The sequence below is a fragment of the Cibotium barometz genome, chromosome 44 (assembly GCF_041138505.1).
Source record: "Cibotium barometz isolate CiBa-2024 chromosome 44, ASM4113850v1, whole genome shotgun sequence".
NCBI lineage: Eukaryota > Viridiplantae > Streptophyta > Polypodiopsida > Cyatheales > Cibotiaceae > Cibotium > Cibotium barometz.
This window is the reverse complement of record NC_141089.1, coordinates 26,702,499-26,774,587: the sequence shown is the minus strand read 5'-3', so window position 1 is coordinate 26,774,587 and position 72,089 is coordinate 26,702,499. Positions and strand designations below refer to the sequence as shown.

The 72,089-nt window shown below is 45.5% G+C and overlaps 1 protein-coding gene across 3 annotated transcripts; it reads left to right on the top strand.

Moving 5' to 3' along the window:
• Nucleotides 1-18,445: 18,445 nt before the first annotated feature.
• Nucleotides 18,446-70,044, top strand: LOC147613133 (uncharacterized). Of its 3 annotated transcripts, none has more exons than XR_015263362.1 (5): nucleotides 18,449-19,428; nucleotides 19,686-19,772; nucleotides 19,956-20,934; nucleotides 21,019-21,466; nucleotides 69,716-70,044. XR_015263362.1 is itself a non-coding variant. In XM_086782413.1 (4 exons), exons 1-4 carry the CDS (start codon nucleotides 19,096-19,098, stop codon nucleotides 21,351-21,353), a joined length of 1,734 nt encoding a protein of 577 aa, XP_086638539.1. In that variant the 5' UTR covers nucleotides 18,446-19,095; the 3' UTR covers nucleotides 21,354-22,508. The 3 variants fall into 3 exon arrangements, 1 of the variants encoding a protein (XP_086638539.1); XR_015263363.1 differs by having other exon boundaries at nucleotides 69,278-70,044; XM_086782413.1 differs by lacking the exon at nucleotides 69,716-70,044 and having other exon boundaries at nucleotides 18,446-19,428; nucleotides 21,019-22,508.
• Nucleotides 70,045-72,089: the final 2,045 nt, after the last annotated feature.

Here is a 72,089-nt window from a genome sequence, read left to right as displayed (position 1 = left end):
TTGGAGCTGATTGGATGATTTCAATCATAAGACAAGGTATTAGAAGACTCTATTCTCATATGTCAAGTTCTAAAGCTCTTGTTAACAAGCAAAGGCAACGATAAACGACAAATTTCTATAAGGTATACACATATTTTGTTTTTCAATTATATATCATTCTTAGGGGTTGAGGTATGGCCCCGGCTTCTCTATTGATTGTTACAGTGATCTATTTGATTGATTTACCATTTAAAGTTTGTATTCTTTTAAGCAATAGCATATGCCTGAATAAAGAATGTCTTATCGCAATCTCAAGTTGAAATGCTAAAATCTTTGTGAAAAGGATTGTTTTCTTGAGAAGGTAACATGGATTCTAGTACTATGGTTTAGTTGAATAAATGGATTGCTATCTTGGTTAAATTAAGGTACAGGTATAACTTCTCCCTGCCTTGACGCTGCCCCGTTCTTCTGCTTGTATAGCCGGACGGCGGAGACGTTAGTAAGGCCCGGAGTTGGCCCATGGTATCCCTCATACCATTGGGAGAATGAGGTTTGCCGATTGAGGCAAGTGATTGTGATGATGCTGCCTAGTTCTGAGGGCCCAGGCTAGTGCGGTGAATTAGCCCACCCTAGTGCGCAGACATCCCTCTGAGGGGCGGGAGGATCGAGCGATGGAGCCTGAGAGGGCGACAGGCCGGCTTGAGTCCTCGCCAGCGGCCGACGATGAGGTGTATGGTCCCGTAGGGTTTTGCCCAGCATGTGGAGGCTGGAAGGCCGAATTCTAAATCATCGGCGGTATAAAGGAAAAGAATAAGAGAGCCAGTTTGGCTTGTATGAAATTGATTCATGTTTAAACTTTGTTTTTATAAATCTTATCTTTGGCATTATTGTATTGTGGAAAAAGGCAAAGGCTGTTTTAATAAACCTTGTGAAAAGGGCCTTAATTAAGGAACATGTTTGTTTATGTCAAACAGTGTGGTAGGATTAATTAGAAAATAAATTGACGCGTGAGTAGGGTGGAAAGTGGGAGGATGGAATGCCCCGACGGCACCATCCTACGGACGGGTGGACCCGATTAGTCGGGTAGCTTTCCAACATATTAAGTGAAAGCCCTACGTTAGATAAATAGGTTCTCGAGTAATTCTATTCTAGAAGACTAGGCCAACGGCTGTGCCTTGCATGGATGAGGAAAAAAGCGTTGTCTCTAGGAATCAAGACTAGTAGTTACCCAATTTATGTGATCAATTACCCTATGGGTGATTTGATTTTAGAAGACCACGCTCCCCCTGCGGGATAGAACTAGGTCTTACCTATGAATCGTATCCTTGAATCTCTGCATGGTCAAGGTGTCGATGAGTAGGAAATTTTCTCCAAGTTTAGACTTAGTGGACTATCTTAAGTGTTTCCCCTATTTGTGGAAGGGGGGAACCTTACATTCAACCACCCCCACGACTTCTACGAGCTCCCTCCCCACCCTCTTCAAGCCATCTTGATTAGCTGGAGTCACCTTCTCTGCTTTTGGCTTCCCATCTAACCCAGTTAATGTTACAGACCTATCTATTCCAGAAGTTATGTGCCCATACTCCTACCCCTCCCAAAGAACGACCGATGCCTTGCACTATCTACATGGTAGGGAATTGCATGTGGTTAACGAAGCCTACCTCTCCCTCTGCACGGACGCCCTTCCCCCTTATTCCACAAACGGGCCTCCTTATCTTATACCATAGGTGTCATGAGCAAATGGAGGTCATGGCAGCCACCGAAATCTAGCAATTCAATGACTCCCATGTTGCCTTTCCAATGGAATTCACCTCTGAGGAAGCGATAGTAGCAACTAAAGCCTTTTTTTGATCCCAAGGACCAGAGCGGACACAATCGAAAGGTGATCATGCCCCCGATGGCCATGATGGAGGCGATGACGGTCACGATAGCCTCCCACTTCCACCCTCATGATCCTCATCTCCCCCACCTCCCCCTCCACCACCCAGTTCATCTGACCCTAGTACCAACACCCAACCCCCACCCCCATCTGGCACATCCACACTACCACCCTTCCCTCCCCAAACCTCTTCTCCTTCCATTCATTTTCCTACACCACCCCCCTCACCAACCCCACCCTCACCATTCATTTTCCTACACCAATCCCACCCTCACCACCCTCTTTGTCATTAAACCTGGGAATGCACATTGCATTCTATGACATCCCGTCCACCTCAACCAAACCCCCGCCCCTCTTTGATGCAAAGCTCACCCCATGAGAGCCTCCACGTCGACCACCCCTCCACCCACATCACTGACACAACAACCCTACCACCCAAACCTTCAAGAGGGAGAGATTTTGCCACCACCAAAACAGAAACGTGAGAAGGTTAACCCTCCGCTAAACCCTCTCAAGTGGCGGGACCCCTCAACTGCACGGAGTTCGAGCAGGCAATCGCCATCCTGCTCGATCGACCACTCCAGGCAATGCCCATCACTCGCATAATGGACCGCATGGACATCAATGTCATGCGCCAATACCTTGAAGCCAAGCATCGACAGTGGCAATGAGAACACCCACACAGGGAGCGCGGAGGATACCACCGGCCACCCGAAGTTGCTTGCCCCATCACGTTCAAACTCATGGGCAAGCAGTCGGCCTGGAGGTGCCCTTTACTACTCAAGCCATTCATTTGGGAAACCTATTGCAACACACCTCGTGCACTTCGCATAAGCCCAAACTACCTACCCATAAAGAAGATGGTGGGCGTGGAATGTATTCCACGAGGAGAAAAAAATGAACCCGAAGCTACAATTCAATTTTCCTTGGTTCGCTCCTCCAATGGTGCAGCAGCACAATGATCAAGCGCTTCAATGAGTTCATCCAGACCTAGCCGTGATCGCGAGATGATAAGATTTTTCAACTTGATCATCACGTTATTAGAGTTCTTTCTGGATTGGGACCACTACAATGAAGGCATGCAGGTCTTGGCCTTCGACATCATTAAAGGCCCAATGCTTGGGTAATTTTTTAGTTATTAGGAGCGGATCATGTGGATGCCCGCCTGGCATCTGTAAACATTTGAAGACATGATGGAGATGACCTTCTAAACCAGGTATAGAGTCTTCCATCGAGACTCCCTACTCCAACCTCGCACCACAACTTCATCCGAACATACTCGATCTACTACACATAGATCAGCTCCGAGAAACGGACCTAAACTAGGGCGAGGGGTATGTTAACCACTCTGGTTAACATTAACTTTTGCATTTGAGCTTGTGGATGTATGCTTACTTGTGTTTACTTGCTTGCATGTTTGATTGCCGGTGTGTGCTTGTAGGGATGGTTATGTTCTTACCTTCTCTCCCCTCTCTTTGCTCTCTACCAAGTCCCTCATGCATGCATATGGCATGAAGTGAAGGTTGAGCTTTCCATAGCTCCCTCCTTCTTGCTCCCTACCTAGCCATTAAATCTCTACTTGGGCGACACAAGTAGAGGTGGAGTGAGCCCCTAGCGGCTTCATATCGAGGAGCTAACCCTCATGAGGGTTGGCTAAGTAAAACTCTTCGAACTTGACCCTTGCATGTGTCTCTCTTCTCTTCTCTATCCCTCTTTGTGTGCAAGAAGGTAGTATGTTAAGCTTAACAGATCCCCATTATTGTATATAATCCTTAGGCATTTTTTGATCATAATGGCTCCATGACCTTGATACATAGGTGTCCATAGCTTTCCCACCATCACAGTTTGCTTCCTAGGCCTTCAAACAAAGGGTTGATTGGATATTAGGCATTTTTTTATCATAATGGCTCCATGACCTTGATACATAGGTGTCCATAGCTTTCCCACCATCACAGTTTGCTTCCTAGGCCTTCAAACAAAGGGTTGATTGGATAGTCAATTGGTCAAGTTCTAGAATCCCCCCTTCTGTGTGGTGGTGATTTAAAATTCCAATGATTCAAGTATGCATAGCCTCAAACAGAGGCCCTCCCCGTAGGTCATTATGCTCCTCCCCAGCCTCCAAGGTGGTTCAATTATGCAACATCAATTGGGTATTTATATAGTGTTTCATATTTAGGTCTCCCTTGTTAGTGTTTCATTTGTAGACACATAGGGCACCTGGCTAGAGCTTATCCTCACTGTAGAAGGCATCCTTCCACCAACCCATTCTACACCCAACCCACACACAGGCTTGCCCCTCCATGATCCTCCTAAAGGAGAAAAAAATACAAGTGGTCATCAGCCCCACCCCTCTCCATAGTGTCATGGTCATCCCCACCCTCTCCATAGTGTCATGGTCATCCCCACCCTCTCCATAGTGTTATGGTCATCCCGTGGCACCCTCTCCACAACACTATGGTTAGCCCCAACCCTCTCCATAGTGTTGTGGTTGCCCCCCCTCTTCACAACACTAAGAAGGCTATTTGTAGAAAGAGATCCTATCTTTAGGATCATCCAGGCAGTGGATGTCTCCTATATTGGGAGTAGTGGATTGGGAGTAGTGGGTATCTCCTATATTGGCAGTACCGCCATGAGTAGTGGGTATCTAGTATATTGGGTTACGTGTGGTAGGCAAGGCCATTTAATGTTGATGCTCCAATGGTCAAAAGGATCCATTGGGTAATAGTTGGCCGTTATTTATCTGCATGTGCCCACCGAGAAGAGAGTGCAGATGTCCACCAAAGTGTCAAGAGGAGGTGCAATCTCTGCACGTGATGACCATGGACATGCAGATGTTTGCACCTTGGTGGATCGATAGGATGTCCGCACTTTCACCATAGGCATCTCTAGTGACCACATGGTTCTAGGCGGCCCTTAGCATGTGTAGCAACCTTTTTAGCCCAATGACTTTTGTGGCTTCTTTGAAGTTTGTAGTGCTTGACAAGAATTTGTCAATAAACAGACACTCAAGTCCTATGGTTATCCCTATGCACCACCCATCATAGGCTAGGGCTACACCCAGTATAACAAGGATGCACGCCATCGTTGACACAACAACTATAGCCTAAGGGGGGCAGAGGCATCAGTGAGAGTTTGACAGGTGGGCCCCTTGAGGTAATGCCCCTTGCGGCAAACCATATATAATAGTACTTATCTAATATCTTGGTGGCAAGGCGACCCATCCATCCCACATGAGGTCCTAGTTCTCGAGAGGTTCTTCCTCTCTTCCTCCTTTTATCATTTCACTCTAGTAGGCTATGGGTGGTGTGACTCCCTTAACCTAGATCTTTATGTATTTCTTGCCTCCTCGATAAGTGTTGGGGTATAGGTGTTACCTTCTTCATTGACATACATCGTTTGATCCATGGTTAGCTGGTAGCACTTGCTTACTAGGGGTGCTTCAAGGAATCAAAAAGATCTCTCCAAGTCCCTAGGAGTATTAGTGATTGTGTAAAGGTTACTTGGGGCATCCTCATATTATTGTGGGAGGTTGACATGAACCCAAATTAATGATTTTGACAATATAAAATGGCAAGCATAAATAGAATAAAGAATTACTCAAGACACAAGATTGGATCCAATTCGCCCCCCCACACAAGATTGAGCCCACGTTTCCTCTTGATATACTTAAAACATATTTCTTGAGATAGCTTTCGGGGCTCAAAATAGTGTGCATTACAAATATGTCGACTTCTTCAAGAATAGCTTGCTTCAAAAGTAGCTTGCTTTAAAAATAGTTTTCTTGAGCATGCAAGCTAAACTACTTCAAAAATAGAAGTGTCTAAAACCACATAAAAGTGTACATATCTTGAGAAAAATCAAATACGCACAAGGGAGCTTTCACATGTCCCAAAATAATATATACATTGCTAATTAAATATGAATGGCACCCAAAATGAATGGTGCTTGTTGTCACAAAATCGAATACTATTTTTCGACATTCAAAATCAGTCATCTCAAAATATTCTTGACCACCACTAGCTCACCTCCATTATCCAGTCCAATGATCTACACTCATTAACTAAGCCAACCAATTAATAAATTAATTGATTAAAAATATAAACAACCATATGAAACTTCATATCATGAAGATGATGCAGCTAATAATTCCACGCATGTACGGTTCCACCCGCGTATACGTAAAGTAAGTTAAGATCACCCGGATTTAGAAAGGCATCCCAATCTAAACCCGTTTAGGTGAAGGTGATGTAACCAATACTCCCACACATGTACAGATTCACCCGCATACACATAAAGTAAGCTAAGATCGTCCGGATTTAGAAAGGCATCCTAATCTAAACCCATCTAAGTGAATTCATAAAAGTGGGAAATGTGGGAATATATATTCGATGGATTAACACCAATCCATAAATAATAGAAAACATGGGAATATATATTCCATAAATTTACTCCTCATAACATGCCCTAAGGGTGACAAGTAACCGTCCTCAGTTATCACAAAATCAATGCAAACATGGATAGGCGCAACGAGGACATATAAAATAATTTCTAGTTCTATGATTTCAGCATCTTCATCTAATATTGAGGGGTCATCATATAATGGCTAGAAGAGGGCCTCTAAATAGTTTTAGTAGACTAATATGAAAAGAGTTATGAATATAATATGCCAATGTAGTGGAGTATCAAGATGATACTCCACTACAAGATGATGCTTATCAAGATGAAAAGCATTATGATTGATTTTTGTTAGAATCTTGAATGGGCCATAAAATCTGGGGGCTAATTTAACTACGGGGTGTCTATCTACACTTTTAAGTCTTTTTTTTTAATGCACGAAGCCAAACATGATCACCTTGTTTGAAAGAAATTGGCCTTACATTTCTTATTTGCTTGGGATTTAGCTATAGCGTCATATACTTGTCATAGTATACAGGTATGGTCTCTAGTGAAATCATCAACTATGCAAGGACAGTGTGTGAAAGACGAGAAGCAAGTGTCGACAATTTATTTCCATACATGACTTCAAAAGAAGCTTTTCCTATAGCTGAGTGGTGTATTAAATTGTAGCAAATGAAGATGATGGTCCCAATTAGCTAGTGTGGAGATTATGTATGACCTTAATAAATAAAAAATGGTAGCTTTAGTTTAGCCATTGCTTTTAAGATGGAAAGCATATGTGAAATCTATTTTAGATCCTAAATTTGAAAAAAGAGCAATCTAAAAATGATTGTAAAACCTAGAGTCATGATACAATAACTTTAGGTAAACCATGATGTGTAAAGACATGTTTAATCAAAAGGTGTGCAGCATGCGAAGCAGACAATGTCTTTTACATGTAATAAAATATGCTTGCTTACTAAATCTATCAACAATAGTCCAAATCATATCATTTCATGCAAAAGTAACACATAAACCAGTAATGAAATCCATAGATATTTCTTCCGAAGGACTATCAAGAATCGACAAAGGCATTAGTAAGCCATGTTGTTTTCCATGATGTCACTTGACTTGTTGGCAAACAAGACATTTAGAAAAAAAGTTGGAAACATCATTCTTTACGTTAGGCTAATAAAAATAATCTATTATTGCTTTGAGAGTAGTAATAATGCCTCTATAACTAACGTAAGGAGAGGATTGTGTAATTCTTCTAGCAGCAATTATCTAAATGGAAGAGTTATGCATAAACACTTTCAAAGTAGGAATCCAACATGATATGAATAATTATCAATAGGAAAATAATTACTAGAAGGAAATCTCAACCATACATTATGAAAGTTAAGATTATTCTCATATGTATCACGCATAGCATCAAAAGAATACATGCCAAAAACAAGAATATTTGCAACGGAAGGACGTCTACTTAGTGCATCAACTACAACATTTTTTTTTCTTGGTTGATATTAACTGATAGGATGAAAACTTTGAATAAATGATGCCCATTTAATGTGACAGTCAGATATCAACGATATGACAAGTAGATGTCGTATACTTAATTGGTATATTTTAATGAGAAATTCAGAACCTATTAAATAATGTTTTCACATATGAAGTGCGTGAACAACAACATGAAGATATTTACCATAAGTGTTGTATTTAGTTTCAGAGGGTTTAAGTTTAGGACTTTCATATGCAAGAGGATGACCATCCTGCATAAGGATTGCACTAATACTGGATCCACTAGCATTGGTGATGACAAGAAAGAAGGGTTTAGAAAAATTAGGTAATTAAATGTGTCAAAATATGCTAAAGCATGTCGAAGGATTTTTGTTGGTGTTCACCCCAACGAAAGACAGCCTACTTACGAAGAAGCATAGTTAAGCATAGTCAAATATGCCAAGGGAGCTCTCACACGTCCCAAATAAATATATACATTGCTAAATAATATGAATGGCGCCCAAAGTGAACGGTGCTTATTATCACAAAAACAAATATTATTTGTCGACATTCAAAATTGGTCATCTCAAAACCACCAATCCTTACCAGCTCTATTTAAGCTTTGGTAGCTTCTTGCAATCTCTTGGGCCTTTTTATCTCAATGGCCATGGCTAAAGGTCTAACCCTCTCAATGTCTCTTGTTAGGATATACATTGTCCCACCAGAGTCTAAATAGAACTCTTGATTTCCACTAGTTGACAATTACCACTCGTACAGGTTGTCTGAGAGGTCTGGCCATCTCTCCACCCCAAGAGTATCCCTTCGTGTCAATGAAGACTAGAACTTGGTTAGTTTTATGGAAGTCGTACAACATTGTAAAACGTATGCTTCACTTACCCATGTGTTACTAGCTTGGCCTCTAGCTTGGCCTCTCTCACCCATTGGTCTTCCAGCGTAGGGCATTTCGGCTCCTTCCACAATGACTCTCCTATAAACGCTCCGCGATCTCATTCGGCCATTTTTGTGTTTGGATGTTGAATTGGGCTAATGCCCCACAATCTTAATCTAGTATCCTTCATCAAAGGATGCTTGGTTTGCTTTTGAACTAGATTTTAGAGTTACTAGAATATTAGATCAACTCTTGGTCATGTCCCACTCCGTAGTGTTGGTGCATATGATAATGTCTCGTGCTCAAATGTTGGGTTCGAGAATGAAGTTACAATGATTTAGCCCAAATGTAAATGCATAAGCATAGGGTCCAATGCCAGAATCACTTGCGGGGATTCTTTTTATGATTTTCTTAGTTTTCAGACGTTTTTGGATTTACCACAAGTTTTGCAACTCATGGGCATGAAAAACAAACAACGGATCAATAAAATGATCCAATTCAAATTTAACACTAGTTCTGTTCACTCGCAGTGGTGCCTCTTGTTCACAGAAGTTACAATCCCTCAACAAGCATTGTTAACATTGAAAGTATAAACCCGTCTAAAGTGTAAAAGTGCATTGATCGTAGGAATGGAAGTCTCAAGGGGTGTCAAAGCCTCAAGCTCTACTAATCCAATTGCTTGGACTCCTAGCAATTCAACTTGACATCCAATCTAACGACAATAAAGGGAAGCTAGAAAGCTTTTTCTCCACCTACACACTCTCTCTCTCTCTCTCTCTCTCTCTCTCTCTCTCTCTCTCTCTCTCTCTCTCTCTCTCTCTCTCTCTCTCTCTCCACTACAACTAGCTAATCATAAGACAAGAATCATGCAAGCATAAAGCTCTCAACATGCGCGCGCGCGCACACACACACACACACACTCACACTCACACAACCATGCAAGCAAGCTATAAGACTCATAGCCATTGACATGCAAGATATGAAAGCAAGAAAGAGATAAGAAATCATAAGACAATGCAAGTAGAGATGCAAGTAGAGAAGCTCTCTAAGCTAAAGCTCAATGTTAATTATATTACACAAGAATGCCTTTACACACTCCAACAATTCACTTATATATAATTGGGGCTTTGCGCAACTGCCTAGACTTTGAGGTGCCCATAACTACTTTTCATCTATTTACAAGCCTTATGTAGCTAGCTTCCATACAAAGTGGGCCCTAGACCATATGTAGTGTGCATTTCGTAAGCTAGGGTGGGGATTACATTATAAGTACAGAAAATGGTAACACCCGACAACCGTCCATATACAATTTTGGATGGGGAGAACATGGCGGGCACCCCATAGTACAACCATCCATTGGACCTTCCTCAAATTAGTAGAAACCTTCTGTAGCTTCTTCCTTGGCGCCACCATCCATTGATCCACATTGCCTCTATCCCCCCAACATCAATTGAACCAAATCTCTCGAGCCAGAGAGGCTACCATTTCCATAATAAAAGGAGGCCTCACATGAAGAACTTCTATGTTGCCTATACCTCTTCATGCCACCTGAACAAGGTGCTTACCACCAAGCTTCTCCCCAATATGCCCTATATCCGTGATCTCGAACCATATAACTTAACTTTGCATGCTAACTTTATGGCATATCCTAGACCGTCCACCACAGCTTTTATAAGATGGCACTTAAATATATAAAGTGGCCTTTCCTTATGCCTAATGTCAAATAAGGAAAGTCTAAGGGCTTTGTGTAATACTTGCTTTTAAGGCTAGTAATAGAGGTCGGGACATTTTTAATTTTGGCCTACCTAGTGTGAAAACTAGTCAGTTTTTGATAGATAGGATTGTTTGTAGGTGTTCTATTTGCATTAGCTTCTTTTTCTTCCCCTACCTTTTGTGAGAGAGCACCATTACGAGCCATATTCTCCATCTAGGCATAGAGATCTCTTCCTTCTCCCCATTGGCAAAGAGAATTCTAGTGTGATAACAAAGTGAAAACATGACGGACGTGAGTTAGGGCAACCACATCGGGAAGTTGCATTTGGAGCTTAAAGAAAAGGACCAAATGACACATGCTTTTATAAGGCTAAGGTAAGCTCTTGAGTTGAACAATGCTCTCTCTCTCTCTCTCTCTCTCTCTCTCTCTCTCTCTCTCTCTCTCTCTCTCTCATCTTGTATATAGAGAATGAAGGGTCCAATGAATTGGATTTTCTTGCTATTTATGGCTGGTGTGTGCATGGCAAAGTCATAGATACATGCAATGAGTGTAGAATTAGAATATAGTCAGAACCTATGATGAGGTATAGGTTGCATGTTGCATACCTACAGTTCACATGCATGTAAAAGCAAGGGAGGGTTTTGTCTCTTCCTTCATCTCACAAGAAGAAAAGGAGGAGGATGAGTGAGTGAGGGAAGTTTAGGAGGGATGGGGGAGGTGAAGTGGTAGAGAGTCCCCCATTCCCATTCCCATCCCCCCCCCACACACACACCAACCCAAACTCGTTTTCTTAGGTTGTTTAACATAAGGCGTTAAAGTCTTATCATTAATTCCCTTTAAATAATGCCCATTAGAGACTCTACGTGAATAAGGAGAAGTCTTGATGTGAGCTACATCATAATTGAAAGTGCCCAAATCCCAAAACTGTTTAAGGCAAACCAAAATTTAATCCAATTTTTATTTTTGATCTCAATCGCAAAATGTCATCTATTAATTTGCATGGAATATTTAATACATTGCATAAAGTTTGCATTCATGCTTATTTTTTAAGCAAGCATTTGCTAGTAAATTTGGCAAGTGGCGATGCGTGAGGCTACCAAATGGAGGGCATACATGTTAATGTAGAAGGCACAAGGGTAGTCGCTACTGCATTCAACTAAGAGGTTCGGGACTCTGTGTTCTCATTCTGTGTGGAGTATCTATCCTACGCAGTACCAACCACTTCTCTCTCTCTCTCTCTCTCTCTCTCTCTCTCTCACACACACACACACACACACACACACACACACACAAGCTGAATAGTAGTATCAAGCATCTCTCTCTCTCTCTCTCTCTCTCTCTCTCTCTCTCTCTCTAGGACAATATATATATATATATATATATATCGTTCTATATATAGTCTCCTCCCTGATGGGCAATAGTACCAATCGCCACCCAATGGAGACACATGGAGTCCTTGGAATCGTTTTCCACCCTAACCTTCATAGGTGAACTTTCACGTCCCTCCTTCTCTCTCTCTCTCTCTCTCTCTCTCTCTCTCTCTCTCTCTCACGCACACGTACAGGCACACGCACACACACACTCTCTCTCTCTCTCTCTCTCTCTCTCTCTCTCTCTCTCTCTCTCTCTCTCTCTCTCTCTCTCTCTTTCACTGTGGTTTTAGATTTAGCTCTTTGGAAACTTTGGTAAGGATGTTGAGAAGGCCTAGCAAAGATGGTTCCTCTCTCTCTCTCTCTCTCTCTCTCTCTCTCTCTCTCTCTCTCTCTCTCTCTCTCGTTTTGGGTTGTAGCTCTTTGAAAATTTTGGCAAGGATACCGAGAAGAGGGGGTGATAATCCTAAGAAGAAAGGCAAATGCAACTATTGTTGAAAGCCAAGCTATTATATCAATGAATGTAAAAAAAAGGCAATGAAAGGAAAAGAAGAAAGAGTCATTCATGGATGTGGGCTAATGCATTAGCACCAGGTGCTAAAAAGAAAGAGTTAGAGAAATATACATTCATTGTGCACTACAGTTATGACATGCAATTTGGGTAGCTGAATAGTGCAGAAATTTGAAGCCTTCGGAGGGCATTAAAGCCCTTGAAACCTTCTAACTATATCTAAAGCGGCTATCTCACAGACTCGCCATGTGTCAAATAGTTTAGCCTGCATGGCAGAGCCACCTCTATCGTGGGACATTCAATGCGCCTCCTGCGCCCGTCTCTCTTATGCTTCCGGCTCCTCTCCTACACGTCTGCATGGAGGTGCCAGTCCTGTTTACTACGTGCATGGAGGTGCCCACGTCGCAGGGGGTTTTACTACCTCCGCCCTTCATCGCTCTACTGCTACAAAGGTTTGCAAGAGGGTAGACTGCCACCGCCCTCCATTCCTCTGTCGCTACAGGCTGCTTAATTGTTGCCACCCTCATTTCCTCTGTCGCTACAGGCTGCTTAATTGTTGCCACCCTCATTTCCTCCCTCGCCTAGACGCGGATTCAAATTGCCTTTCTGTTTGTTGGAAGTTAGTGTCACCTTTCTACTACGTTTTCTCCCTCGCCCTCTCTCTCTCTCTCTCTCTCTCTCTCTCTCTCTCTCTCTCTCTCTCTCTTGTGTTTGGTGTTTTTTGCTCACTCTGGTGTTCGATGTTTTTTGCAGGTCTACCTCTCTCTATGAGTCTGTTGCTCGGGTGGTCGATTGCGCCGTTTGGAAGGCTCTCTCTCTCTCTCTCTCTCTCTCTCTCTCTCTCTCTCTCTCTCTCTCTCTCTCTCTCTCTCTCTCTCTCTCTCGTGTGCCACCAGCCCTTGGTGGTTTTTGCAGGTGACCACCCTCTGTGGCACAACAGCGACCTCCATAGCTTTCTCACTGTCAACTCTCTTCATTGTGGTTGCTTGAGGTGTTCGAGGTTCACTCTGCTGCTCAGTCGTTCGTTAATACCTGTTTGAGCCGCATGCATACGGCTCCTTGCTGGGGGTGTTCGCGTGGTGTGTGTGGGGTGGGGGTGTTCAATTTTTTTTTAAAAGTTTAATTGATACACACACACCCACCCACCCACACACCCAAACATGTGGAAAGTTTTTATTTAAAGTATGGTTAATATTATTTTGTGGGTATGTTTAAAGTTTTTTTAAAGTTTTATTATTCTTAATAGCCAGTGTGTGTGTGTGGGAGGGGGGGTTTGTGTGTGAAAGATTTAGTTGTGTGATTTAGTTTTGTGAATGATTTATAGTTGTGAGTAGGGAGAGAGTGTCTATGTGTGTGGGTGGGGGTGTGGGTTTTTTTTTAAATGTTTAATTGATATACACACCCACCCACACACTCAAACGTGTTGATATGTTGAAGTTGAATGTTTTTTTAAAAAGTTAAGTTAATATTATTTTGTGTGTGTGTGCGTGCGTGAGAGAGAGAGAGAGAGAGAGAGAGAGAGAGAGAGAGAGAGAGAGAGAGAGAATGGTGTGTGCGTTGGTATGTGCTGAACTCCCTGACAAGGTGATGTTTCTTGAGTTGCACAGCATAATTAGTCATTGTAATGTCCACGGACCATGTGGTGAACTAAATATGCGCTCTCCTTGCATGGTTAACGGGACTTGCAAACATCGGTACCCTCAAAATTTTTGCAAGACTACTAGCGTTGATGACTATGGGTATCCAACTTACATGCGGCGAGACGATGGTAGTTATATCTAGGTAAAGGATCATAGAGTGGATAGTCAATGGGTTGTTCTATATAACCCTTTTCTCTCTTTGAGGTACAAAGTCCATATTAACGTAGAAGTATGCTTTATCATTACAGCTATAAATTATTTGTATAAGTATGTATACAAAGGACATGATAGAGCTACTATAGAGTTGTAAGACAGAAATGGGGTTAGCCAATATTTGGATGTACGATATGTGTTTGCGTCACGTATGTTGGCGCATATATCAATATGATTTGCATATAATGAAAAATCTAATATATACAGAGGTTACATGTTTATCTCCCAATGCAAAATAATGTGCTTTTCAATGACCAAGATGACTTGCGTGATGTGATTAGTTGTGACAAAAACCAAAGAACATCTCTCACTGAATGATTCAAAGCCAATCAATTGTACGTGAATGCAAATAGCTTAATATATGTTAATTTCCCTTGCAAGTGGGTGTGGAATTTGGCTCTTCGCTCATGGACTAAAATAAAAAGGGAAAATATGATCGGACATATGTATAATGTTAGCTCGAGTGCAGGTGAGCAATATTACTTACGCATGCTACTCACAATACTCACAATGTACAAAGGGTGTAAATCTTTTGAGGATTTGCGAACAGTGAATGGACATTTGTATCCATGTTTTAAGACTGCATGTGAAACCATAGGGATGCTGGAGAGTGATGAGGAGTGGTATATGTGTCTCCAAGAAGCTACAATCCATAATACAGGATTCCAATTGCATCAATTATTTGTCATTATAATGGTTTTTTGTGAGCCTATATACCCCCCGGACAGCTTTGGGACAAATTCTCTACTAAACTTTAAGAAGATTTTTTCCATTCCTTGCAGCAGAGAGGGTGTGTCGATGTTGGTGTTTGTCATCCTATAGCAAAGAATCATGCTTTGTTGCACATATAAGATCTCTTACAACAATATGGAAAGCGGTTATTTGATTTTGAAGGGTTACCTATTCCTGATAGATCAAGTGTTGCCACTATCAACAATGGTTTGCTGATGGAAGAGATGATGTTTGATTCTGTTTAGTAGGCTGATTTGTTTGTTTCCATGGAAAGGAGTCTTAATAGTTGTCAATCAAGAGCATTTGATACTATCCTTGCAGTTGTTTATTTGAACTAGGGTGGTGTTTTTTTCCTTGATAGACTAGGTGGATCATGCAAAACGTATCTTTACAATGCCTTGCTATCTCGATTGCGTGAAGAGAAACAAGTTGCCTTGGCATGTGCATCATCTGGAATAGCTGCACTCTTACACTCAAATGGTCGTACAGCTCACTCATGTTTCAAAATCCCATTAGTGCTCAATGCTTCTAGCACATGTGGAATCAAAGCTAATAGCCCATTAGTTGAGGTGTTGAAGCTTGCAAGGTTAATCATTGGAGCCTCGTCCAATGATGCATTGGTATGCATATGAAGTACTGGACAGGACATTGAAAGACATTATGCAAAGTGATACAGTGTTTGGTGGAAAAGTTATGCTCTTTGGTGGTGACTTCATGCAAATCTTACCGGTTGTGCCAAAGGGGTCACGTGAGGATATTGTTGATGCAACGTTTTTCTGGTCACATATTTAGAGATATGTGAATGTGTTAAAGCTCACCCAAAACATGTAAGTTAGACAGAGTGCTTATAATTGTGTAGAACATGAATTTGTCAAATGGACATTACAAATTGGAGATGGCTCTATAGGCTAGCCAAACAATGAAGGCAGAGTGGTAATTCTACCACAAATGTTGATCCATGGAAACTCTGTTTTGAGTTTGGTAGAATGGGTATACAAAGATCTTCAGAGAGTGGAGGATTATGCATGCTTCTTCATCAAAGACCGTGTTATTCTTGCACCACGAAATCTAGAGGTTGATGAGATCAATGAACTAGCCTTGAGTGCGTTGCTCAGTCTTGAAAGAGAATACCTCAGTGCAAATTCGGTTGTTTCTTTCGAGAATGACACAATATTATATCCAATTAAGTACTTGAACAGTTTGAACTTAGGTGGTTACCCTCCTCACCACTTATTACTGCTAAAGATTAATGCTCCTATCATGTTGCTCCGCAATTTGGACCTTTGACAGGGACTTTGTAATGGTACGAGATTGATATGCAAGCAATTTAACTCAAAGGTGATCGAAGTAGAAATCATTACAGGTATAAACATTAGAGACATAGTCTTTATTCCCAGGATAACATTTATACCTACTATGCTTCAACTGCCTTTTGACATGAGAAGGAGATAATTTTCTATCAGGTTAGCTTTTGGTACGTCAATAAATAAGTCCCAAGGACAAACATTGAGTGTATTAGGACTTTATCTGGCCACACAAATATTCACACATGGGCAACTGTACATTGCTATATCACGTGTTAGATCATCCAATGTAGTGAAAGTGTGTGTAAATCATATTGTGGAATACGAAAGCAACACAGAAGATTCAAACGAAGTCTTCACTCACAACTAATGTTGTTTATAAGGAGGTTTTGCAAATGGTATGCAAAAGAATGTAAATGTAAATGGCAGCCTTCAAATGTTAAAGACTATATTTAAACATAACTTTATACAATGAAGTAAGCATTTGAATGGAGAATGTTTGCAAAGATGTGACATTTGCAATCTTTGTTTGCTTTTGGATTGCTTTTATATACAGTGCCATTATATTATTCCTTGCTTGGCTCAAGCTACTGATCACACACACACACACACACACACACACACACACACACACACATACATACATACATAGAGAGAGAGAGAGAGAGAGAGAGAGAGAGAGAGAGAGAGAGAGAGAGAGAGAGAGAGAGAGAGAGAGAGAGAGAGAGAGAGAGAGGGTGTTATATTTGATATCAGAGGTATATTGCTTAGGATGGATGTTGCAAGGAGATCGCTTTTGTTTGTTTTTATGGTGATGGACAAGATATTGAAGGTAATTTTTTTAGACGGTTGCTATAATATAGGTATTATTGTTTTTCAAAATCTGTTTAATATTCATGATTGAATTGTAAACCCTCCATTTTGGGAAGGACAAGCAATAGCATCTCTAATTATTGAGCTATTAGAGAGCACCGGTGTTTTACGGTATATATAGAAACTTCCTTTATATGTAGCTTTTGCATTTTATTTGATAAATTTATATTGTTATTGATACATTCTTTTTACAACAGGGAATATCTTTATTTTTTAGAACCCAGATTATTATTAGGATTGTATGGTTGAGACACTTACAACGAGAGCTTTGGGCTCCTTGGAATTTACAATCTAAGATTGCGGATCAACTTTATGTAGGTGTAACGTTTGTGGACTATGAAAAGCATGATAAATTAGATTTTCGGTGCATAGGCACTAGAAAATATAGAATTTTTCAATTTGCTATTTACAAGCCTGTTCAAACGCCGTTCGCCTCAAATATTGATCCACCAAATGAGTTTTGTAAGGTTTTATCCTTATCCTTCTTTTTTTCCTCGAGAATTATATCTCAATAGCTAATGTTTTTATCTTGAATATATTTTGCTAGATGGAGGCGAGGAGTATAGGCTTCCAAGGAGAGATAATCCAGTTGTCCGAAGATTGTTTTAAAGGCGTGTTTAGGTGTGTTAAGATTGTCAACATTTTATTGGGTTCGAATGCTAGATGTATATTTCTATGCCAAGTTTGGTACTTTAGGAGCTTCTATATGGATATATATGGCAAGCATGATGTGTTTATATAGAACGTTGGCAAGTAAGTCCAAATATAAGGCTTATCTCTACTCAGCCTCATAGGACATGCATTTTATTTTAATATTTAATATATGAAATTGGTTGGAGTAAGGCTTATCTCTACTCAGCCTCATAGGACATGCATTTTATTTTAATATTTAATATATAAAATTGGTTGGAATTAGGAAGTGCAACACAACATAACACCCATGTGTGCCACCGCTTGTGTAATAGGGGCTTGGACCCATGCCCTTGGGACTCTTGGGCAACAATCTCTCTCCATTGTACTAATTGGAGGTCGACAAGGACGAGCCGTCTATTTTATGCACGCAAGATTACTCTTGCTCGTCAGGGATGGGTCATACCACTAGTCTACATAAGGCCTCTAAGAAAATAGGGTTGCAAAAGAAGGCCACTATCTCTAAATTTTGCACATACACATATATATTTAGTAAATTTTTGAAGGCCAAGCAACTTTATGGCCTTCAAATTGAATGTCCTAGGGCATTTTTTGGAGACTTTTAAGATTTTAGTCATAGACCTTAGGAGTTAACCATTAACTTTTAAGATTTTAGTCGGAGACCTTAGAAGTTAACCATTAACTACCCACCACAAACATTTTTAAGATTTTAGTCTGAGACCTTAGGAGTTAACCATTAACATTTTTTGGACACTTTTAAGATTTTCGTCGGAGACCTTAGGAGTTAACCTTTAACTACCCACCACAAATATTTTCGACAAACGTAACGCCCTCTATAAATCTCTAGGCTTCTCTCTCCCCCTCTCCCTCTCCCTCTCCCTCTATCCGTTTTACCTCATTAAAGACCTAATCTCTGTGTTTTAAGTCGTGAATTGCAACTCTGGAGGAGGTTCTTCTGGATGCATTTCAACGGCAAACACTCGCCTCGCGTAAAAAGGTCTTATGCTTGCTTGAAGCTTCCGGAGAGCATCAACAGGTGTGGGCGGTTGTTTTTTTCTTCATGAGGGACTCATAACAGAGTTCAGGGTTGTGGGCAATCGATATTTTGTTAATCAGGGCTTCAGAACAGGTTTAGGGCATGCGGGCCGCTAAATATTTGCTTAACCAGGGCTTTAAAGCATGCGAGCGATCAAACTCTGCTTGATTAGGGTTACAGATCAGAGTTTAGGGCATGTGAGAAATCTGGCTAGACAGCAAAATTAGGTCATGTGGGCGCTTTGATCAGGACTAGGCTGTTTGATGCAAAGTTAGCCGAAACGCTTATCAGACACCCTGTGGCAATCCTCTAATTGGGCAATCTTTTAGTGGTAATTCTACTCATGCAAGATAAACAGAGGCTAAAGAAGGATTTGGGTTGTAAATCCAATGTTTTTTCTTTGTGAAAATTCTTGAAAGAACTATCTATCATGGGTTCAGAGCCCATTATAGTAATCTCTGATGAGGAAGACGACGTTGGCCTTTGCATTCAACTTTCTGGCTCATCATGGCCTGTCAAACCACACAAGAGAAGCATTTTTGTAGATGGGAACAATGATGTGGTTTTGATTGAAAAGATGCCCTGTCTAGAGGGTAAAATCACGGAGAAAGGCACATCAGCCATTACGTCAATGGCAGAAAACAAGTCTCCATGTGATGATGATTGCTGTATTTTAAATTATGACCCAGACAACACTGTGCACGTCCCAGATTATCAAGCAAGTGAAGCAGACGATCTTGTGGTGGTCGGTGAACGTGGACCTGTGAGCTCCTGACACTTGTCTAGCATGCATGTATGTATGCTTGTGTGCATGTACGTATGGCTGTGTGATGCATGTATGCATGTATGTATGCTTGTGTGCATACACGTATGGACATATGTATGCATGAATTTCTTTACTATGTATGCACATGTATGTCATATAAATCCCAAGGCCAAAATCATGTCTATCAGAGTGTAGGTTGCAATGATTTGGTTATGCATACGTTTGATGTTTTGTCATTTGCACTTTATTTTCAGGTGGCCTGCAGAGATTATCCTCATGCCAGACATCTTTGTGTGAAATTTCCTTTTAAGACCACCTCTCACGAGAGACATTGCGAACAGGTTAGTCGGTAACAACATTTGTTATTTCACTAAGGAAAGGTCGAAACAGGTTGGAGGGAGCGTGATTGTCGTGTGTGTCTGTGTGCGAGAGAGAGAGAGAGAGAGAGAGAGAGAGAGAGAGAGAGAGAGAGAGAGAGAGAGAGAGAGAGAGAGGTTTTTAAGGCTTTGTTGTTTGTTATGCAGTGTCATTGCTATGTATGTGATGTTCTTGCGCCTTGCTTGCTTTGGGGCCAAGGGAAGCAAAGCACTGATCATTGCCATGCCTTCGATAAAGATGAGAAATGGAAAATGCTGCGGACCCATGCCCGGTCTCCTCCTCCAAAACTTGCGGCACCCTTACCTGCAGCTACTAGACATTTAAGAGCTCGAATTATTCAACCTCAGCCTAGGACCCTTACTCACCCTCTCTCCGGAGTGACAGCTACATCAACAGGCGTTAAGAGCTCCATGAAGCGTATCTACTCAAATGCAAATATATCCTCCCTCAATCAGTGGACAACTAATTTGAATGTCCTTCCCGGCCACCCGAGGCCGTATGTTCCATCTGCCATTGGTGCTACGGGAGAAAATGGTGCTTATGGTAACAGGTTTGCTTTTCCAGTAACAAGCATGCCACCCACAGTAGACCAATCTCCTGGTTCAAATGTGGTATCTGCACCAGCAGAGAGGATGAGGTTTTATAGTGAACGTAACAGCATTGTTCCAAATCACACCGTGGCAACACCGACATCCCGTTCCAAAGAGCGGGATGCTGCACGGCAGATGAGTCACCGGCAGCTACCAAATTCTCCTCCTGTCCATAAAGCATCAAGGACTTCACAAGCTTGTACTACCAGAGGTGTAGCCATTGCCAAGAACACACATACATGCGTTCCACAAACAGAAATGTGTACAGAAAATGCTACGATTCTACAAATACATCATCCCCAAGAACATGGGGCTGAGATGCAAATCATGGCTCAAGGGAGTCTTGTTGAGGATTTGGCACAGAGGGGTCCGCCTCAGCCTCTTGCATCGCCTCCCAGAAGTTTCGGCAATGATTTGCTGACTTTACGAAGCTACCTACTTGATGGCATTTCAGGGAAAAGTCAGGAGCAACTGATTGTTCATGGACCAAGTGTGACAGAGACCGGCTATGTGCAAACGGCCATTTCGAATCCAGGTTGGTTTTGCTTACTATACTTTTTTCTCATCTTGCTGTTGTCTATAAGTTGCGTCTCAGAGTACGTGAACCTTTGTGTTTTAGGTGATACTGTGTCCAGAGGACCATCTCAAGAGTCATGGAAAAGGCAGTTGTGTTCAGACTCTTTCCCGTCAGGAACTCTGGACTCAACTGCACCTTCACAAATACCAGAGTTTAACAATGTAGAGATTGGAGCTGTGGCACCCCAAAGGTCAAGTACAGAGGAAGCTGTGCAGACCAGCAAGACTATTGGGAACATGCCTAGAGCTGAGTCAGGCAATCAGGAGATTCCAGAGCAGCTGTTTGATGTAGCTTCTTCATTGGATGATATCTTGGCAAATTTTGATGGCGACCTATGGAGAATGTTTGAGTCCCCAATGCAATATCCTAATTTCTGAAGTATTGTGTTCTCCCAGGGTTGTAGCAAAGCTGCGTTTTTGTTACTATCACATTCAATGTGAGTTCACCAGATGGGATTACTTATGATCTAATTTTGGTGCTAAACAGCCAGGTTTGTACCCCTCAAGCATGAGACTCTGGTTATTTGGCTTTGCATAGGCTTTGTTTTCGGAGAGGGGTTCCAAGATGGGATGGTACATGAATGCACATTAAGAGTCTCAAATTCTCAATGTATCTTTATATGCTCAATTTGTTTCTCCTTTCATTTTTTGAGTTTAAGAAGAATGTTTTTGTGAGTGAGTGAATTATGGATGTGTTTGTTCCAACACAAGTTTTGGAGGAATAAAAGGTTTATGAGACTGAAAGGAAATCAGGCGATGCACAGTATCTGCCTGCCTGTTGGATGTTCAAGAATGGGCCAATGGGATGGTGCATCAGTCCTATCCCAGGATGAGGTGGTTGCCACATCCAGCCCTTTCCAGAGCCAAATCTAGGTGAGATATGGAGTGACAGTGAATCCTTTGAAGCCTTCTTAGGACACCATATCCATGTGCAGCAGATTTAAAGCCCTGGTCCTTACACGATTGACGCTCCAGAGCAATCGCTTTGCTTGCCTGCTCATGAGCGCATATTGTTTTTTTGCTTTCCATCTGCTGCTGTGATATCACCATGACTCAGCAACTAATATTCTCTGGCCCAGAAAAACTGATGCGAGGTCCCATGAGGTGGGAGAATTGTTTGATAGCTTTTTGCTCGTGATCTATGTCGTGTTTGCATGGTTGCATGGGAAATGAACATGTGATAATGTCTTGTTTTTGGATTTGGTCATTGCCTAGATTTTTGCATCTTGTTTGGACACAAGACTAGTGGAAGAAGGCAAGGGGACAGGGACCATAAGGTTTGCACATGGAAAAGTGCCAGTTTTGGTTAAAAAGCAGAGAAAAACAAAAAGTCAAATTGTGTTGACTGTGAGTCAGGAGTACCACTGGCAAGAGGAGATTGAGCCAGACCAAAAAACAAAAAGCTGCTTTTTCAAAAAGCAGTTCTAGGACCAAAAAGCAAGGCCCTAAAGCTAGAAAGCAAAGCACAAGAACTTTAATTAAAGTTGTCCTTATTTGAGTAATATTTATTGTATAAAGTGAAAAAGACAAAAAGCAATGAAAAAGAGGAAAGCAAAGCAAAAGCATGGATAGCTTTCTGGCAAAAAGCAGGATCCCCTCCTCAAGTATAAATGAAGCATGAGTCTCTCTTGATCATCATCATCAAGGCGTGGCCATCATCGTTGAAGGTTGGAGCACAATATCACCATCTTTCTCAAGGTGCGGAACTCATCTTCGTCAACTTCACCCAAGCGGTGGACTGATCATCGTCACTATCCGTACTGTTGCTGCTGTGCGTCGAACCGTCGCCAGCCGTGTGGCTACTTGAACTACCACTGCTAGTTGTTGTCGCCCCTGTGTTGCCAATTGGAGTTGCTGCCACTTGTCGCTGTCGCGTGGCCACCACTGTACCGCCGCTATCACCCAATGCCAGCCAGTGCCGTCACCAGTGCTAGCCTGCCAACTGCCTGGCTGTCGCCAATAGAACCGCTGCTTGCCAGTTGTACTGCGGTCGCCCGTTGTCCATGTGCACCGCCTACAGTACATAGAACCATCACCACCTGTCGTCACTAGCCACTTGTCTGGTTGTCGTCTGTCACCTGGCCGGTGCCTAACCTGAACAGTCGCCACCTGTGTGCCACCCGCTATTGGACAACGCCACCTACTACCGCCCACTGTTGTCTACGTTAGGTGTCCTACTGCCATGTATACTTGATCCTAACCGTACACCCTTGTGTGTCCTTTTGAGGATTGCTTCTACTCCAGATTGGGAACTGAACTTACTTCTGAACATCAAATACTTCGTCATCTACACGAATCTTCGGTGTATCTTGCGTACAAGCTTGGGATTCCTTGGACTTGGGTTTGGATTTGGATCTGTTACTAGCTTGGGGTGAGATTCTTGTGGGTCATCCCTGTGGTGTGCTCGGCATCAGGATCTCGTGCCTCGATATTGACATCGACTCCAACTTGGGTTTCTACATTGGCATATTTGTTGCTTTCGTTTTAATTGATGTATTGATCCTGGCTTGCTAAGCCTGTGGATTGTTTCTAAGTAAATTCATGAAAGGGGGCGGTGCGTGTTCCCCGCTCAATGTGTGTGTCCTGTGCAAAGTTCTCTAAACCCTTCTCTCTCTCCCTCTCTATCTTCTCTCTCTATATTTCTATCTCTTGGATATGTGGTGGAATCTGTCACGGTACACCTCGTTGGGCTTACAGGGCCCCGAGCACTGGGCTAGTGGTCGATGCCCAACTTTAATAAGTGTGAACTGCTAAGGTTATAAAACCTTTACAATAATAATCAAGGGTTAAATGAATACTTACCACTTGTTCACATGCCACAAACCATGTGAGAATACATGGCATTCACACGGCTCACGGGTGGGTGTCCCCTGCCCGTGAATTGGACATGTCATAGCATGCATTCACATGAAAACAAGTCACTCGAAATGATTTTCAGGCAAGCAAAGATGCGTGTGTGCACATGCATTATGCAATGGATACATCTCCCGTTCCTGGAATTTGTAACTAGTAGGTCTTCCGAGCACGAAACTAGCTCAGTGGGAAGACTAAACTGGGATCCCTGGAGATGAGTTCCACGTCTTGGCCACGCTACGGGTGACATGAGGCTTGGCCTCGCCTCCTATAAGTAACGTGAGCCGTGGCCTCGGTACAGGTAACATGAAGCTCCCTGGCCTCCCGTACCTTGGCACAAAATAGGGAAAGACCACTTGGGTGGCCAAATGGTGACACCCTTTGCCTGTGAGGCAGTTCGTCCTCATGTGCCCTTGTTGACCATAAGTGAAGCATCGACCCTCGACGAACTGAAGATTCTGCTCCGCTTTTTTTGATTTCTTCGAATTGGGGTCACCCGTAGTCTGTGACTGACTTTGGGTCGCTGCAGGAGAAGTCTTCCCATGCTTAAACTTTCTTCCCATGCTTAAACTTTCTTTATGTTGGGATCCTCCCTGGTCTGGTATTGAGGGTGGTTGGGGTTTCTTCGATTGCTTTTTCACCACACAGTCTCATAAAAAATCTTTGCATATCGAATAGCATCATCCAATGTTTTGTTGCGATTATTTCTGATATAATGGAGTTGATATCCATTAGGCAATCCATCCACAAAGAATCCCAAAATAGTGATAGGATCCATGTGAGTTGCCCAAGCAAGCAACTCTTGAAACTTCTGCAAATATGTGGGAAAAGGCACTCTCTTCATTTTCAAGTTTTTAAACTTGTAGAAAATGTCGTACTCAGCCTTGGTCTGCAAGAACTCTTCCCAGAAACCCACATCCTGGGCTTCACTTGCAACTCTTTCCACCACGTAAGGGCTTTTCCTATTAGGAATCCATGTACCATCTGTATCTTTTTGTCCTTAGGGAATGGATGGAACTCAAAGTGCGTACCCCATCTATGAAGCTTGGAGTCAACTACATCCTGAGTCTTCTGTTTTCGCTCACCTGCATAGGGCGTTGGAGTAAAACAGGGTGCAACTAAAGCTGCCCTAGCCCCCCAATGCTATCACCAGACCCTCCAAAGTTGCTTGCATAACAACCATGGTGTGTGTTAGGTTCGCAATCTACTGCTCTAGCAAGGTCATCCTTGCAAGGTCAACCTTAGTGATTAGGTCATCGACCGTCACATCATCATCCTGATGTTTGCAATCTACTGCTCTAGCAAGGTCATATCCTTGCATTGAAGTCAACCTTAGTGATTAGGTCATTGACCGTCACATCATCATCTTGATGTCCGTCATCAGATTGAACATTCTCGTCCATCGCACAATCGTTCTGTACTTCATCAGCCATGACAAACTCAAGATAATTTGCTGCTACTCAAGGGAAACTCGCGTGTTGAGATGAAGTGTCACTAAATCCCGCTTGTCCATGATCACAAGTACAAATCCTGCTCTTGGAAGCTGGCCGTGTACTTTCAGTCCTCTTAACCAAGGAGATTCTGCTTTGAATGTGGAGAACTCCCAAGCACACTCTTCCTTTTATACTAAAAAGTGAAGAGGTTAACTTGCTTTGAGTTTTTTCCCCAAAAAAAAAAGTGCTTTTCAGTTTTAGTGAAAAAAACTCACATGTGCTTTATTGACCTAAGCTTTCCCCCCTTTTTGAAGCAAAAAACCATTGCTTATAGTAAGAAATTGTCTTCCTCTTTCCAATAAACGATGCTTTTTTTTCCCCTAAAATGTCACATGTACTGTGCACTGTATTGCATGGTGACAAGATGGCTCATTATCATTAGCGCAACATTGTACATTATTAGTACCCTTTAGGATGATATTTGTCGTATGCTGTGACCCCATTGTAATCCTTAGTCCAGGCTAAGTCAGGCACGAGCTATGTAGGTCATTCCTCAGCCTTAGATAGTCAGTAAGTAAGTCTAAGTCCCTTAACCCACTTGAAGAGATGCATTCATGCATGTAGAGTCAGTAGAAGCCTTAGAGTTTGCATCAGGACATGTGTGCATTTATGCATAGCATTCATCCCATATGCGTCTACTTTTTTTTCATGTGTGCCAGTTTTTTTTAAAGATGCTAGCCTGCGCATGCTTTTCTGCTTTCGCACTACTACCTTCTGGCTGCCCCCTTCTGCTGCGCCCCTTTGCTGTTCTTTGTCCTGCTACACATGGCGCTTAGCTGGGCTGCCTAGGCTAAGCTGCCTTCTGCGCTAAAAAAACAGCAAAACGAATCAACTTTTCTCATCCCCTCTGAAACAGGAAGACACATGCCACCTTGATGCCAGCAAAAACCTTGTAGAACTTTTGTAAACCATTGATTTGATGGAAAGAGAAACGATGAGAGGAATACTTGGGAAATCCGACATCAACAATGCCTAGACACGCATACCTCTTCATGTTAGGGTTAGGGCTGCACACTGACAGGAACACACAAAGACGATAGCATACAATGTGTGGAGATTGGGGGTTGACTCCACAATATCAAAATACAATAATTGTGGTATTCTTTCACACCTTACATCCAAGAGAGAGATGTGATTGATGCTCACACAAAGACGATAGCATACAATGTGTGGAGATTGGGGGTTGACTCCACAATATCAAAATACAATAATTGTGGTATTCTTTCACACCTTATATCCAAGGGGAAAAACCCAAAGGGAGAAAAGTGCCCTTGGTTAGCCCATGTTCACATGTGGCACTACTCATAGCATATGTAGTGGCAATGTGAACATGTACAAGGTCTGCAGAGCAGATCACTCTCTGTAGGAGAGTTAAAACTTTGCGGAAAGCTTCAAACTTCTCTCGAGGGAACGCCTTCGTGAACAGATCTGCAACATTGTCCTGTGTAGAGCAGGAAGATAATGAGATCTCTCCTGCATGAATCCTCTCCCTGACATAGTGATAATGAATCTCTATGTGCTTAGTACGTGCATGAAACACTGGATTTCGTGCCACGCCTATAGCACTTTGACTGTCAGTGAGTATGGTGGTGGGTGTCTATTGACACTCATGAAGATGAGTCACATCAATCTCCTCAGCCATACACAATCTACTGTGACTGTAAAGGTTGCCTTGTACTCAGCATCACAAGTAGATGTGGCAACAGTGGGCTGCTTTTTGCTCAACCATGATATGCATGAATGCCTACATGTTCAATTTCAGCCCTGGCTCCATCGGAGTAGAGATGGGCTTACAATCTTGACACCCAACTTTGTGGAATAGCTTTTGAATGTACTTTGATTGGCATACATAAATCCCAACATCTACTTGCACAAATTGTATGGCCAAATAATAGTGCAACAATCCCAAATCTGTCATCTCAAATGACATTTGCAATTCAGCTTTGAATGCTGAAATTTTCTCCATATCAGTCCCAGTTAGTAACATGTCATCCACATAAAGAATCAACATAATCAAAGTGCCATGATCCTCTTGGGTGCTCTCCGTTGAACTATTGCGAAATCCCTACGTGGTCAAATAGTATGGATCTTCTCATACCAAGCTCGGGGAGCTTGTTTGAGACCATAAAGTGCTTTTCGAAACTTGCATACTTTGTTTTCATGACCATGTATCACAAAACCAATGGGTTGATATACATACACTTCTTCTTGCAAATCCCCATTGAGAACAGTTGATTTTATGTCCAACTGATGCACATTCCATCCATGATGGGCAGTCAATGCAACAAAACATCTAACTGTGGCCATATGAGAAGTAGGTGCAAAAGTCTCATCATAATCAATGCCTTTTTGTTGGGCATATCCTTTGGCCACTAGCCTTGCTTGTTGTCATGGTCCTGTGAAAATGGAACAGCACAAGTGTGGGCATGGTGGTTGCTGAGTCAAAATATTAAATGATTCACATGTGGGGTGCCCGGACAAAGATAATGATGTGTGGACATCCCTAGGTGTGAAGGGGGGAACTAGAACATTAATATTTTAATGTTATATGTATGGTTGCCCCTAGGCCTTAGTGGCCCCTAGGGAACTATACAAAGGATAAGATCTTTGAGGCTGATCAGTATGTGGAAAACATGGATGAAGCTTATCGAAGTTGGCACTCCAGAAAACTCAACTGAAGCAAAAGAAAGCCGCAGACCGTCACAGACGTGATTTAGAGTTTGCATTGGGTGATTGGGTTCTTTTGCGCTTTGAAAACGCTAGACTCAAGAAGATGAAGGGTAAAGAGCGCTTATTCCCTAAGTTGAGCATGCGTTATTATGGGCCTTTTCAGGTATTGGAAAAGATTGGTGAGGTAGCCTATCGTTTGAAGCTACCAGATCACTGGAGGATTCACAATGCTTTTCACGTGAGTCTCCTTAGACCTTTCCGTGGGGATGTGTTTGAGGATGTATCAGATGAGGCTCAGCCGGAAGTTGAGGAACTTGATGAGGTTCTGATTCCAGAGCAGATACTGGCACATAAAGAAAGGAAGGTATGAGGTAAAGTTTCCCGTCGCTATCTTGTGAAGTTCAAGAACTATTCACCGATGGATGCGAAGTGGATGGAGGAAGGTGACTTAACAGATTCACCTCAGGTTTTGCAGCTTTATCTCGATGCCTTTGAGTTAGAGCCAACTCTTGTTGTGGCTCATTCAGGTTCAGCAGAGCATGGGTCTGGAGCATTACCTGATGCTCAAGAGGGGGGTAGCACCTCCACTCCCTTGATACAGACAGGCTCAGATGACATCTAGAGGTCGCTTGGTGCAGTTTTTATCTCACCCGAAGGTACTGATGGCTGACAGTACATCTGTTTATGGGACTTCTATGATATATGTGTACTAGTCACGTGGGATATTGTGGTTGTGTATGGTTCACAGTGGTATACAACTTGGACTATTACTACGCCATTGGTTTGCAGTGAATGTGGATACATGTGCATGGCTTAGAGAGATTGGGACGCTGATCTTGTCATATCGTATATTTCACTTTGGATATTTTGCTGTATCACCAGAATGCAATCGAGGACGCTTGCCATTTTTCAAGAGGGGGGTATGTCATGGCCCTGTGAAAATGGAACAGCACAAGTGTGGGCATGGTGGTTGCTGAGTCAAAATATTAAATGATTCACATGTGGGGTGCCCGGACAGAGATAATGATGTGTGGACATCCCTAGGTGTGAAGGGGGGAACTAGAACATTAATATTTTAATGTTATATGTATGGTTGCCCCTAGGCCTTAGTGGCCCCTAGGGAACTTTAATTATTATTAAAGTTGGGGCCCTAGGACAAGTTTGGAGAGGGGGCAACTCCACTTTTGGAGTGCATGCCTCTCTCTCTTCATTCTCTCTCTTGTTTTTGGAAAAGGTGTGTAGCATACGTGCATGTTGCAAGCGTGGAGAGCAAGAGGAAACAAGTTGGCTGCTGCAGAAGTTCAGTTACTGATTTCTGTGTGCTAGAACAGGCCGTACAGCACCCGTACACATCTGTACGACTGCAGGTACAGGCTGCGCTGACAGGATTCCGTACTGTGGGAGTTGGCGGCGGCTGTAGTTGCTGGTACAGGCCGTACAGTACTGTACGGTTGCAGGTACAGTGTACGTACTGAACAGGAGCTGGCGGCGCTGGACAGTACAGGTGTTGGCGGTGCTGGACAGACCTGGTACAGGTGGCGCTGAACTGGATGAGCAGGTACAGTCGGGTATAGAGACTGGCTGCAGGCGGCGCATGCAAGTACAGTGACAGGTGGCAAGTACGGACTGATACAGTGCAGATTTTCAGGTCTGTACAGTCATGTACAGTACTGAAGTGGATGCAGAGAGGAAGGTATAGACAGGTACACCCACACGTGTGAAGCAAAGTTGTTGAAACAAGTGTGCAAGTACAGACTGGTACAATCACTTCCTCCGGTGCAGATCCACGAGTTGATTTTGGTAAGCTTTGAATTTGTTCATCTATCTCTCTTTCCATTGGCTTATGTCTGTTGCAGATTTGAGTTATCTAGCCCCTTGTGAGAGGAGGGGTATGGCAGATTGAAAAGGGTGGAGACAGAGATTGAACAGTGAATGTATGTTGTGCTGAGTTGTTGAACCATGTGCATGAGATATGCCAGATGTATGCTCAAGGCAGTCCTGCTGAATGGACTTGGCTGATCAGAGGGAAGCACAGAGTGTTGCTTTGAGACACAGATCTGTGTGTGTGAATCCTCTGTGCTAAGAGGTATTGTGGGCTGCCAGATTGGACATACAGGTGTAATCTCTTGGCTGGTTTTGTTGTACTCAGCCTTGCATATTTTTTGAAATTGAATAAAGAAATACCGCAAGGGGCGCCAAGCTTTGGGGCCAACAGGTGTCGTTTCATTTTCAGATTTGGGGCACTCTAGCTCCAATCATTCTTGTTTTCATATCTAGACTACAAGTGGACGGGTGACTGCTAGTCTACCGCACTTTGGTTTCTACCAAAGGCCGGTTTCACTTGTACCTGTCAATGGTATCATCTGACTTTCTTTTCAACTTGTAAACCCACTTTGTGTCAATGGGCTTCTTGCCTGCAAGCAAGTCTACCAAATCCCATTGCTGTTTTTATGGATAGAATCCATCTCATTCTGCATGGCTTGCATCCAAGTTGCATCCAATGCTAATCAACATGAATCTCTTCAAATGAATCTGGCTCATTTGCATCACTAAGTGTACTCATGCAAGCAACATCTTCCTGTTCTCTTGCATTACGTGAACTAGCCCGAGTCCTGCTACCAAGTGGAGCCGAAAGTTTGCTCTCCTGTAAAGTACGGAGCAGCCAACAAGGCACAACTCTAGCCTCTTCCGTTGCTGTCCGCTCTTGCTCCACTGCTTCCTCCACATTTTGAGGTGTAATGAGCTCATTCATGGGCTGATTTTGAGCACCCAATTGCTGTCCATTAGGCAAAGTTGATGGCTGATTTGTTGAGCCATCAATTCCCAACAGGAGAAGTCCTTCAAACATGTTAAGTGGGCCCAAAGGTGGCTGTCCAAAAAATTCAGCCATCAAAAAATTCAGCCAATGGTTGGTCTGAATTTTCAGCAAATACAACATCTCTGCTGTCCAAAATATTTTGTGTGGAAGGATTAAAGAGACAATAGCCTGTACTGCCACTGCTAATCCACAAATATGCACTTAGTTGCTTTGTCATCAAGCTTACCTCTCAATTGCTAAGGTAGATGTGCATAAGTTATACATTCAAATTTCAAAAACTCTAAAGTGATCAACTTTAGGTTTTCTTTCGTACCAAGCCTCATATGGCGTTATGGTTTTCAATGCTTTGGTAGGGCATCTATTCAACACATGTGTAGCACACATTATTACTTCCATCTAGAATTTGTGAGGCAAGCCTTTGCCTTTAACCATGCATCTAGCCATTTCCATCAAAGACCTGTTCTTTCTCTCAGCAACACCATTTTGCTGAGGAGAATATGGCATCGTGCATTGATGCTTTATGCCTTTTTCTACCATAAATGCTTCCCCCTCGATCTGTACGGAGGGTCTGCACTTTGCAACTTCTTTGATTTTCAGCTTGTGCCACAAAATGTTGAAAACATGCAAATACATCAGATTTTGCCTTCAAGGGATCCACCCAAGCAAATCTGGAGTAGTCATCAATAAAGGTTACAAAGTATAAATGCTTTCCAAAAGATGGTGTCCGCATAGGACCACACACATCACTGTGCACAAGCTGTAATTTCCAAACAGCCCTTGTTGATCCATCTTTTGGGAATGCATTTCTGTGCATCTTACCCAATATGTTGAAAGAAAGTGAAGCAAATATAAAACACAGATGTAGGCCCAAGTACAAGACCTGTAAATGCTAGAAACTGATGTTTATTGTGCTGAAATGTGAGCATGAGGGAAGCCTGTAGGTGCTGTACAATGGTGAGAGGCAGTAGCAGCTGCTAATGACCTCAACTGAATGCTAAAAAATGAGATGAACTGGGGGAAAGGGAGCCAACCCTTATATATTCCCCTAGGATGCTGGTCAGCCAACTATGGCAGGCCGACAGCATGGCAGTAGCATCTATAGCGGTGCATTTGTCCTATCAGCTACTTATTTGCTGTACTAATTCTTTCTATTTGCTACTTCCCTTAGTGCTAGGCTTCATTATGGCTAAGTCTGCCTTGCATCTTTGGAGGTTTGACAGAACTCAGTACGAAGGCCTTTGTGTGAAATGTTTATATATTTTCTTGTGTTTGTGTCTGTGTGTGTGGAGTGTGTGTGTGAGAGTATATCTTGATACAGAGTTCTACACCCACTATTAGGCACTGATGACGTTAGTGGGGATGCAGTAGTATCTAGTCCATACTATGCATAATGGAGTTGATAGTTATATAGTCTTGTGGGTTGACTACCATGAGTATATAACACGCACGTTCCTAAAAGGTGAATTTGGGCATGTTCTTGGATTCATCTAGGTATATAAAATGCTACAAAAAATGCCTAAAAATACCAAAAAATGATGGAAAAAAGTTGGATAATCTTTGCTAAGATATGCGAATGCAGTGTTGGGGTAAAGGCATTATGCCCACCCTTATAGTGTGTACAAGCCCATAAGTTATAGTACATAGTACACTTAGTACTTTTAATGTATTAAGTGCACACTGTGTACTAGTGCAATATACATGTGTGATAGGGGAGTCACACACTCATCTTGGTGAGTTGACTTATCCCCACAACTCTCTCTCTCTCTCTCCCTTGTTCTCTCTGTGTATGTCTCCCACACATGAACCTAACCCTAATTCTTCTTCTCCCATTCAACTGGTATCAGAGCCATAGCCAGCCGCACTTATTGAAGGCATTGCTATTCATCTCTGCGGTGATACACACACACAGGTTTTCGGGTTTTCTCTGCTCGAATAGGGTATCTTGCATTGATGGCTTTTATGGGCAGCCAGTCTTTGCATTTGGGAATCCAGCAACAGCAGCTGCCCTCAGACCTCCCATTGGTGCGGTGATGTTTGCCGTAGAGGAGAAGAAGGTGAGGGGCGGATGAATTCTTCAACATCAAGAAGCCACCCGCAAGCACTGGCCCAGTGCGAACAGACCCCCGGTGCCCGTCAACAGCACATTCAACAGAAGCCCGTGCATCAGCTACAGCTGCAGGAGCATCAGCATCAGCATCAATAGCAGCACCAAATTCATCAACCTTTTTTTTGCTGCAACAAAAAATCAGAAATTACAAGATATCTTGCTTCAATTTTTTTTTTGGGGACTTGCAATTAAGCAGGTTCAATCATTAATTGAGCAGGTACAGGTGCCGAATTGCTCAATTTTGAGCAAAAGTGGCAAAATTGGGTGACATTGGTCATAATCAGGATCAATTTGCAGGAAATTGGATGTCGAAATTTGGGGCTTTTGATGTAATTGTGCAATTAAGCAGTCATACATGCTGTATGATGTGAGAAATCGCACATTCGGGCAAAATTGCAGCAAATTGCAGTGCAAATCAAGGGGCTTTTGTGCCGATTAAGTTGATTTGCATGCAGGCACTCGCAGTTGATGCTTTGGGCAACGTGTTGATGCCTTGCAAGCACTCAATGTGCCTGTAAATCAAGGTGCTTTCATGTATTGGATGCATATGTGGCGAGGGGGAAGCACCGTGAACACTCTGGATGCCTTCATGTGCGTTAATGTACCATGTATGATCAGCAATTGATCTTAAATCAAGGGGCTTTTCAAGATTTTATGCTTGTTGAGCTTGGCAAAGCAGCAGGCAAGACATTTATGCCTTGAATCCTCAGAAATCAGCTTGCAGTCAAGGGGCTTTTGTCCAATTTCTGTTCGGGACTGTTGTATGCAGTGTTCGGGACTGTAAAAGTCTGATTTTCACTCATTTGGACAGCCAGAAGAGCATTTATTGCTACTGTACCTGCTGGTACAGATTTGGCACAGCTTTGTGCAAGTTTTGGCATGGCTGTACACTGATTTGAGTGAGGAAAAGGTTCAATTTCAGCTGCTGTACTTGCCGGTACAGGTTTGGTACATCACAGGTGAGCACTTAGTACTGCTGTATAGTACTTTGGAAGGGCAACAGAGTACATTTAAGGTGCTGTCCTAAATCTGCAGCAACCAGATTTTGGTGATTTCATCACATAAAGTGGGAGAAAAGTTGCATTTGTGCTTCCGCAGTGGGAGATAAAGCTTGGGAGAACAACGCACGTGCTTTTGGTGCAGTGTTTGCACACTTGCAGGGAGTCAGGCATTGACAGGTTGCATATTACTATGGCAACCACAGGTGAGAGCTCTTCATTGCTTCACATCAAGAAGCTTGAAGGCTCACATAACTATGATATTTGGCAAACCCAGTGCTACAATGTGTTGCTCCAGAAGAAGCAGCACAAGCCTATCAATGAAAGGGGTGTAAAGGCCGCTTCTCTTACTGCTGAAGAGTGGGAAGATATGGATGAGCTGGCAAGATCTACTATCATGTTATCTGTGTCAGACTCTTTACTTTTCAGCATTCGTGAAGAGAAGACAGCTTGGGGAATGTGGCAGAGATTGCAGGACTTGTATGCCCAGCAAAGTGCCTCAAGCAAAGTGTATTGGTTGAAGAAACTCATAGGTCTTCAGATGAAGGAAGGGGCGTCTATGGCAGCCCATCTAAATGAGTTTAATGGTATTGTCAGCCAAGTTATAAATCAAAAGTTGGCAATGGACGATGAGTTCAAAGCCACTTTTCTCTTATGCACTTTGCCAGAGAGTTGGGATACATTCAGGACAGCCACTAGCAATTCAAATGCTATGTTGTCATATGCAGATGTTGAGGGTGCTCTTCTTCAAGAGGAGATGAACAGGAAAAACAACTCTGTTGGAAAGTCCAATGCAATGAATGCACGTGGGAGATCCCAACAAAGGGGTAAAAGCCAAGAAAGGGGAAGGAGCAAGTCTCGCTCCAAAAAGGATTTGGAATGCCATTATTGTGGCAAGAAGGGACACATTAAAAAGCAATGCTACAAATGGAAAAATGATCAAAAGGAAAAGGGAAAAGGCAAAGACAAAGAGAAAGATGAAGCCAAAGATGTAAAGCCAAAGGGCAAAAGTGGAGTCAAGATTGAAGAAATCAATGTGTCACATGCAGGTGACAGTGAGGATGAGGTCCTATTTACGTCTTCACTTGATGCCCATTCACTTCTTACAGGTGGTCATGGTATGCACTCATGGATCATTGATTCAGGTGCCTCCTTTCATGTCACAGGTTGCAGAGACTTGTTTGTCAGGTATACTGCTGGCAATGAAGGAGTGGTTTATTTGGGTGATAACCATGCATGCAAGATTCTTGGCAGAGGTGATGTGAGGCTTGTGTTTTCAGATGGCTCACAGCTTATGCTCCATGATGTCAGGCATGTGCCTGAGATCAAGAAGAACCTGCTTTCTACTGGACAGCTTGATGATGCTGATTATGTTACCACATTTGGTCGTGGAAAGTGGAAGATTAGTAAGGGCTCATTGGTTGTTGCCAGAGGCTCTAAGGTGGACACTCTTTACTTTATGCATGCAGGTGTTTGTCACCATGCTAATGTAAATGCAACCGAGCTACCAGAAATCTCTATGTGGCATAGCCGGTTGGGACACATGAGTGTCAAAGGAATGGAGCAATTGTCTCGTTTGGGTTACTTGCCTTCTCTAAAGTTTTCAAGTTTTCAGTTTTGTGGGCATTGTATATATGGTAGGCAACTACAGTGCCCCCACAAGAAAGCTCTTGGACAGAAAGATGCTCAGTTAGAGCTTGTGCATACAGATGTATGTGAGATGCCTCAGCTTTCTTTGGGAGGGGCAAAATATTTTGTCTTTTATAGATGATGCCACACGCAAGGTGTGGGTCTATCCTCTTCGTTTGAAGAGTGATACATTCTCAGTGTTTCAGAAGTTTGTTGCTCATGTTGAGAATCAAACAGGCAAAACACTGAAGGCTTTGCGTTCCGACAATGGTGGAGAGTATATGTCCAAACAGTTTAAGGACTTTTGCGATGCTAAAGGCATCAAGAGGGAGCTCTCTACTCCTTATGATCCTCCACAAAACGGGACAGCAGAGAGGATGAACAGGACCATTCAGGAGAAGGTCCGTTCTATGTTGTCACATGCTGCATTACCTCATGGTTTTTGGGCTGAAGCTGTTATGACAGCCGTTCACCTTATAAACAGGTCACCTAACACGAGGCTTGGTGGGAAAGTGCCAGAGGAAGTATGGACAGGGAAGCCTCCGTCATACAAGCACTTGAGAGTGTTTGGTTGCGTTGCGTACGTGCACATACACAGGAAAATGCGCACCAAACTTGATCCTAAGTCTCACAAATGCATATTCCTAGGATATGGTGACAGAGGTGAAATGGGGTATAGACTTTGGGATCCTGTAAATAGAAAGATTATAAGCAGCAATGATGTCATTTTTGATGAAACATGCATGTATAAGGAGCCTGCAAGGCAACAGGAGCCTAGCAGAGTCATCTTTGATGATGATGGACATCATGGACAACAACCAAGGGCTGTAAATCAGCCATTACAGCAGCAAAACCAGCCCTTAAATGGTACTGAAAATGGTCCAAATGGACAGCCAGAGATGGCAGAAGATATCCCTATGGATATACCACAGTTAGAGGAGATACCGGGCATGATTTTTCAGCCTTATGGCATGGAACAGGAGCCACCAATAGGTGATATGCAGGCTGGACAGCAACCTGCAAATGATGGTCATTGGGTACGGAGGTCCACAAGACCCTCCAGAGCCCCTGACAGGTTTGTTCCAGGGGTTGACTACTTGATGCTTACTGACTGTGGGGAGCCCTCATGTTATAAGGAGGCTTTACAGAGGGCAGACAAGGCTCTTTGGGAGCGTGCCATGAAGTCAGAGATGGATTCTCTGCACAAAAATGGAACATGGAAGTTGGTGCATTTGCCTGCAGGCAAGAAGGTTTTGCCATGCAAGTGGGTATACAGGCTCAAAGTTGCACCAGATGCAAAGCCAAGATACAAAGCCAGGTTAGTGGCTAAGGGCTTCAAGCAGAGTCACATGGGGACGGGGGACGGGGATGGGGACGGGGACGGGGAAGTGCCGTCCCGGGGACGGGGTCGGGAACGGCAAAAAAAAACCTCTTTTTTAAAAGCAATTTAGGAGTTGTATGCATGACATACATATAGAGACACACTTTCAACAAAATTTTACACCGAATAGACAAAAAAACAAGAGTCATTTTGAGCAAAATGCGCTAATAAAACATCGATGGCACACTGATTATGTGATTGATAGTCTGATAGATACAAAGAGATAAGTACATGCCTCATGGGCAGTGAGGGTTACAAAAAAGAGTGGGTACAAAATAGAGATACTAGATAGATCATAGATGATAGATCACAATAGATCATGCAATTCCATGCCCTTGAACCACCGCCCACTCCACGACTAGTGTAGTGGACCTCATCCCACCATGACCATGTGTGCACCGCCGGCCTCCTTCGTGAAGAGCCCGCAACGGAAGATGTGGCGGCGGCGCCTTCACCTTGAGATGCCATGAATGATGATAGTGTGAGAGAGAGGGAAGAAGGGTGCAATAGAGAGTTGCAAGTTGCCGCTTGACTCTTGAGGCTTGCAAGTCTCAAAAAGGATGGATCATGGAACTTGGAGAGAGAAAGAAAGAAAGAAAGAAAGATTTTATTAACGTCTTCCAAAAGACCGAACTCGGCCTATGAGACAAATCGGAGTACCTGTATGGGGTATCCTCTGTCATCCCAACAAAATGAAAAAGTACTGAACAAAAAAAAACTGAATCTGGCTGTGCAGGGGATGGAGCTCTACTACTAGGAGAAATGCAAAGCTATATGCATGGAGTATACAATCATGATATGCAACCTAGCTAGCTCCATCCTGTACCATACTGGGGGAGAGATGGCTTGGAAGTTGGCACAATGTAGATAGTATATAGAGAGAGAGAGAGGGCTAACTTGCCACTTGGGCCTTGAGGCTTGGACAATGGAACTTGGAACTTTGGAAGCTTGAGGCTTGAGCAATGAGGCTTGAAGCTTCAAACTTGAGTGTGGAGAAAAGTCCTAAAGTGTGCCTTCTTTTATAGCTGGAAATTTGCTCGTTTCTGGCCGTTTTCTGACCGTTTATGACCCCTGCCTGCGTCCCCTGCCTGCGTCCCCTGCCCGTCCCGCGTTTCGGGAACGCGTCCCCGGGACGACTGTCTGCGTCCCCATTCTGCACGGCGTCCCCTGCGCGTCCCCCCCCCCCCCCCCCCCCTCGTCCCCGGCCGTCCCCGCGTCCCGCGTCCCGTGTCCCTAAGGGCCGTCCCCGCGTCCCCGTGTGACTCTGGCTTCAAGCAGGAATATGGTGTGGACTTTGAGGAGATCTTCTCTCCAGTGGTCAAAATGACCACACTTGTTAGCTTTGGTTGCACATGATGATCTGGACTTGATTCAGATGGATGTGAAGACTGCTTTTCTTCACGGTGATCTCCATGAGGAGATATATATGCAACAACCAGAGGGTTATGCAGTGAGTGGAAAGGAGAAGCTTGTATGCAAGCTGAAAAAGAGTCTTTATGGGCTCAAACAGGCACCAAGGGAATGGTATCATAAATTTGATACATTCATGAAATCCCAGAAATTCAGGAGAAGTGACATAGATCACTGCTTGTACACCAAGAAAGCTTTGGATGGCAGTCTATTGATCCTCATCTTGTATGTTGATGATATGTTGATTGCCGGGAAATCTCGTAAAGAGATGAATGCCTTGAAGCAGAGGTTGCATCAAACCTTTGATATGAAGGATTTGGGTGATGCAAATCACATTTTGGGTATGCGGATACTTCGGGACAGAAATCAGCATGTGTTGTATTTGTCTCAGAAGGAATACATTGGCAAAGTCTTGCAGAGGTTCAATATGGACGGGGGGAAGAAGACTAGTACTCCTTTGCCTCCATATGTGAAACTTAGTGCTATGGACAGCCCACAGTCAGATAGTGGCAGGGCTGATATGGCCAAGATTCCGTATGCTTCAGCTTGTGGCAGTCTCATGTATGCCATGGTTGCTACTAGGCCGGACATTGCGTTTGCAGTGGGAGTGGTTTCTAGATACATGGCCAACCCTGGCAAGAAGCATTGGGAAGCAGTGAAAGGTGTCATGAGATACCTGAAGGGCACACAGGATATGTGCATTTGCTTTGGCAAACAGGATGCATTAGTGCATGGTTACACGGATTCGGATTATGCCGGTCATCCAGATAACCGGAAGTCTACTACCGGTTATGTGTTTACATTCACAGGAGGTGCTGTGTCATGGATATCCAGGATGCAGAAGTGCACTGCCTTATCTACTACAGAGGCCGAGTATATTGCAGCCACAGAGGCTTGCAAGGAGGCATTATGGCTATCTCGGTTAGTGGTTGATTTGGGTTATACAGGGGATGTTCCATTGTTGCATTGTGACAGTCAGAGTGCCATCCAGTTGGCAAAGAACCTTGTCTTTCATGCAAAGACGAAGCATGTAGATGTGAAGTATCACTTCATCAGAGAGGTGATAGAGAACAAGCAAATTCAGCTTGTTAAGATTCATACGGATGACAACCCGGCTGATTTGTTGACAAAGAGTTTGCCTCCGGAGCGGTTTGCTCATTGCAGACACTTGATGGGCATTGGATGAGGCCAGTTTCAGCCTTGATATGGCCTTGTATATTATCATGTACATGCTGATTTTTCTTTTCCTTTACTTAAGGGCACTTTCCCTTTAAGTGGGAGGTTGTTGGGGTAAAGGCATTATGCCCACCCTTATAGTGTGTACAAGCCCATAAGTTATAGTACATAGTACACTTAGTACTTTTAATGTATTAAGTACACACTGTGTACTAGTGCAATATACATGTGTGATAGGGGAGTCACACACTCATCTTGGTGAGTTGACTTATCCCCACAACTCTCTCTCTCTCTCTCCCTTGTTCTCTCTGTGTATGTCTCCCACACATGAACCTAACCCTAATTCTTCTTCTCCAATTCATGCAGGGCCTCATAAATGGCCAATACAAGCATGAAAAAAGGTGATGTAGACCCTCTGGAGATGATATAATCCAACATCTCCTCTTCAACGCCAGAGGAGCGGTCCAATACCAGCACACTGAAGTAACACCTCCATAGTAGCTCTTGGAAGTGGTTTGGTGAAGAGATCAGCTACATTGTCCTTGGTAGAACAGTAGGCCAGTCGAAGAAGGCCCAACTCGATCCAATCGCGTACAAAATGATAATGTACTTCAATATGCCTAGATCGTCCCCGTATCACAGGATCCTATGCTAGAGCAATAGCACTCTAAGAATCCGAGAAAATAGTAACCGGGGAAGTGTCAACACAGCACAAATGCTCCAGAATCTGATGAATCCAAAGTGCCTCAGTAGTGGAGAGAAGGTAGGATTTATACTCAGCCTCGGTGGAAGAAGCAGAAATAGTTCTCTGCTTTTGAGACTTCCAAGAAACCAATCCAGAACCATGCATGAAGCAATATCCAGATGTAGACCTCCGAGTATCAATACAGTGTGCCCAATCAGAATCCGTGAAGCCAACCAAATCATCACCACAAGAGTAGGTGATGCCATAATCTGAAGTACCTCGAAGATAACGAAGAACTCTCAAAGCTACCTCTGCCAATGAGACCTTCGAGCGGTTGATGAGAACTGGCTGAGGACACTCATAGCATAGGAGATGTTTGGATGGGTGTTGGCAAGGTAAAGCAATGAGCCAACAATCTGCCGGTACTCTGTGGAATCCACCAAGGGTGTATCATCCTCCTTGGATAACTTGGCATTGGGATCCATGGGACAAGAGGTGTACAATTTGACAACCCGTAAAGTGTGAGCAGCTTCCTCACCTACTTCTGCTGAGAAATGAAGATACAATCATCTTTCTGCCAAACCTCCAGCCTAAGAAAACAATGTAGAAGGCCAAGATCAGTCATCTGAAATGTCTCTGAAAGCTTGGACTAAACCTATGTGACCAACCTAGCATCTAAGACAGAAAGAATGAGGTCATCAACATACAAAACAATGACACAAATATCTCCATCAGAAAGAAGCACATAGAGATTGCTGTTAGCATATGTCCTCTCAAAGCCAAGAGATAACAAGAAGGCATCAATCTTTTGATACCAGGCAAGGGGTGCCTGTTTGAGACCATAAAGAGCCTTCTTCAGAAGATAAACATGGGTGTCCTGTCCTTGAATCACAAAACTAGGAGGCTACTCAACATAAACTTCCTCCTCTAAATCTCCATTCAAAAAAGCGGATTCGACATCCATATGGAACACAGGCCATCTGAAGTGTGCAGCCAGAGCCAAAACAATCCTGATGGTTGTATACTTGGTTGTAGGAGCAAATGTCTCATCAAAGTCTTCACCTACCTTCTGAGCACATCCTCGTGCAACAAGGCGGGCTTTGTACTTGTCCAAAGTACCATTTCCATGAAACTTGACTTTGAAAATCCATTTCACACCAATAACACGACGATGTAAATGCCGTGGTACCAAAGACCAAGTGTTATTCCTCTCAATAGAGGCCATCTCTGCTTCCATGGCTTGCTGTCACTGTGGTTGTGAAAGAGCCTCCTTTGGACTCTCAGGCTCATCAATCTCTTGGAGAGAACTCACAAGAGCATAATTCACTGTGTGATGAGATGTGGAAGCCCGAGATGAACGGCGAGGGCCAGGGGTGGTGGTAGAGATCTGGTTATAGAGCTGTGCATCAGTGAGACCAAAATCTCTAAAGAGTTGCTAAACCCACCGAGGTAGGCTAGCCTTCCTCTCAAAGCTTGAAGAAGAAGATCCAGCTACAGTAGAGGACTCATCCGATGCTGTTGGAAGAAGTGGTGATGAGGTAAGCACTGGAGAGGGTAATCCCGGAGTCAAAGCAGGACTCGTAGAGGGACTGGGAGCTACAGAAGGTGATGCAACGGGAAAGGGTAACTGTAAAGGAGTAGTTGGCACCGGGGTTGAAGCAGCCGGGGGGGGGGGGGGGGGGTGAGGAGCTGGACATGGAAGAGGTAAAAGATCACTAGCATCTGTCGGGAATGGATTACCCAGAAAGTCGGAAGATGCATCAGATGGAGAGGAATCAATGCCAAACAAGCTCTCATCAAATCGAGCATCACCGAAAATGATGATGTCATCAACCTCCAGATTCCAGAAGCGGTACCCTTTGGATCTCAGACTGTAGCTTGGGAAGATCATCCTCTTTGACTTTGGGGTGAGTGTGGTCCTTTTCTTATCTGGGACATGCACATAAGCAACACAGCCGAAAACACGAAGATGAGATACAGAATTCAACGCCAGGGTCCGGTCGTTTATTTTCCTCAACTGCACACCACAAGTGATCAATCATGTAAAGCACATGATGCTGGCGAGAGGCATATGGGAGCACTTGGCTTCTTTGTATAACAGGGTATCACCCATGAAACGGATCTCCTTGGAAGTGCAGATGCGGGTTATGAACCCTGCAAAGTCCTCGACGATGCAGGAACATATTAACAAGCTGCAGGCCCTTCAGTAGGAAGTCCTACAAGCTGGGAAAGAGATATCATCTGAAGACATGGCCATCACTTTGCTTTCCCACTTGCCTGCTCAGTATTCTGCTTTCTATTCCTCGTTGATTACGAGTGGCAGGCTCAGCACCATAACCTGGGAGGAGCTTGTGCCAATGGTCTTGGACCAAGAGGAACGTTTCACGAACCCTCCTCACAGCGGAGGTTCGGAGGCCTTAACTGGCCAACGGTCGAAAGGCCGGAATAACAAGAAGGGCAAAGGGAAGGCTTCACCGGAGAAGTCTTCTGAGAAGAAGCCTGCTTTAGAACGAGAGAAGCTGGAGGTCGAAAGATCCTGTAATGATTGTGGCGAGAAAGGCCACTACCGGAGGAAGTGCCCTAAGCGGACATGGAAGAGTGTTGATTCCTCAGCCTCAACTGCAAAGACTCCGGCATTTGTGCACTTAGAGATGGTGGACTCCGATGCTTCATCATCTTCGAGCGAGGAGGAGTTGGCTTCACCGTGAAGGATACCCGGGAATGGATTCTCGACAGTGGTGCTTCCAGGCACATGACTCCATCCCGTGACTTCTTTCTGGATCTGAAACGGCAGTCAGGTCGCATCTTTATTGGCGACAACTCCACTATTCCGATACATAGTGAGGGCCGGATGGAGATTATTCCCGACGGCAAGGGGGCCAGCATGCTTCCCGTGTTCTTTATGTACTTGCTTTGGGTTTTCATCTTCTGTCAGTGCATGAGGTCTGCAAGACTGGCTTTCGGGTGGAATTTGAGGAGCATTCAGTTGCTCTAAGGGACCGTGAGACTGGCCAGGTTGTTTGGGAAGGCGGTGTGGAGAATGGTATCTACAAGCTCTCTGCACTCTCCTCATTGACAGGTTCTCAGGTCGGAGATTTGTGGCACTTCCGTTTTGGCCACTTAAATGTGGATGCATTGAGGTGAGCTTTCCGGGACCAGATGGTGGTTGGCTTGCCGGATGTTGGTAGTAGGCAAGGGCGTTGCAGTTCTTGCATACGTGGTAAGTAGCACAGGGAATCCTTTCCGAAGCAGGCTTCCAGGCGGGCTTCGAAACCATTGGAGTTGATTCACACTGACTTGTGTGGACCTCAGCAGATACCATCTTTGGGAGGATCTCTCTACTTTATGCTGCTGCTTGATGATTGTACTAGATTCACGTGGGTCTACTTTCCTTCACAGAAGGACCAAGCTTTTGCTCGGTTCAAGGATTGGCACGTGATGGTGGAGAAAGAGTCTGGATTTCAAGTCAAGACTCTCAGGGCTGATAAAGGAGGTGAATTCTCCTCGACTATATTTTTCAGATTTTGTGCAGATCATGGCATCAAAAGGGAACTGGCCAATACTGGATCGCCTTCGGAGAATGGAGTTGTTGAACGCAAGAACAGGACTGTGGTGGAGATGGCGAGGACCATGTTGGAGCATCGTGATTTTCCTCGTCCACTTTGGGGGGAGGCTGTGGCAACGGCTGTCCATACCCTCAACCGATCTCCGACGACTTTGATCTCCTGTCTATATTTATACACCAGGGCCTCTGTTGTGGGTGTGCCCTCCATGTATAAGGTGTTTTATCATTTTTCCTCACTCCCCGTATTTTTCCCTATTTTTTTCCATTTTTTCTAGTGGTGTGGAGGGATGCCAGAGGTTGGCAGGAGCACTTAGTGGCTAGCCGACTGTCCCATCTGCGGTCCTGTGGCTGACCGACTGCCCAGACATCATGCGTAGGCTTCTGTATTGCTGGCCGACTGGATGTATGCAGTCGTGGAGTTTTCTGTTGCTGGCCGACTGCTGATACAGTCGTGGAGGCCCCATCAGTGTTGGCCGACTGCTCACATGGGGCATATAAATAGGCCCCATGCCCCCACCACTTCCTCATTCAGTTTTCTGCGGGATCTTGTGTATAGAGAAGAGTTTACACACCTCTCTCTCTTTGTTTCTTGTGCTGTCTATTTTCTGCATTCTACTTGCTCTTGTCTACCCAAGTTTGGTTATCATTTCCGTTGCATATTCTGACAGCTGATTGGTGGACAGTTTTGGACTGTTTGGGAAGAGAAGTTGCAAGAGGAAGGCGGGCTAAGGTGCTGGACAGCCACTTGCAGGTTTAGTTTTTTTTCCCACCCACCCACCCTTTTTCAGTTACATCCCCGCGATGGCAGATTTGTTAGAGATGGCTGAGAAGCACGTGAAGATCCTGACTCTCCCCACGTTCCTAGTGGACCGTCAATTGGACGGGAACAATTACGGCATCTGAAAGGTTATGATGGAGTATTTGCTGGAGTCATATGACCTTGCTGATTTCATCGTCATTGGGGTTCCACGGCCGGAAGCAAAGGAAGAGGAGTTATTGTCGATGAAGAAGGACCGAGAGGCACAGGCACAGATGTGGGATCATGTCAATACCAGGGTCCGGTCATTTATTTTCCTCAATTGCACACCACAAGTGATCAATCACGTAAAGCACATGACGCTGGCCAGAGGCATATGGCAGCACTTGGCTTCTCTTTATAACAAGGTATCACCCATGAAGAGGATCTCCTTGGAAGTGCAGATGCGGGTTATGAGCCCTGCAAAGTCATCGACGATATGGGAGCACATTAACAAGCCCTTCAGCAGGAAGTCCTCCAGGCTGGGAAGGAGATATCATCTGAAGACATGGCCATTACTTTGCTGTCCCACTTGCCTGCTCAGTATTCTGCTTTCTACTCCTCTTTGATTACGAGTGGCAGGCTTAGCACCATTACCTGGGAGGAGCTTGTGCCAATGGTCTTGGACCAGGAGGAACGTTTCATGAACTCTCCTCACAGCGGAGGTTCGGAGGTCTTAACGGGCCAACGGTCGAAAGGCCAGAATAACAACAAGGGCAAAGGGAAGGCTTCACCGGAGAAGTCTTCTGAGAAGAAGCCCGACTCAGAACGAGAGAAGCTGAAGGCCGAACGATCTTGCAATGATTGTGGCGAGAAAGGCCACTATTGGAGGAAGTGTCCTAAGCGGACTGGGAAGAGTGCTGATTCTTCAGCCTCAGCTGTAAAGACTCTTGCATTTGTGCACTTACAGATGGAGGACTTCGATGCTTCATCGTCTTCGAGCGAGGAGGCAGTTGGCTTCACCGCGAAGGATACCCGGGAGTGGATTCTTGACAGTGGTGCTTCCAGGCACATGACTCCACCCCGTGACTTTTTTTTGGATCTGAAACGGCAGTCAGGTCGCATTTTTATTGGCGACAACTCCACTATTCCCATACACAGTGAGGGCCGGATGGAGATTATTCCCGACCAAGGGGGGCAAGTATGCTTCCCGTGTTCTTTATGTCCCTGCTCTGGGTTTTCATCTTCTGTCAGTGCATGAAGTATGCAAGATTCTGTCAGTGCATGAAGTATGCAAGACTGGCTTTTGGGTGGAATTTGAGGAGCATTCAGTTGCTCTACGAGACCATGAGACTGGCGAGGTTGTTTGGGAAGGCGGTGTGGAGAATGGTATCTACAAGCTCTCTGCACTCTCCTCGTTGACAGGTTCTCAGGTCGGAGATTTTTGGCACTTTCGTTTTGGCCACTTAAATGTGGATGCACTGTGGCGAACTTTTCGAGACTAGATGGTGGTTGGCTTGCCAGATGTTGGTAGTAGGCAAGGACGTTGCAGTTCTTGCATACGTGGTAAGCAGCACAGGGAATCCTTTCCGAAGCAGGCTTCCAGGCGGGCTTCGAAACCGTTGGAGTTGATTCACACTGACTTGTGTGGACCTTAGCAGACACCATCATTGGGAGGATCTCTCTATTTTATGTTGCTTGTGATGACTATACCAGATTCACGTGGGTCTACTTTCTTTCACAGAAGGACCAAGCTTTTGCACGGTTCAAGGATTGGCACGTGATGGTGGAGAAAGAGTTTGGATTGCAGGTAAAGACTCTCCTGGCTGACAAAGGAGGTGAATTCTCCTCGACTGTATTTCTCAGATTTTGTGTAGACCATGGCATCAAGAGGGATTTAGCCAATACAGGATTGCCTTCGGAGAATGGAGTTGTAGAATGCAAGAACAGGACTGTGGTGGAGATGGCGAGGACCATGCTGGAGCATCGTGATCTTCCTCGTCCACTATGGGGAGAGGCTGTGGCAACGGCTGTCCATACCCTCAGCCGATCTCCGATGACCTCAGTACTTAACATGACTCCGTTTGAGGCATACTTTGGCAGGAAACCTGATGTCTCGCACTCGCACCATCTGATGCAAAAACGCAGGTAGAGAGAGAGTAGAGAGAGAGAGTGAGAAGTGCTGGAATTTCAGTATATCTATTGTACAAAAAGGTACATGTCTTTGCAGCCCTTGGCTGCCCTCTTGAAAAGGTGATAACACACCTAAAATCTGCCCTAGACTAGGATCCTACTGACTCAAACCCCTAGTGGGTTGAATGAATACAACATAGAGCAAAGGTGCCTTTATATAGGCCTTGGAGCATGTGGGGAACTGGCCGACTGCTGGTCGGCCAGTTATTAATTCATAAAATCAATTTAATGCTGGCCGACTGTGTCTTCTGGATGCGCCTGCTGCAAGCACCCTTTGGCCTGCAGCCGACAGCCCTTTGGTCATGCTGATGTCAGCCTCCATGCAGCCGACAGCCTTCTGATCCATGCTTTGCTCCAAAGTCCTGCTCCATGTCCATCTTCTACTGGTTCATAGTCTTTATCTGCTTGCCCCTTCTGGATCTAGCCCTAGAAATGTCCATGGCATCTGTGATGCACATGACATCCCCCTCTGCTAAACTTGATGACGGGAATCCAACCTGCTCTTGGATGACTGTCATCATCCCAATCCTAATCCGAAGTCCCTCTGTCATCATCCTTCCCTGGCAAACCTTTTTTCTCTGAAAATCCGGTCTGTTCTCCAAACCACTCTGTCTCTAATGAAGATCTATGCATCTGGTCTTCCTCTAGTCCACAATCCATTCCTGCCCTGACTCTGAACACCGTCTTGGTCTTCGTTCCGGAACTGAGTCTGGCACTCTCACATCACCCTTGGAGGATCAACCTCCCTTGGGACCGTTCCCTTAGAACCCATCTGGCTCACGGAACTGCCATCCCCATCTGGCACTGTGGAACACCACCAACAAACCTCCTGGGAGTTCTTCCCGCTTCTGTGCTCTCGCCTTGGGCTTCGACTCCGTGTACTTTCTTGTACCTTGGACCTGTACACTATCATCTGGGACTGAATCAGTGTTTAGCTTGGCTGAGCCTGATGCTCTGATACCAATGTAATGCGCGGAAGCTCTGGGTAGTCTTCTTTCAGCCCTAAACACTCTTGAAAACCTTCTGATGCAAAAACGCACCATCTGATGCAAAAACGCAGGTAGAGAGAGAGTAGAGAGAGAGAGTGAGAAGTGCTGGAATTTCAGTATATCTATTGTACAAAAAGGTACATGTCTTTGCAGCCCTTGGCTGCCCTCTTGAAAAGGTGATAACACACCTAAAATCTGCCCTAGACTAGGATCCTACTGACTCAAACCCCTAGTGGGTTGAATGAATACAACATAGAGCAAAGGTGCCTTTATATAGGCCTTGGAGCATGTGGGGAACTGGCCGACTGCTGGTCGGCCAGTTATTAATTCATAAAATCAATTTAATGCTGGCCGACTGTGTCTTCTGGATGCGCCTGCTGCAAGCACCCTTTGGCCTGCAGCCGACAGCCCTTTGGTCATGCTGATGTCAGCCTCCATGCAGCCGACAGCCTTCTGATCCATGCTTTGCTCCAAAGTCCTGCTCCATGTCCATCTTCTACTGGTTCATAGTCTTTATCTGCTTGCCCCTTCTGGATCTAGCCCTAGAAATGTCCATGGCATCTGTGATGCACATGACACCCGATGTCTCGCACTTCCGTGTTTTTGGGAGTGATGCGTATGTTCATATTCCGAAGAAGTAGAGGGGGAAGCTTGACTCCAAGTCCCGCAAGCTTATATTTGTGGGGTATAATTCTCTTTCCAAGGGATACAGATTGTATGATCCAGACAGGAATGAGATTGTTGTCACCTGGGATGTGGTCTTTGATGAGCATGTTCCAGTATCCACTGTCGAGAGGAGCCGCCACTTCTTGGAGATCCAGAGGAGTCTGATGATGATTCCCAGACCATTGCTCCAATTGATCACTCTCAGTCAACACAGGAGGTTGAGCCCGCAGCTAGAGTAGAGCCCCCGCAACAGTAGTGTTGGGGTAAAGGCGTTATGCCCACCCTTATAGTGTGTACAAGCCCATAAGTTATAGTACATAGTACACTTAGTACTTTTAATGTACTAAGTGCACTATGTGTACTAGTGCAATATACATGTGTGATAGGGGAGTCACACACTCACTTGATGAGTTGACTTATCCCCACAACTCTCTCTCTCTCTCTCCCTTGCTTCTCTGTGTCTGTCTCCCATGAATGAACTCTAAACCCTAATTGACAGGTTTCTCCCCATCAACTGGTATCAGAGCTGGTGCCCATTTGAATCTCTCTGCTGTCGTACCCCATCACTTGTCTTAAGCAGTGCTGCTCTCCCAGGCGCAGGTGGAGAAGAAGGCGATTGCTAGACAGTCGTAGGCCTTTTTCCATACTCAGGCGTAGCCAGGCGCCTACAGCAGCCACAAAGTGTGTAGCACTACACGGCGTATACAAGTAAGCTGGAGGCGACGAGCTCGTAAGCGGGTGTGTAAAAGACACCACGGGCAGGTGTGAAGCGCAGGCAGGTGAGCCGAAACAGGAGGTACTGCTGTAGCTCGAAGCTAAGCTACGCAGGCGTACCAGGCGTAACTGGCTGCGAACCATCAAGCGAAGGCAACTGAGCGTGTAGCGCTGGCCACCACGCATGCGGATAGGCGAAGGTCCTTCAGCGTGGAGCGAAGACTAACGCCTACGAGCCAGCCTCTATAGCCGCCAGCTTCAGTGAGAGCAAACTCCTGGTGCGGTGAGCGTGGCTTCTTCAGCCCGTTGCTTTTCGTGCGCCTGCCTGCAACCTGCAAAACCAAAAGAGCAGCCATCAAATCTGCAGCAAAAGTGCCCCCCTTCTCACCTGCAACAAAAATTCAGCCTCCAAATTGGATTGAAATCAAAGGTATTTTGCTTCAATTTTGGATTTTCCTTGTCAAATCAATCAATTGAGCAGGTACAGGTGCCCAATTGCTCAATTTTTTGAGCAAAATTGGCAAAATTGGGTGACATTGGTCACAATCAGGATCAATTTGCAGGAAATTGGTCAAATCAGGATCAATTTGCAGGAAATTGGATGTCGAAATTTGGGGCTTTTGATGTAATTGTGCAATTAAGCACTCATACATGCTGTATGATGTGAAAAATCGCACATTTGGGCAAAATTGCAGCAAATTGCAGTGCAAATCAAGGGGCTTTTGTGCCGATTTGGTCGATTTGCATGCAGGCAATCGCATTTGATGCTGTGGATAATGTGTTGATGCCTTACAAGCACTCAATGTGCCTGTAAAACAAGGGGCTTTCAGGTATTTGATGTATGTGTGGCCAGGGGGAAGCATCGTGAACACTCTGGATGCCTTTATGTGCGTCAATGTACCATGTATGATCAGAAATTGATCTCAAATCAAGGGGCTTTTCAAGTTTGTATGCTTGTTGAGCTTGGCAAAGCAGCAGGCGAGACTTTTATGCCTTGAATCCTCAAAAATCAGCTTGCAGTCAAGGGGCTTTTGCCCAATTTCTGTTCGGGACTGTTTTATGCAGTGTACAGGACTGTAAAAGTCTGATTTTCACTCATTTGGACAGCCAGGAGAGCATTTATTGCTATTGTACCTGCTGGTACAGATTTGGCACAGCTTTGTGCATTTTTTGACATGGCTGTACACTGTTTTGAGTGATCAAAAGGTTCAAATTCAGCTGCTGAAATTGCCGGTACAGGTTTGGTACATCATTTGTAAGCACTTAGTACTGCTGTACAGTACTTTGGAAGGGCAAAAGAGCACATTTAAGGTGCTGTCCAAAATCTGCAGCAACCAGATTTTGGTGTTTTCATCACAAAAAGTGGGAGAAAAGTTGCATTCTTGCTTCCGCAGTGGGAGATAAAGCTTGGGAGAACATTTGTAAGCACTTTGTGTGTTTTGGGTGCAGTGTTTGCACATCTTGGGTGCAGTGTTTGCACATTTGCAGGGAGTCAGGCATTAAAGGTTGCATTTTGCTATGGCAACCACAGGCGAGAGCTCTTCATTGCTTCACATCAAGAAGCTTGAAGGCTCGCAGAATTATGACATTTGGCAAACCCAGTGCTACAATGTGTTGCTTCAGAAAAAGCAGCACAAGCCTATCAAAGAAAGGGGTGTGATGCCCGCTTCTCTTACAGCTGAAGAGTGGGAAGATATGGATGAGCTGGCAAGATCTACTATCATGTTGTCTGTGTCAGACTCATTACTTTTCAGCATTCGTGAAGAGAAGACAGCTTGGGGAATGTGGCAGAGATTGCAGGACTTGTATGCCCAACAAAGTGCCTCAAGCAAAGTGTATTGGTTGAAGAAACTCATAGGCCTTCAGATGAAGGAAGGGGCTTCTATGACAGCCCATCTCAATGAGTTTAATGGTATTGTCAGCCAGGTTATCAATCAAAAGTTGGCAATGGACGATGAGTTCAAAGCCACTTTTTTGTTATGCACTTTGCCAGAGAGTTGGGACACATTCAGGACAGCCACTAGCAATTCGCATGCTATGCTGTCATATGCAGATGTTGAGGGTGCTCTTCTTCAAGAAGAGATGAACAGGAAAAACAACTCTGTGGGAAAGTCCAATGCAATGAATGCACGTGGGAGATCCCAGCAAAGGGGGAAAAGCCAAGAAAGGGGAAGGAGCAAGTCTCGCTCCAAAAAGGATTTGGAATGCCATTATTGTGGCAAGAAGGGACACATTAAAAAGCAATGCTACAAATGGAAAAATGATCAGAAAGAAAAGGGAAAAGGCAAAGACAAAGAGAAAGATGAAGCCAAAGATGCAAAGCCAAAGGGCAAAAGTGGAGTCAAGATCGAAGAAATCAATGTGTCACATGCAGGTGGCAGTGAGGATGAGGTCCTCTTTACGTCTTCACTTGATGCCCATTCACTTCTTACAGGTGGTCATGGTATGCACTCATGGATCATTGATTCAGGTGCCTCCTTTCATGTCACAGGTTGCAGAGACTTGTTTGTCAGGTACACTGCTGGCAATGAAGGAGTTGTTTATTTGGGTGATAACCATGCATGCAAAATTCTTGGCAGAGGTGATGTGAGGCTTGTATTTTCAGATGGCTCACAGCTTATGCTCCATGATGTCAGGCATGTGCCTGAGATCAAGAAGAATCTGCTTTCTACTGGACAGCTTGATGATGCTGATTATGTTACCACATTTGGTAGTGGAAAGTGGAAGATTAGTAAGGGCTCACTGGTTGTTGCCAGAGGCTCTAAGGTGGACACTCTTTATTTCATGCATGCAGGTGTTTGTCACCATGCTAATGTAAATGCAACCGAGCTGCCGGAAATTTCTATGTGGCATAGCCGGTTGGGACACATGAGTGTCAAGGGAATGGAGCAATTGTCTCGTTTGGGTTACTTGCCTTCTCTAAAGTTTTCAAGTTTTCAGTTTTGTGAGCATTGTATATATGGTAGGCAACTACAGTGCCCCCACAAGAAAGCTCTTGGACAGAAAGATGCTCAGTTAGAGCTTGTGCATACAGATGTATGTGAGATGCCTCAGCTTTCTTTGGGAGGGGCAAAATACTTTGTGTCTTTTATAGATGATGCCACACGCAAGGTGTGGGTTTATCCTCTTCGTTTGAAGAGTGATACATTCTCAGTGTTTGAGAAGTTTGTTGCTCTTGTTGAGAATCAAACTGGCAAAACACTGAAGGCTTTGCGTTCCGACAATGGTGGAGAGTATATGTCCAAACAGTTTCAGGACTTTTGTGATGCTAAAGGCATCAAGAGGGAGCTTTCTACTCCTTATGATCCTCCACGAAACGGGACAGCAGAGAGGATGAACAGGACCATACAGGAGAAGGTCCGTTCTATGTTGTCACATGCTGCATTACCTCATGGTTTTTGGGCTGAAGCTGTTATGACAGCCGTACACCTTATAAATAGGTCACCTAACACGAGGCTTGGTGGGAAAGTGCCAGAAGAAGTATGGACAGGGAAGCCTCCGTCATACAAGCACTTGAGAGTGTTTGGTTGCGTTGCGTACGTGCACATACGCAGGGAAATGCGCACCAAACTTGATCCTAAGTCTCATAAATGCATATTCCTAGGATATGGTGACAGAGGTGAAATGGGGTATAGACTTTGGGATCCCATGAATAGAAAGATCATACGCAGCAATGATGTCATTTTTGATGAAACATGCATGTATAAGGAGCCTGCAAGGCAACAGGAGCCTGGCAGAGTCATCTTTGATGATGATGGACATCATGGACAACAACAAAGGGCTGTAAATCAGCCATTACAGCAGGAAAACCAGCCCTTAAATGGTGCTGAAAATGGTCCAAATGGACAGCCAGATATGGCAGAAGATATCCCTATGGATATACCACAGTTGGAGGATATACCGGGCATGATTTTTCAGCCTTATGGCATGGAACAGGAGCCACCAATGGGTGATATGCAGGCTGGACAGCAACCTGCAAATGATGGTCATTGGGTACGGAGGTCCACTAGACCCTCCAGAGTCCCTGACAGGTTTGTTCCAGGGGTTGACTATTTGATGCTTACTGACTGTGGGGAGCCCTCATGTTACAAAGAGGCTTTACAGAGGGCAGACAAGGCTCTTTGGGAGCGTGCCATGAAATCAGAGATGGATTCTCTGCATAAAAATGGAACTTGGAAGTTGGTGCATTTGCCTGCAGGCAAGAAGGTTTTGCCATGCAAGTGGGTATACAGGCTCAAAGTTGCACCAGATGCAAAGCCAAGATACAAAGCCAGGTTAGTGGCTAAGGGCTTCAAGCAGGAATATGGTGTGGACTTTGATGAGATCTTCTCTCCAGTGGTCAAAATGACCACACTTAGAGCTGTGTTGGCTTTGGTTGCGCATGATGATCTGGACTTGATTCAAATGGATGTGAAGACTGCTTTTCTTCACGGTGATCTCCATGAGGAGATATATATGCAACAGCCAGAGGGTTATGCAGTAAGTGGAAAGGAGAAGCTTGTATGCAAGCTGAAAAAGAGTCTTTATGGGCTCAAACAGGCACCAAGAGAATGGTATCATAAATTTGATACATTCATGAAATCTCAGAAATTCAGGAGAAGTGACATAGATCACTGCTTGTACACCAAGAAAGCTTTGGATGGCAGTCTATTGATTCTCATTTTGTATGTTGATGATATGTTGATTGCCGGGAAATCTCGTAAAGAGATGGATGCTTTGAAGCAGAGGCTGCATCAAACCTTTGATATGAAGGATTTGGGTGATGCAAATCACATCTTGGGTATGCGGATACTTCGGGACAGAAATCAGCATGTGTTGTATTTGTCTCAGAAGGAATACATTGGCAAAGTCTTGCAGAGGTTCAATATGGACGGGGGGAAGAAAGCTAGTACTCCTTTGCCTCCATATGTGAAACTCAGTGCTATGGACAGCCCACAGTCAGATAGAGACAGGGCTGATATGGCCAAGATTCCGTATGCTTCAGCTTGTGGCAGTCTCATGTATGCCATGGTTGCTACTAGGCCGGACATTGCATTTGCAGTGGGAGTGGTTTCTAGATACATGGCCAACCCTGGCAAGAAGCATTGGGAAGCAGTGAAAGGTGTCATGAGATACCTGAAGGGCACACAGGATTTGTGCATTTGCTTTGGCAAACAGGATGCATTAGTGCATGGTTACACGGATTCGGATTATGCCGGTCATCCAGATAACCGGAAGTCTACTACCGGTTATGTATTTACATTCACAGGAGGTGCTGTGTCATGGATATCCAGGATGCAGAAGTGCACTGCCTTATCTACTACAGAGGCCGAGTATATTGCAGCCACAGAGGCTTGCAAGGAGGCATTATGGCTATCTCGGTTAGTGGTTGATTTGGGCTATACAGGGGATATTCCATTGTTGCATTGTGACAGTCAGAGTGCCATTCAGTTGGCAAAGAACCCTGTCTTTCATGCAAAGACGAAGCATGTGGATGTGAAGTATCACTTCATCAGAGAGGTGATAGAGAACAAGCAAATTCAGCTTGTTAAGATTCATACGGATGACAACCCGGCTGATCTGTTGACGAAGAGTTTGCCTCCGGAGCGGTTCGCTCATTGCAGACACTTGATGGGCATTGGATGAGGCCATTTTCAGCCTTGATATGGCCTTGTATATTATCATGTACATGCTGATTTTTCTTTTCCTTTACTTAAGGGCACTTTGCCTTTAAGTGGGAGGTTGTTGGGGTAAAGGCGTTATGCCCACCCTTATAGTGTGTACAAGCCCATAAGTTATAGTACATAGTACACTTAGTACTTTTAATGTACTAAGTGCACTATGTGTACTAGTGCAATATACATGTGTGATAGGGGAGTCACACACTCACTTGATGAGTTGACTTATCCCCACAACTCTCTCTCTCTCTCTCCCTTGCTTCTCTGTGTCTGTCTCCCATGAATGAACTCTAAACCCTAATTGACAGGTTTCTCCCCATCAAGTAGGAGGCTCCACGATCTGTCGAGTACCTAGGTGGTTGTTGGACACCCTTCAGGAGTAAGGTGTCACGGAGTTACCCTCCGAGTGGACCACAGAGGACGGCCCTCGAAGATCACTCAGAGTCCGAGACAAAAGCAATACAGTGGAGCTTCTTCAGGTAAACTATGCTTTGATGTCTCGTATTATGCGGGACAAGGAGCCCACTTCCGTCAAGGAAGCCCTTTCACAGGATACTTGGAGGAAAGGCATGCAGGTGGAACTTGATGCCATCGAGAGGAACAACACATGGGAGTTGGTACCGAGGCCGTCGAAACGGTCAATCATTGGTGTGTCAAATGGGTCTTTAAGACCAAATATACGTCAGATGGGTCAGTGGACAAACACAAAGCCAGACTTGTGGCTAAAGGTTATGCTCAGCGGCCAGGCATCGACTACGAGGATACCTTTGCACCGATAGCACGGATGTCCACGATTCGGACTGTTCTTGCCCTTGCTTCTTCTTAGAGGTGGCCCGTGTATCAAATGGATGTCAAATCTACGTTCCTTAATTGGTGACCTGCAGGAGGAGGTGTATGCTGAGCAGCCTCCAGGCTTTGTTGTTCTAGGTTCAGAAGGGAAGGTTTACAGGTTATGTAAGGCCTTGTATGGTCTTAAGCAGGCTCCCAGGGCTTGGAATCAGAAGATTGATTCCTTCTTTGTTCGGACTGGATTTCAGAGATCGGTTGCATATCCTAACCTGTATCTCTTTCGGGAACGTGGCATGGTTACGATTATCATCCTTTATGTGGATGATCTCATTCTCACCTGCGGTCATGTGGAGCACATTGGTGTGACGAAGGCTGCCTTGTCAAAGGAGTTTGAGATGACCGACTTAGGCTTACTCCACTTCTTTTTGGGATTGGAGATCTGGCCGACCCAGAGGGTTTTTTTTTCTCCTTCAGCAGCGGTATGTTCATGAGTTGCTTGAGGCCTTTGGGATGGAGAACTGCAAGCCTATTACTTCGCCGATGGACCCAAACACAAAGTTAACCGTTAATGATCCTTGTGAGCCAGTCGATGCTTCGCAGTACCGGAAGTTGCTTGGTTCATTGATCTGGTTGCTGAACACCAGATTGGACTTGAGCTTCTCCGTGGGGCTGTTGAGTTCTTTTATGCAGACACCATTGAAGTCTCATTGGGACGCAGGATTGAGGATCTTGCGGTATCTGCGCAGTACGAAGGATCTAGGACTCTTTTACACAGGAGGGGATGAAATCAGACTCCAAGGTTGGAGTGACTCAGATTGGGGAGGAGATCCAGACACGAGGAGATCTACTTCAGGATATTTACCCTTGGCTGAGGAACAGTTTCTCGGAGCAGTAATAAGCGACAGCCAACTATTGCCCTATCTTCGACAGAGGCAGAGTACCGGGCTGCTTGCGGTGCTGCTTGCGAGGTTGTGTGGTTGCGGAGACTGCAAGGCGAGATTGGGTTTCCACAGAAGGAGCCCACAGTCATCCAGTGCGATAACTAGAGTTGTATAGCTATTGCTCGGAACCCGGTCTTCCATGCCAGGACCAAGCACATAGAGATACAGTATCACTTTGTACGTGAGAAGATCTTGGCTGGTGACATCTTGCTCCTTTATTGTTCGACGGAGGACAATGCGGCGGACCTCTTCACGAAGTCTCTACCTCAGGCTACGCTCAGGCGGCACTCCAGCTCCCTTGGGTTGATTTCACAGGTAGGAGCTGAGAGGGGGTGTTAGAAGTCATCTCCTGTCTTAATCAGACACTAGGGCCTCTGTTGTGGGTGTGCCCGCCCTGTATAGGTGTTTTATTATTATTTTCTCACTCCCCATATTTTTTCCCCATTTTTTTCCATTTTTCCTTGGTGTGGGTGGATGCCACATGCTGGCAGGAGCCTATGATGCTGGCCGACTGCACTCATGTGTTCCTGAAGACTGGCCGACTTGATCAGAGGAGGTCATGGTGTTTTTCTGCTGGCCGACTGGCTTTGCCCAGACGTGGAGGGCTGGTGGCACTTCATGCGCTGGCCGATTGCATCCATGGGGCCATATAAATAGGCCCCATGATCCCCACTTTGTACTCATTCAGTTTTTCTCGGGATCTTGTGTATAGAGAAGAGTTTACATGCCTATCTGTCTTTCTTTCTTGTGCTGTCTATTTTCTGCACTCTACTTGCTCTTGTGGTCTCAAGTTTGGTTATCATTTCCACTGCGTATTTTGACAAATGGTTCTGGAAACTGATCAGGGGATCATATTGATACAACCATTCTTGACCAAGGATCATATCATAATGTGCCAAATTCATGACTTGGAAATCCAATTTGTCACGATAGTGCTGAATTCGAAAGGAGAGGTGTTTGGCAACGGTGTTACACAAGGATGTGGAACCATCGACAAGCTCTACTTCATAAACAACAGCACTTGGAGAAGTCCGAATCTTCAATCTCTGAGTCAAGGTGGTTCCCACAAAGTTATGAGAACACCCACTGTCAATGAGCACCTGAATAGGGTGACTGGAAATAGAGCCTTGAAGAACCAAAACCTGAGTAGACCGCTGGGGCAACGGTGAAGAGGTAGCTTGTGCTGTGGCAGTAGCGGTAATCACTGAAGCAGCTGCAATAGCATGGTGATTAACTGCACGCTTTTCTTTGTCAGCAACTAGGGGTTTTTCCTCGGAAGTGGAGGGTTCAGCATGTCGATGGGTCGGTCTTTTGGGGCTCTCAAACCAATGATGAGGTCCATTACAAATTGTGCACAATCCTGTCTTTTGTTGATTCCGTCCAGAAGGAACAGTGGAAGGACGAGGATTGCGAGATTGGTCCCGTCCACGATCCGAACTGCGTGGTTGGAAGGATTGAGAACGTCGGAACCGAAAAGAGAACGATCCTTCTGATCGGCGAGGGTATTGAGAATCATTCCATTGGGGATTAGGCCAGGAGGTAGAAGTACCAGAAGATTCTCTGCGACTATCTCGGGTCATACGAGATCCATTGGCTTTCTGAAAGGCATTAGCTCGACCAGAAGAGGCCGAAATTCGAGAGTTAATGTCTGCAACGCGCTCGGCGTATCGTATGGCATTGGCAAGATCGATAGGGTTATTTTTGTGAACATCGGCACGCAGTGTGGGGTTAAGATCTTCAACGAAGGCATGAAGTTCGTCCGTTGGGACAGAGTCAGTCTCCAGTATCAAGTTGGTGAACTGGGAGATATAAGAGACCAAGGAATCAGTTTGGTCCAAATGGCGTAAGCGAGTTCGGGCTTGGAAATCCGCATTGGCAGGTATGAACTGCTTACGGAGGACCCGCTCAGATTTTCCCCACGTTGTAACCGATTTTCTGGCGTGCTGTCGTCGCTACCACCACAATAAAGCAGTGTCCTCGAGGAGGGGTACCGCAAAAATCACCTTTTTGGAATCAGGGAAGGGTCATGGTTTCAAAGTATAACCGCAGTTTGTAGAGCCATTGGTCTAAGATGCGCTTATTGCGCTGACCATCATAAGAGTCAGGGGGTATAATTTCCAATTTCTTTGTTTTACTGGCTTGTAAAAGACGATAAAGAGTTTTAAGGTCGTCGCCTTCTACCTCGGAAGGAATGACGTCTGTGTGTACTGGTACTGTTGCTGAAACATCTACTGCTGGTACGGAACTCGTGTAGGAGTGGCGATCCGTGTGGAGCTGTTGGATCTGCGAAGCCAAGGATGTCATAGACTCCTGGAGTTGTTGGAACTGCTGCTACAAAGCTGGCTGCCATTCCGGAGGCGCTGGTATGTCAACAGAATCTGCCGTGAGAGAAGATGTTGATGTAGAGGCTTCAGAATGACGAGGCTCTGGGGGTTTTTGTTGTTGATGACACCGCTGGGCTCTAGTAAGAACCATTGGCTGGAGGGTGCAGCATCTGGAAATCTCGAGAGGTGAGGCTATGTACTGGTGTGTCAGAATACGCAACGGAGATGATGACTAGATCTGGGAACACGAGCAAAACGCATGCAGAAAAAATACAACACGAGAGAGAGAGAGATGTAGGCGTGTAACTCTGCTCTATATACACAAGAAGATCCCGATATGATACACAAGTGGTATGGGGGCTGGGGGCCTATATATATGCCCCCATATGAGCAGTCGGCCTGCTGAAAAAGGCACTCCACGACTGATTGCATCAAGTTGGCCAGCAACATGCAACCAGTCGGCCAGCACTGAGGGTCCACGACTGGTCAAGTACAGTCGGCCAGCTCCAGTACACACATCCTGATGTAGTCGGCCAGCAAATGGATCCTCCTGCCAACTCAGGGCTGCCTCCCAAGCCATAGAAAAAATGGAAAAAATAGGGAAAAAAATGCAAAGAGTGGGGAAAAATGATAAAACACCTCATAAGGGTGGGCACACCCACAACAAAGGCCCTGGTGTATAAATCTAGACAGGAGATGACTTCTAACACCCCCTCTCAGCTCCTGGCTGTGAAACCAACCACAGGGAGCTGGGGTGCCGCCTGAGCAACTCCTGAGATAGCGACTTCGTGAAGAGGTCCACGGTACTGTCCTCCGTCGAACAGAACTCTAGCAAGATGTCATCAGCAACGATCTGTTCATGAACAAAGTGCCTCTGGATGACCATGGGTTCCTCCAGTGGAAGCCCAAACCTGCAATGCAACCTCTGCAACCTCACCACCTCACAAGCAGCATCACAAACAGCCCGGTACTCTGCCTCTGTCCTCGACAAGGCAAAAGATGACTCTCTTACTGCTCCAAAAACCTGCTCCTGGGCCTGAAGTAGATCTCCTCGTGTCCGGATCTCCTCCCCAAACCGAGTCACTCCAACCGTGGAGTCGGACTCCATCCAACAATCCCCCTCCTGTGTACAAGAGTCCATGATCCTTCGCATGCCGCAGAAACCACAGGAAACGCAATCCTGCCTCCCAAAGAGTCATCCGCAACCATGAGCTCAACTGCCTCATCAGGAAGCTCCCGTCCAATCTAGTGTCCATCAACTAGATCAATGAACCATTCTGCTCCTGAGTAAAAAAGGCATTATACTGCTCACAAGGATCAACACCTGTTACGGTGCACAAACAAGTCCTGGAAACCTGCTGAAGACCACGCAAGGCCTTCTGAAACCTGTCAAACACCCCCTCTGAATCCGGAACCACAAGGCCTGGAGAAACCACCTCCTTCTGCAAGTAACCAACTGCTACCTGCCTGGCTTTCCGAAAGGTCCCCGTGGAAAGAACATCCTCATCTACTGGAGGTTCTTTGTCCCGAATACTACGAGACATCAGAGCATAAGTGACCTGTTCAGTTTCCTCTGACTGACGAACACAAGAACTACCAACACATCAGTACTGGAGAGTTCCTGCCAACTGCTGCCATCTACTGGCAAGCTATCCACCATCTGGTCCCGGAAAGCCCGCACCTGCAGCGTATCCACACACAAGTGGCCATTACCAGACTGCCACTCATCACAAACCTGAGGACCTGGGAGAGAGAGTGCTGAAAGCTTGTAAACTCCATTCTCCACTCCGCCTTCCCAAACTACTTGGCCTGTTGCTTTGTCCCAGAGAGCAACAAAATGCTCATCAAACTCCACCCGTACGCCAGTCTTGCAAACCTGATGCACTGACAACAGATGAAAACCAAGTGCCGGAACATACAACACTTGGGAGGAATGCTTCCCCTCTCTGCCATCGGGAACTATCTCCATCCTGCCCTCACTGTGAACTGGGATAGTGGATGTATCCCCAGTAAGTATGTGACCAGAAAGCTTGCAGAGATCCTGTAAATCGAAACGGGAAGGAGTCATGTGCCTGGAAGCACCACTGTCTAGAATCCATTCCCGAGTATCCGTTGTGGAGAGTCCTCCAATCTCCTCCTTGCCTGAAGAAAAGGAAACATCGGTGTCCATCACCTCCAGGTGCACAAAAGCCGAAGTCTTAATGATTGCTGCTGAGGAATCTTCACCCTTCTCGGTCTTCCGCTTGGGACACTGCCTCCAATAGTGGCCTTTCTCGCCACAATCATTACAGGTACTCTATGCCTTTAGTTTCTCGCGGTCAATAACGGACTTCTTCTCAGAAGACTTCTCCGACGAAGCCTTCCCTTTGCCCGTGTTACGGCCTTTCGACCGTTGGCCAGTTAAGGCCTCCGAACCTCCACCCTGAGGAGGGTTCGTGAATCGTTCCTCCTGGTCCAGGACCATGGGCACAAGCTCCTCCCACGTGATGGTGCTGAGCCTGCCACTGGTAATCAAAGACGAGTAAAATGCTGAGTACGAAGAGGGCAAGTGTGAGAGCAACGTTATGGCCATGTCCTCTGACGAGATCTCCTTCCGAGCCTGAAGAACTTCCTGCTGAAGAGTCTGCAGCATTGTTAATATGCTCCAGCACCGTCGCCGACTTTGCAGGGCTCATAACCCGCATCTGTACTTCCAAGGAAATCCTCTTCATGGGCGATACCCTGTTGTAAAGAGAGGCCAAATGCTGCCATATACCTCTGGCGAGCGTCATATGCTTTACATGATTGATTACCTGTGGTGTGCAGTTGAGAAAGATAAACGAACGGACCCTGGCGTTGACACGATCCCACATGTGTGTCTGAGCCTCCCAGTCCTTTCGGATCGACGGTAACTCCCCTTCCTCTACTTCCGGCCGTGGAACCCCAACAATGACGAAATCAGCGAGGTCGTAGGACTCCAGAACAGATTCCATCATAACCTTCCATATGCCGTAGTTGCTCCCGTCCAACTGACGGTCCACCGGGAACATGGGGAGTGTCGGTATCTTCACATGCCTCTTGGCCATCTCAAACAGATGCCATTGCGGGGATGTACTCTGAAAAGGGTGGGTGGGTGGGAACAAAGAAGAACTAAAACCTGCAAGTGGCTGTCCAGCAAATCAGCCCTCCTTCCTCTTGCTTCTCCTCTTCCCGAACAGTCCACCAATCAGCCACACAACAGTCCCCCTCTTGCTCACACAAATCCCAAGAACTATCAAGAGCCTAGGGCTCTGATACCATGTCAGAATACGTAGCGGAGATGATGACGAGATCTGGGAACACAAGGCAAAACGTATGCAGAAAAAATACAGCACAAGAGAGAGAGAGATGTAGGCGTGTAACTCTGCTCTATATACACAAGAAGATCCCGATATGATACACAAGTGGTATGGGGGCTGGGGGCATATATATCCCCGGATGCGGTCATACTGTCCTCGCAGGGTGTGGATCAACTCCTGCCAAATCCCCCGTACAGTCTCTGCTGGTGGCTCCAGTCTCCCCTCAAAGGCCCTGAAACACCGGGCCCTCCAGGTGAACCAAATGGTGAGGCTGCTGAGGAGCTCCCATCGTAGATCCCTCTCCTGTGTCCAGCTGGCGGACGAAAAATCCGATGAAGGAACAAGGCGAGGCTGGCCCCTAATGAATCTGATGGCTTGACTGTCCTGCTCCGTCTCATAGCCCATAGCAGGCCCTGACGAAGTCGACCAAGCAGCGGCACCCCACGTATACATACCCTCTGGAGAGCGGGGGGTCAGAATACGCAGTATCCGCAGCCAAATCTGCTGCGCTTGAGGGCAATCCCATAGGCAATGTCTGTGTGTCTCCATAGGGTGGCTGCATCGGATGCAGGCCGCCGGAAGACCGCTGTAGACAAGCCAGGTGCCAACTGCTGAGCCCCTGTGGGCGACCAGCCACTGGAAAGTCGAGATCATGCGGGCCTGTCGACTAGCCCAGAGCCGGGCCCAAAAATCCTCCAGGAACTCCTGTGAGAGTCCCTGCAGCCGCCAGTGCCCCGCTGCAGCTAGAGAGACCATCCTCCTCGCCGTCAAAATATGCCACCCCAGCTGAACAGTATATTGGAAAAAGGTGATCTCTGTGGCCTCAAGCGATGCATAAGAATCATGCCACTCGTACTCCCCAGGGTCCCACTGTAGCCGGGCCAAGGGGCGCGCTGCATATGCCCATATGCGCCAATCCTGGAGCACATCTGCAGGGTCTGGGTCAATATGCCACTTCCGAGAAGCGGCGGCCACTACCCGAATCCTCTGAAAGGTGCACTCTGCAACCAAAGGCGACTCCACCTCCACTCTCTGAAGTCTGCCCTCATCCTGAATCTCATAGTAGAGGCATGTGCCATCCTCAGTGCAAGCTCTGACAGCAATCAGGATCTCCAACTGTGTAAAGGCTCCCATCCATCGTGGGGCCACAAGCTCGAGAGGCGTGTACCACTCCTCTGTGAGTGCCTCCTGAATGTCATCCCTCATAATCAACCCCCCTCTGAAGTGACTCAGCCTCTCCACCTGGATCTCCTCTGGGAGACTGCAAAAGGCCTGCCAGTCTCCAAAGCTACGTGCTAGGCCTGCCGCCAAAGGTCCCCAGGCTAGACGAGGCCGAGAACCTAGCATATGACCCTGCTCTGTGCGAACCGCTGGGCTCCAGATGAGTGGCTGTCTGGCCCGCTCCTCAACACAAGGAGGTCTCTGAGAGAGCCCCGGTCTCAGCAGCTCCCAAGCTCTCAGGATGCTCAAAGCAAATCTGTCCTCCCAACCTCTACTGAGGCCTGTCCTCCTCATCTCTATGAAGATCCATCGAATCTCTGGTGCCCAAGTGCCCCCTACTGGGGGAGCCCGAGCCTGCAGCCGCTACAAAAGAAGCTCTTTCCAAGGCTTAGCGCCTGGAAGCAACCCCCGAACAATAAGCTTCCCCAATAAGGCTCTGCTCTGATCGACTGGATCTATAATGCCCAAGCCTCCCTGGGCCAGCGGAAGTGTAGTAACTGCCCAAGCAACCTTTGCCCGAGCTGATTGACCGTCCCGCCCGGACCAAAGAAAGTTCCTGATCAGCCTCTGCACCTGGCTGATGCAAGAGCTCGAGAAGATCCAACAAGACGTAATATACCACATGGTCGCTAAAAGCACCTGATTTGCCACCACCACCCTCCCAGCCAAGGATAGCCGAGCTGTACTCCAATACAAAAGTTTCTTCCGAATGCTCAGAAGAAGCGGGGCAATTTGCTGCTTAGGTGACAAATCTAGTCCAATCTGGCATCCCAAATATCGCACTGCTGTGCCAGGAGGAATCCATCTAAAACCGGGGTCTGGGCTCCATGCCGGAGTGGGAGCGCTACTGATCCAAAAGGCCACTGTCTTGCGCCAATTGATCAATGCTCCCGAAGCTGCACTGAAAACCTGGAGTGACTGCTCTGCCCGAAGAAGATTGGCCTCCTGGCCATGCAAAAATAAGCCCGCGTCGTCATCAAACTCAGCATCGAGCAGGTCCTCCCCCCAGACTGGGAGTTGGAGTCCTCTCAAACCAACCTCCTCTGCCGTCAAATACATGCTCATAGCCTCAGCAAAGAAGAGAAATAGAAACGGGGCGAGAGGACACCCCTGACGAACTGATCTGGTGAACTCAAAACTCCGCCCCCGTCCTCCTGCAATCAACACCTGGCTATGAGCTGTGGAATACAGAGCTGCCACCCCTCTAATCCAACCTGGCTCAAAGCCCAGGCGAAGCATAGTGCCCTCTAGGAAACCCCAATCAACTCTATCATATGCCTTCTCAAAATCGAGAAGCATCACGACCAAGTCCTCACCAAGAAATCTAGCTCGGGCCGTCGCCTCCCAGAAGGTGAAAATGTTGTCAAGGATACTACGCTCCTTGATGAATCTTTTCTGGGTAGCATGAATCAACTCCCCCAGGAAGGGCTGGAGCCTCAAACTCAAGGCCTTTGCTAAGACCTTGTAGACAGTATTGAGGATCGTAAGCCGAATATCATCTGATACTCCCTCCCCCTTGGGGATAAGAAAGATCAAGCCCTCTAAAAAGCTCTGTGGCATCACCCCAGTGTCCAAAACATACTGAAAGCCCCTGCGGAGGCCTAGTCCCAAAAGGTCTCAATAGCACATAAAAAAGGCAGGCATCAATCCGTCCTCCCCTGGGCAACTATGGCGCGGCAGGATTCTCAAGGCCTCAGCAAGCTCAACCTCTGAAAGAGGCTCACCCAGAACTGTACGCATACGATCTGTGACCCTCCTCTGCACATGGGCCCACACAGTCTGTCTGCAAGCATCCCGAGCCTCAGTGGCTGGCTCCGCTGAAAGCAGGTCTCTATAGAACCCAGTGGCAATGTCTCTGATCTCCACGGGCTCAGTAGCTACCGATCCGTCCGGCCTCCCAAGTTGACGGACTCCTGCTCGAGCATGGCGGGGTCCAGTGATCTCAAAAAACTCCCCAGTCACTCTATCACCAAGCTGCGTCCACTGAGAGACCTGGCGACGATAATAAAACTCATGTCTCTGCTCCTCTGCCTCTCTAACCTCCTGGCTCAGCTAGGACGCCACCCACTCACATGCAGGCTGCTGCTCCTGAAGGCGCTGAAGTGAAGCAAGGCTGCGTCTCAGTCGATGCTCCCGCTCGCGAGTCTCTCTCAGCCGTATCAAAGCTGCAGAGTGCAGAAAAGAGCTAAGCTTGATGAGTCCCTGGGCACACTGGCTTGCTGCATCTTGGTCAGAGCACTGACTATCATGCCAAATCCTCTCAATGTCCTCAGCGAGACTAGGATCTGTAAGTACCCTCTCTGGGATCCTCAACTGCAGGCTGGGCTCCCGTGTCCGCTCCTCAAATGTCAAAATAATTGGCGCATGGTCTGAAAATGAGGTGCCAGCGAGAATGCCAACGGAGCCCCCTCGCTCCCCTAACCAGTCGCCCACATAAAAGCGATCAATCCGTGATAGATTAGTCCCTCCCTGTCGACGATCCGACCGAGAGAAACTAAGATTGTCCTGAGAGTGGGAGAAGGCCCCATGCTGCCATGCATCAGTGATCCTCAGTGACATGCAAAATCGCTCCCAAGCTGCAAGCTCCGTGCCGTGCACTGTAACATGACTGCCTCCCACCCTATCGGCCGGGTCCTCAAGCATGTTGAAGTCTCCCCCGACACACCAATGTGCGGCCTCTGGCAATGCATCCGTAACCTGGGTCCAGAACTCTGCTCTGGCACTAGCATGGTTGGGCGCGTAGACGTTGAGCACGCCCAAGAGCTCATCATGCATCCTCAGAATGACGTACTGTGCTCTACTAGGCACAATGATCCCTCGATCCACAATGGCCTGCCGCCATACATCTACAATGACCATGCATACTCCTCCATGTCCACCCAAAGGGCCAAACCCTGCAGACCAAAAGGTGTCCCATCTACCAGGCATCACCGAACCATACCTCCGGATCCTGCTCTCACCCAAGTGGTGCTCCTGCATCATCAAAATATCAATACTGCCACCAACCAGGCATCTCTGCAGCTCCTGCCTCAAGCAACCACGATAGCGTATATAATGTGCTCCGCCAAGGCCCTGTACATTCCATGAGATGATCCTCATGGATGACCTGCTGAGGTGGATGCTGTCTCAGCCATACGGTGGGCCTTCGCAAGCGGCTTGGATGGAGAATAGTCCCCATCCGAGCGGCTACGAATCTGCCCACCCGGTGTGCTGCAAGAATCACGGATCAGGCGCCAGTGGCTGTCCCATGGCGACTGCCTCCCGCTCAGACAAAGCAACCTCGTGTATGCATATATATCCAGTGTCGCGTGCTAAGTCTGCCACTATGCGAACAACCAAATGATGAATCCCTGAGGCATCCACACTCCCGGGATCCACGAAAAAATGAGCCAACTCCCATAGTCGGCCTATCACATCTATCACCTCCAGATCGCTCACATGGTGGGAAAACTCAACTGCCTGAGTCTTCAAAGTGCTAAGAGCGAGCTCCAGAGTCCACTCCCGGTTGCATGGGCCACAGAGAGGGAACGAGAAGGCCACCGCTGACTCAAGTGCCTCCTCCCCGCGGGCTGGTGGTATCACTACATGAACTCGGATGGGTGTTGGCTCATGGGGGTCCTCTGCTCCAAAAAGCCGTGTGAAGGAGTAATCAAAAGCCTCCGAGCGGTGTCTAGTGCCGAGGCAACTCAGCCGACTGCGGATAGATGATATCCGTGAAGCCCGAATCGGCATGGTAAGTCTCCTCTGTAGGGCTCGATCAAGGTCGGCGCTCAGAGCCCTCCGGACTGCAGGTGAACACCAGGGGGCTGCCAGGGCCTCCCGGGGAGCTGAGGCGGGCGGGGGGGGGGAGGGGGGGGGGGCGATGGGGGTGGAGAAGGAGCCGCTGCCGAAACCGGAGTGGGGGCGGGAGGCGGCGAAGGTGGAAGCGAGGCGGTAGGGGGGGTGCTGGCATCTCCTGGTCCTCAGTCGTCGCAGGGGTCTCCTCCTGGAGGGGAGCAAAGCTGTTCCTCACGGGAACCCAGTGATGCTGAGACTGTGGCTGCTGCTGCATCGGTCTCTGGGCGCGCTGCTGTGGCTGTCTCCCTCGACGGCGCCCCTGTCCAGGCTGCCACTCCGAGGTCTCGGTGGCCTGAGCAGGTGTCCCGGAGGCTGCCTACCGAGCCGCATCTGTGGGCGTGCCATCAGGGGCCTGCTGCTGCGCTGAGGGTCGGGGTCTCCTGCGAGGACAGGCCTTGGCTAGGTGGCCGACCTGCCTGCAAATAAAGCATTGGTTCAGGAGCCTCGAGAACTCCACTCTCTGATCAATCCATCGGGGCGCTGAAGGAAGATGGGAGGGCACGAAGGAGAGGAGGAGCTGGGGGGCGGCGGGCGCTGCAGCGCAGGGTCACGCAGGGCAGCCAGGCGGGGGAGAAGGGGGCAGACGCGAGAGCAGGCGAGGGGGGGGGGGCAGATGTGATGGCGGGAGAGAGGGGGGAAGCGTGCAAACAGCGCAAGCAGGGGGGGGCGTGAGCTTCAGCGAGTGCTATCTTTGTCACTTTATTCTTTTCAGAGGTGCTCTTGAACCTATAAAAAGTGATATTGGCCCCGGAGGAGTGGAGAGCCCGCAAAAGAATGAAATGGCAGGTTTCTAATATGTTAATACTCCACATTATGTGATATTTTGATGCCCAAGAAAATGGAAAAATCACACCTGAAGGAGGTTGCCATAATGAATGTTGTTGCTGTAGAAGAAGCACCAAGGAGATGGTGATTGGCAATCCAACAGAAATCAGCAAGTGGCTGGTCCAAACAACGGGAGGAGACAGCAAGCAGCGAACGATGAAGAGGGCTGAGGAGTATTGAATATGTGGAGAGAGAGGCGGCTGCAAACTGGCGCACTGAAGGCGTGTGCAGGGTGGCGGCGGGCGCAGGCTGAAAACGGTCCGAACAGTTGGTGCCGATTTGAAGGAGCTCGTAAGGTTGGTTGGTTTGTTTGTTTGTTTTTTGTTTTTGTTTTTTTTTTTTGGGAGGGGGGGGGGGTTTGTTTGTATACGTGGCAATTAAAGCCTTAGAGGCGTAACCTTTGGGTGAGGTTATGGTGTGGGTTTGCCTTGTTTTTTTTAAATTAAAAAAATCAGCAAAGCAATCGTGCGCTTCTCAACGGCAGTCGACTAGAGGAATTTCCACGAAGGGGTGCGACTACTCATGGGAGGGGTGCTTGTCCATGAAAGGGTGCCGGCTGAAGAGGTAAGCCTCTTGAATTGAAGGGTTGCTTCTTGTCTTGCCTTTTTTCAAGAGTTTCCTACATATGGTTGGTCCAAAATTAATCAGCAAAAATTGGGAGTTTGGGGCTGAATTTGATAGGGCATTCTCTCTTGCTCTTCCATTCAACACTTGCTACACCCAATTTTAAGGTTTGGGGGGTTAGGGTTAGGATTGATTTTAGGGTTAGGGTTAGGGTTTGGGCATGTCTCAAGGCAAAAAAAGTTTGCTCTGATACCACTGTAAAGCTTTTATAGCTTTATTAACATGATTAAGACTTAATTAATGAACATAAGACAAATACTGCAAGAAAGACTGAGTTGTTTGCATTGAGACAGAGGCCTTTCTTAAATAGAGGCCGAAAGGGTACAAGTGAAGAGACACATCCCCGGGAAGGGGTGTGGCTCTTGAATCAATGGTGATGTCCTTTGGACTTAGGGGTGTGTCTTTTAATGAATAGACATGTCCTTTGATAGTGACCCATGTGTAAGGGTGTGACCCTTCACAGGTTTCCTTTCAGTTAATAAGGGATTAAGGAGTAATTAAGGAGAGGTTAAGAGAGTTAGTCACAATCGTGACAATTAAAGTCCCTTCACATAACCCAAGGGGACAAAGGTGTAAAAGCCTTAATAATAAAAGAACACCTTTTTTTTTAAGGGATCGTGGCCCATAAGTTATTATTGGGGGCCACGTGTCTGCTTTTTCTGAAGAGGAGCTGGCGGGCTGCAGGGAGGTGCCTTTCTATTGGTAAAAAGGTGGAGGGCTGAACTGCCTACTCTTTCTCTTTCTCTTGCAAACGGAGGGCTGGACTGCACATGGCTGGAGTGAAAAGCAGGGCTGCAGCATGCATCTTCCTCTTTCGTGGAAAGCAGCGCAGAACTGTAGGCGGGCAGCAGGAGGTTCAGTCGGGCAGAACTCTCTCTTTCTCTCTCCCTTGCCAACAGTCAGGCGGCCAGGGGCTGGTTGCTCTGGAAACACAGACGGCCAGGACTGCAGAGGTACACGCAGGGATTGCTTGCGCAGATGGTCATAGGGCTGGTCCGCAAGAGGATGTGTGTGTGTATGTATGTATGTATATATCTATAGATGTATGTATGCATATATATATATAGATACATACATACATATATATAGAGAGAGAAAGAGAGATCAAATCAATTTTGGCAGGTCTATATAACCGAATCAAAGCGTGGAGTCTGCTATTTGGAGCAAGCTGGTTTTCTTAAGTAGTTCATAGTTTTTTTGGTAACCTCATGGGACAACCAAAGCAATTTGTTTTTTCATGCAAACTTGCTATCTGCTTAATGTTTCTTACCAGATTTGTTAGCGTCCTCTTTTGTAATGGCTCCCTGTTTTTGGTGATCCCTTCACAAGGGAAGAGAGAACAGGCAGTGTACAAGGTTTCATTGAACACATACTTTTTTGTAACATCTTCACAGACCGCTGTATATATTTGTAAGTTTATGGAGACCTTGTGATCAGCACATCTTGATGTATTTGTCGACCACGTGGTTGTTTGCTAATTGATGCCATCATAACACATTTGTTGATTTGTATAACATGCCATTGTCTGCTTTGCTAGAATGGGGCTAGTGATGTTTGTTGCAGCTCTTGCCAGCAAAAAAAACTCACTCCAAAAAAAACTGTGGACAAAACAGGGCTCATGATACAAATGCAAAGTGGGCTTGGAATTTGTCGAATGCTTGCGTGATAATGATGCCAGGTGCTATTAGAATGGCATGGTTGAATGGTCTTATAAAGTTAGAAACGTCTTACCCATCAACAGTTGTTTATAACTCAAATCTGGATTGTATATGTTACCTTTTATCATTAAAACTGGACGTCACTTGAATGCCAACTTGGATGCCGAATGGTTTGAATAATGCCTCATGGACAGCAAGCTGGAGGATTATGTGCGGTCACTCGATATTTAGATCCCCATCTTGTGTTGTCAAGGCTGCAAAATCTACCTTCTAAAGATAAATACAAATTTTTTTCATATTTGATGGATTTGACGTGTCATTTTTTGCTTGATTACACTATTCAATGTCACACTATAGTTAGTTAAAGGTTCTGCTAGACGGAATCATTAATGGGGGTGGACTAAGTAGAATTCAGATTGGCCCTCTGCCCTACTTGGTTTCACCTCTCTCTACCACCACAAAGTAAACATGTGGATTTTAAATCTGCAAATTACATATCATTTATAAAATTCAATATTGGCCTTGAGTTAGATTTAGACTATTGTGAGATGCTTGTTTTCTAGCTACTCTTAGGTCTAGAGTATTGTGAGATAGCTTGTTTTCTAGCTACCATTGGTTGAGAATTGCAAGAACTTGATTAGTAGTAGAGATCAAGCTATTTCTTTGGTGGAGTACAATCAATGATTTATCTGGTCTACAAGATATGTTTCTTTGGTTTACAAGGAACTACTATTGGTTGAGTTTTGCAAGAAATTGAATAGTAGAAGAGATCATGCTATTTTTCCTTGTTTGAGTACACGGAATGATTTGTGGTCTACAATGGAATGTCATGATGATTTCTTTGCTTTCAAGATAGAGGTAAAATGTCATTATGATTTCTTTGCTTCAAGATAAAAAAGAGGTAACACCACAACATATTTGTTGTGTAGGAACTTCCCCTTTAATTCTCAACCCATGGTTCTCTCATTCAATCTAGGTTGGATTTGTTTTTACCCCTCTGAGTTACACTCACAAATAAATGATGTTTTTCCAAAACAATTCTCGAGGAAAGAGACTTATTTTGGATTATTGATGGCTACAAAATGGATATGGAAACTATACAAAATCCGTTGTTGAAAGACATGTTACATGGTGTATGCTAGAATTGAAATCTATTTAAAGGAGGTATATTTTGCAACGTAAGCGAGAAACTCTTCCATATTGTAGGGTCATTCATGTCTCATAAAAAACTCGTATGCAAGGTGTAAAACAAATGAAGATTATTAAAGTTTCTAATAGAAAAAATGGTTTGACTTGTGTGTTAGCATGGAACATGTTTACAAGGAATGTACTCCAATTGACAATGAAAATTTTCAAGTAGTCTAGGAGTCTTCTAGGGTCATTTTATGGAGTTGGTTATAGGAAGGTTCCATATCCAATGGCCAATAATAAAATAGCACATAACCTTGGTTTGGGTAGAGTTTTAGATTCTTCTCATTGCTTGCTTGGGACTTACAACGTGAGGACAAAGTGTCTCTAGCTCCACCTACCTAACGCATGATGTGCAATGGAGAGATTGGTCCATTCAAGAATGTAACCTATTTGGCAATGTGTCAAATAATCTGGGGCTTCTACAAAATAGTTGGCCTAAATAGGGTATCATGTATCTCAGCTACTCAACATGATTATTCTTAATAAATCCTTACATGTTCATCCCAAGGTGAGCAACTTCATCTAAGTTGGTGAAGATCCCACTTCATCTACTTTACATGTTCATCCCAAGGTGAGCAACTTCATCTAAGTTGGTGAAGACGTGTGATGCTAAGTTGGTGAAGATGCCACTTCATCTACTTTTTGCC

Coding starts and splice junctions, on each gene's coding strand:
- LOC147613133 (XM_086782413.1), top strand. CDS start 19,096: ATGGGTTCAGAGCCCATTATAGTAATCTCTGATGAGGAAGACGACGTT. Junction 19,429..19,685: donor TGGTCGGTGAACGTGGACCT/GTGAGCTCCTGA, acceptor CTTTATTTTCAG/GTGGCCTGCAGAGATTATCC. Junction 20,935..21,018: donor AACGGCCATTTCGAATCCAG/GTTGGTTTTGCT, acceptor TTTGTGTTTTAG/GTGATACTGTGTCCAGAGGA.